Raw genomic sequence first — 68291 nt, 5'->3', positions numbered from 1 at the left:
TGTGACATCATCTGGAGGGAAAGTGTGTCACTGGCTGATTCGGAGGGTGTGAGGAATTTTACATTTCAGCAACAAGTCTTGTGTGGAGATTCATCACATTATTTAACATAGAATACACATGTAATGTAAAAATAAAATAAACATTAAATACTTGAGTCATAATGATTTGTTGTTGTCTCCTCTTTGTCAATCCATATCCTGTGAAATTATCATTTATCATAACTGATAAATGATAATTTAATATGATAATATGATAATATGATAATTTAATATCACTGTGATTGTTCAGGCTCACAGTCATTACAACCAATTTTTTAATGCCAGATTTTGTGTTTTCGCAAAATGCACAAAAGTTCACAAAGTGCTACAAACAACTTTTAGTTTAGTTTGAAGGTATTTCGGATACTGCAGCCAGTCTCCCTGTGAAGCTGAGTCTTCAGGTCAGAGGTCTGGATCTATTGTCCCTCAGGTCTCTGTGAGGGACTTTCCTCTGGTTTCCCACACTCTGTCCTTTCACCGCTGCAACAATAGAAGTGTGTCTTATTGTGCATCTCATTAGCAACAGTCACTGGCCTCGGGCAAGACTGTGACACTTTCAATGTTTTGGAGTAAACCATTAATACAATTACAGAAGAAAAACATGCATTGTGTGATTCGAGTCTGGCTGAATTTCTAAGCCTTTACATTATTTCCCTCCTACTGAGTCACACATTTACAAGACAATCTGCAAATGCTAAAGTTTAATGGCACTGTTCTTCATCACTTGGAGGTTCTCACTGTCAAGCAGCATTTTTATTATGAATGCCTCTGAGTCTCCAATGCTTGCAACTCAAATGTCTCGATTTCATCTTATTTATTTGAACGCTTTGTGCCCTCACCATCGACTCTGTTGGATCTCACATGAATTTGACTACAAGCGACACACGCTGATGTGGTGCTGCTAGACGGAGTGTGGGAAAGCTCTGGAGAACACACTTTAGATCCAGTCCCATCCCTCCCACCAGCAGCCAAATAATTCCCCAAAGGGATTTGGCACACTTCAGGAAACAGCTGCCCCCCAGGAAGACCCCCACCCTCAAGTGTGGATCTGATATATTGATTCTGTTAGAGGTCACTGCTAAGACATGATCATATCTGGAATTTCATACTGAGAATTGAAATCTCAAAATTTCATATGATTCACTATTTTGACTTTTAAGCTCTTCTTTTGGTTTAAAATTTCAAATTGTGCAAAGTGTGAGAATCAGCCAATGGGGAGCTTTCCCTCCAGATGGCTGGTGATGTCACACACACCACACATCCAGCATCTGTCACTGGAGTGCCTTTGTGCTCCATTGACCATGGAGGGAGTCAGTGTGGGAAACAGGTCTCCACGTTCCTCACACTGACTGCAGGGCACGTGTCAAAGACTCTGCTGCATCTGGACAGCTGCTGATTATTATGTTGACCCAGTGTGTTGTGTTGGCTGGAAACTTCTAGAGTTTTGAAAGTCTTGCTTCAGACAGCAAATTTTTTGAAAAGAATATGTGAATTTATGAATGAATGAATGAACGAACGAACGAATTAATAATGATAATAATAATAATAATAATAATAATAATAATAATAATAGAACAATCCTGATTTTTTTTCTGTTCTCTCTTATTAATACCACTAAATTAACTGGTTCGAATGACTGATTTAATCAACAAATTGGACTTCTCACATCAATAAGCTTCATGGATTAAAAAAAAGTTTTTATCTAACATATTAAACTTTGTCAGAAGTTTTTTTTCTATGTTTCCATTCAGCCTCGCCACGTGTGTGACGTGACGAGCGTGTGCTCAGCCAGAGTCATTGATCCCAGCATCAGGCAGCAGATCTGCTCTTTCAACATAACAGGGTCACCACTTTCCCAGATCTACACACAGCTCTGAAGGTCTCCCTCCATCACCCCCCCAGTCCTCCACCTGTTCCCCCGAGACCCAACCATTGTCCCGCAGGCGATAAGTGCGTTTAGGGTGTCACATCCCTCATTGTCCATGGTCCTGCTCCCTGATTGGCTGAGAGTGTGAGAAAGTCCAGTCTCACCAAGACCCACACATTCATATGGAGATGTGGGACTATAAATAGGAGGGATGCAGCCAGCAGAGATCACATTCTCTCTCCAGACAGAGACTCTACAGCACACACATCCAGCCATGGCTCCTACAATCACTGCAGCCATGACCAACTCTCAGGAGCACCTCACTCTGAGCCACAAGGTAAATTCAACAACCATTATGATGTTTTTTAATGTGCCTGATGACAGCTTGTGTGTGTTCCTGTTGAACTCCTGAATCAGTGACTGATGACTTTGTTCTTCTTCCTGCAGCTCAGAAAGCCTCTGGTGGAGAAGCTGCGCAGAGAGCGAATCAACAGCAGCATCGAGCAGCTCAAGTCTCTCCTGGGTCCAGAGTTCCTCCAGCAGCAGCCAGACTCCAAGCTGGAGAAAGCAGACATCCTGGAGATGACAGTTTGCGTCCTGAGACGACTGCAGCAGCAGCAGCAGCAGCAGCAGCAGCAGCAGCAGCAGCACAACACAAGAGTGATGAAGAGCTTGGAGAAGCTGCAGTCTTCCTCTGATCACCACCTGACACAGGCTGAATTCTCTCCACTGAGCTCCACAGTCCAGAGCAGCGGCATCAAAGACAAGAGTGTCAGCAGCGACCCCTGGAGGCCGTGGTAGACGCCTACACAGCAGCTCAGATGACCATATTGGTCAGACGTTCCTGGACTGCAGTGTTTCAAATGTGATGGACTTGATCTTCTGCTTGTGCAGAAGGTTGAACATTGTGTGTTTTCTTCATTTCCTGAGGAAACGACAGCAACAACATGTTGAAGTGACCAAGACAACATGTTGTCATGCTGGTTGCATGAGGCAGATGTGACTGCATCAGCAGTGGTGATTCTAGCTCACTGTACTTCCTGTTTTGGGAGTTTTTGACCTCTAACGTTTGTTGTCTTCACTGATGGCTGTGATCAACAAACTCTAACTGTCCTTTTTATGGACATTTTGTCAGAAGGTACCTGACCTTACTTTAATCTGTTTGATTATTTCATACTGATCTGGTGTCAGATCCTAATGTTTTTCCTTTTATTTTGAAAGGTTTAATTCTTGTCATAGTTTTCCTGTGACACTTTTATTCATTAATGTACATCATCATCATGCAGTGGTGATATTTGTTACTGATTGATAATCAATCATCATTTTATTTGTCCTTTAATGGACATTTAGTCTTCAATGACATGATTATTGACTAATGGTCTGTTTTAAGATCACTGTGTTTACTCTTTTATTATAAAAGGTTTGTTTGATGTCACACTGTCACACTTTTGTAGTGACCAAGTTATTTTAACTCTGTCAGTGACAGAAATGAATGGTTGTTGAGATCGTTGTGATCTGTGTTTTTTTTTTTTCTTTACTTCACAAAGTGCAAATGTTTTGCTACTTTAGTGAAAACCCTCAGTGGACAGTGAGAATTGTGTCCTCACATGTTGTCCACGTTGTGTCTTTTATAAAGACGTCTCTTCCTTTACTCAGTCTGAGTACAGTGTCTTGTAGAAATGTACAAGTTGTTGTTGTGATGCATCATCGCCTCTAGTTGGAGCTCTCTCACTTCACTTGGCTCAATGAGTCCTGCTAAATAAACAGAAATGAATAATCAAAGTATTGTGTAACTGTCCTTTTATTAATTTACAGAAGAGAAAGTTTTTAACATCATACCAACTAACATCAATTTTGTTTTACTCATTAATGCTTGGGATCGTTCCAGTAATGAGCTACGCAATCACATTTGGATTTTGTCAAAATTTAACAAAAAATTTTCATCGATCAATATCAACCTTAATTTAAGAAAAAAAAATAACAACAGACAAAAAAAAACACATCAGATTCAGTTGATATTGAGATGCACAATGAGACACAGTTCTATTGCATAAGTATGACCAACCAGAGTAAACTCCCTCACAGAGACCTGAGGGACAATAGATCCAGACCTCTGACCTGAAGACCCAGAGCTTTATGAGCACTCTTGTCTCAATGGGCATCAAACCACCTATAATTTATTTTAATACTTTTTTCAATGACATTAACACTGTGAGGGATAATATCTGCATATGCACAATAACACATGAGAAGCATAATAGAAACTGACAATTTTTTTTCCAGTCATTCTTTTCATTAGAAGTGTCTCAGTGCCTCAGTAATCGAGCCCTGTTTCTCGTCATCGTCAGCTGATCACCTCACAGTATTTCAACTCCTCATGGGGACTCCAGGAATATTCTTGTGATGTTTCTCCTGTTCTAGAAACTTGCAATGCCAATGTGTGACAGTTCGTCCAGTGCCTCGCCAGTCATTTGAGTTGCTTCACCAGCATTCTTCTGGTTTTCCCAACCACCAGAAGTGAAACAAGATGAGGATTTGGCTCCACAACTGGCTGATTATGTCACACTTTGACTGGCAAGCCTTTGTGCATCTTGATTTACTGAATCCAAATTTTAACTTTTAACATAACATTTTGGTATTTAGCATTTAGTATAAGTATTTACAAAAATATACTTGCTATTTCTCAAATATAGTGATTTATTTTGTAACGTTAACAAGTGTAAACACAATGATCACAGTGAAATTAGGCACTTAAGAAGGACACACTATAAGGCACACACTATTTGAATTTTAAGCTTTGTTTAATCAGCAGAGCTGCAACTAGAGGTGATGATGCATCACAACAACAACTTGTACATTTCTACAAGACACTGTACTCAGACTGAGTAAAGGAAGAGACGTCTTTATAAAAGACACAACGTGGACAACATGTGAGGACACAATTCTCACTGTCCACTGAGGGTTTTCACTAAAGTAGCAAAACATTTGCATTTTGTGAAGTAAAACAATAAAACTGACCTGAAAACAGATCACATTGTTCTCAACAACCAGTGAAATCAAACTGTAAGAGTTAAAATAACTTGGTCACTACAAAAGTGTGACAGTGTGACATCAAAGAAACCTTTTACAATAAAAGAATACACACAGTGATCTTAAAACAGATCATTTGTCAATAATCACATCAAGTGAAGAGACGTCCATGAAGACTAAATGTCCATTAAAGGACAAATAAAATGATGATTGATTATCAATCAGTAAAAATTATCACCACTGCATGATGATGATGTACATTGAAGAATAAAAGTGTCACAGGAAAGTTATGACAGGAATCAAACCTTTCAAAATAAAAGGATAAACATTTCGATCCGACACCAGATCAGTTTGAAATAACAACAAAACAGATCGCAATGATCTCAACTACCAGTGAATTCTGTCATTGACAGAGTTAAAATAACTTGGTCACTATAAAGGTGACAGTGTGACATCAAACAAACCTTTTACAATAAAAGAGTAAACACAGTGATCTTAAAACAGACCATTAGTCAATAATCATGTCAACTGAAGACTAAATGTCCATTAAAGGACAAATAAAATGAAGATTGATTATCAATCAGTAACAATTATCACCACTGCTTTACAGTGACGATGAGCGTTGAGGAATTAAAGTGTCACAGGAAAACTATGACAAGAATCAAACCTTTCAAAATAAAAGGATAAACATTTCGATCTGACACCAGATCAGTATGAAATAATCACACAGATTAAAGTAAGGTCAGGTCCATTCTGACAAAATGTCCATAAAAAGGACAGTTAGAGTTTCTTGATCACAGCCATCAATGAAGACAACAAACGTTAGAGGTCAAAAACTCCCAAAACAGGAAGTACAGTGAGCTAGAATCATCACTGCTGATGCAGTCACATCTGCAGCAGCATGACAACATGTTGTCTTTGTCACTTCAACATGTTATTGCTTTCGTTTCCTCAGGAAACGAAGAAAACACACAATGTTCAACCTTCTGCACAAGCAGAAGATCAAGTCCATCACATTTGAAACACTGCAGTCCAGGAACGTCTGACCAATATGGTCATCTGAGCTGCTGTGTAGGCGTCTACCACGGCCTCCAGGGGTCGCTGCTGACACTCTTGTCTTTGATGCCGCTACTCTGGACTGTGAAGCTCAGTGGAGAGAAGTCAGCCTGTGTCAGGTGGTGATCAGAGGAAGACTGCAGCTTCTCCAAGCTCTTCATCACTCTTGTGCTGTGCTGCTGCTGCTGCTGCTGCTGCTGCTGCTGCAGTCGTCTCAGGACGCAAACTGTCATCTCCAGGATTTCTGCTTTCTCCAGCTTGGAGTCTGGCTGCTGCTGGAGGAACTCTGGACCCAGGAGAGACTTGAGCTGCTCGATGCTGCTGTTGATTCGCTCTCTGCGCAGCTTCTCCACCAGAGGTTTTCTGAGCTGCAGGAAGAAGAACAAAGTCATCAGTCACTGATTCAGGAGTTCAGCAGGAACACACACAAGCTGTCATCAGGCACATTAAAAAACATCATAATAGTTGTTGAATTTACCTTGTGGCTCAGAGTGAGGTGCTCCTGAGAGTTGGTCATGGCTACAGTGATTGTAGGAGCCATGGCTGGATGTGTGTGCTGTAGAGTCTCTGTCTGGAGAGAGAATGTGATCTCTGCTGGCTGCATCCCTCCTATTTATAGTCCCACATCTCCATATGAATGTGTGGGTCTTGGTGAGACTGGACTTTCTCACACTCTCAGCCAATCAGGGAGCTGCCGCAGACAATGAGGGATGTAGCACCCTTAACACACTTATTGCCTGGGGGACAATGGTTGGGTCTCGGGGGAACAGGTGGAGGACTGGGGGGGTGATGGAGGGAGACTCTCAGAGCTGTGTGTGGATCTGGGAAAGTGGTGACCCTGTAGAGAGAGCAGATCTGCTGCCTGATGCTGGGATCAATGACTCTGACTGAGCACACGCTTGTCACACCGTCACACACATCCACAGGATGACTGGGCATATAGAACTTTAGACTGAGTTTAATATGATTAATCAAATTCTTTTTAAGACCATGAAAAAATATAAATGTGATGAATCCACTTTGTTTATTAAATTTGTTTTATCAAATGTCATTAAAACTATTCATTGACTATTTTGAGAGAGCAGTAATGAAATAAATTATTAATTCAGGATTTTTTTTTTTATTTCTCGATTCTCATATTCTTTTCCAAAATGTTGCCATCTGAAGCAAGACTTTCCGAACATTAGAAGTTTCCAGCCAGCACAACACATTGAGTCAACACAATAATCAGCAGCTGTCCAGATGCAGCAGAGTCTTTGACACGTGCCCTGCAGTCAGTGTGAGGAACGTGGAGACCTGTTTCCCACACTGACTCCCTCCATGGTCAATGGAGCACAAAGGCACTCCAGTGACAGATGCTGGATGTGTGGTGTGTGTGACATCACCAGCCATCTGGAGGGAAAGCTCCCCATTGGCTGATTCTCACACTTTGCACAATTTGAAATTTTAAACCAAAAGAAGAGCTTAAAAGTCAAAATAGTGAATCATATGAAATTTTGAGATTTCAATTCTCAGTATGAAATTCCAGATATGATCATGTCTTAGCAGTGACCTCTAACAGAATCAATATATCAGATCCACACTTGAGGGTGGGGGTCTTCCTGGGGGGCAGCTGTTTCCTGAAGTGTGCCAAATCCCTTTGGGGAATTATTTGGCTGCTGGTGGGAGGGATGTGACTGGATCTAAAGTGTGTTCTCCAGAGCTTTCCCACACTCCGTCTAGCAGCACCACATCAGCGTGTGTCGCTTGTAGTCAAATTCATGTGAGATCCAACAGAGTCGATGGTGAGGGCACAAAGCGTTCAAATAAATAAGATGAAATCGAGACATTTGAGTTGCAAGCATTGGAGACTCAGAGGCATTCATAATAAAAATGCTGCTTGACAGTGAGAACCCCCAAGTGATGAAGAACAGTGCCATTAAACTTTAGCATTTGCAGATTGTCTTGTAAATGTGTGACTCAGCAGGAGGGAAATAATGTAAAGGCTTAGAAATTCAGCAAGACTCGAATCACACAATGCATGTTTTTCTTCTGTAATTGTATTAATGGTTTACTCCAAAACATTGAAAGTGTCCCACTCTTGCCCGAGGCCAGTGATTGTTGCTAATGAGATGCACAATAAGACACACTTCTATTGTTGCAGCGGTGAAAGGACAGAGTGTGGGAAACCAGAGGAAAGTCCCTCACAGAGACCTGAGGGACAATAGATCCAGACCTCTGACCTGAAGACTCAGCTTCACAGGGAGACTGGCTGAAACTCAAATTCCTTCAAATGTAACTGTGATTGTTTTGAACACTTTAAAAGGGAACTTTTAAGAAAACCAAAGTATCTTGCTGAAATGGATAAATTTGGACATTCAAAATCATCTAGACCTTTCAGACAACATGGTAGAACATGCAACCATCTGATTATTATCGTTTGAGTTAACAGACCAATGAACTCTCAACTTTATTCTCCCCAGTCATCAAAAAACACTCCACCAAATGCTGCTCAGCGTTAAACTGGCAAATTACCTCGAACGAATTTGAACAGATTGAATAAATGTTGCTGTTTTATCCTCTACAATTTTAATGTTTTTCATATTAATTATTAATATACACAATAACTCCATGCCATTAAATCTATTATCCATGTTTTTTGTATACATCATTAGACACATTTTTATTGCAATATAAGAATGTTAACAATCACGACATTTTACACTGTAATAAATGACAATAAAAATGATGCATTCAAATATTGGTTGTAATGACTGAGTCATTAATAATTATAGTGACCTATTATATTAACCAATAACTTCTCTGAATATGGATTTACACAAACGCTGTGACAAACAAATCATTATGACTCAAGTGTTTTTTGTTTTTTTGTTTGTTTTTGTTTACATTGAATGCGGATTCTATGTTAAACTATGTGTTAAAACTTTGCACAATAGTTGTCGGTGAAAATTTGAATTTTTCACACCCTCCGTATCAGCCAATGGGGAGCTTTCCCTCCAGATCACTGGTGATGTCACACACCACACGTCCAGCATCTGTCACTGGAGTGCCTTTGTGCCCCATAGACCATTGAGGGAGTCAGTGTGGGAAACAGAGCTCTTCACGTTCCTCACACAAACTGCAGGGCACGTGTCAAAGACTCTGCTGCATCTGGACAGGTGTATGAACGTTGTGTTGACCCAATGTATTGCATCAAATGAAAAATTAAGTTCTAAAAGTTTCTCCAGCTTAGTCAGCAAAATTTTGGAAAGATAATATCGGATTGAGAAATCAATGAGAAAATAATGAATTTTCTTTTTGTTTGTTTTGTTTGGATTACTCTATCAGGATAATATGAAATCAAACGATTTAATGACAACTGATTGAACATGTTTCATGAACATATTGGATTTTTTACGTTCCTCAAACACTTTCATGTATAACAAAGACTTGTTTTGAAGTTTTAAACTCAGTCTGAAACTTTTATACTGGTTTCCATTCATCCTCTCCCCATGTGTGACGCTGTGACGAGCGTGTGCTCAGTCAGAGTCATTGATCCCAGCATCAGGCAGCAGATCTGCTCTCTCTACAGGGTCACCACTTTCCCAGATCCACACACAGCTCTGAGGGTCTCCCTCCATCACCCCCCCAGTCCTCCACCTGTTCCCCCGAGACCCAACCATTGTCCCCCAGGCAATAAGAGCGTTTAGGGTGTCGCATTCCTCATTGTCTGAGGCAGAGCTCCCTGATTGGCTGAGAGTGTGAGAAAGTCCAGTCTCACCAAGACCCACACATTCATATGGAGATGTGGGACTATAAATAGGAGGGATGCAGCCAGCAGAGATCACATTCTCTCTCCAGACAGAGACTCTACAGCACACACATCCAGCCATGGCTCCTACAATCACTGCAGCCATGACCAACTCTCAGGAGCACCTCACTCTGAGCCACAAGGTAAATTCAACAACCATTATGATGTTTTTTAATGTGCCTGATGACAGCTTGTGTGTGTTCCTGTTGAACTCCTGAATCAGTGACTGATGACTTTGTTCTTCTTCCTGCAGCTCAGAAAGCCTCTGGTGGAGAAGCTGCGCAGAGAGCGAATCAACAGCAGCATCGAGCAGCTCAAGTCTCTCCTGGGTCCAGAGTTCCTCCAGCAGCAGCCAGACTCCAAGCTGGAGAAAGCAGAAATCCTGGAGATGACAGTTTGCGTCCTGAGACGACTGCAGCAGCAGCAGCAGCAGCAGCAGCAGCAGCAGCAGCAGCAGCAGCACAGCACAAGAGTGATGAAGAGCTTGGAGAAGCTGCAGTCTTCCTCTGATCACCACCTGACACAGGCTGACTTCTCTCCACTGAGCTCCACAGTCCAGAGCAGCGGCATCAAAGACAAGAGTGTCAGCAGCGACCCCTGGAGGCCGTGGTAGACGCCTACACAGCAGCTCAGATGACCATATTGGTCAGACGTTCCTGGACTGCAGTGTTTCAAATGTGATGGACTTGATCTTCTGCTTGTGCAGAAGGTTGAACATTGTGTGTTTTCTTCATTTCCTGAGGAAACGAAAGCAACAACATGTTGAAGTGACAAAGACAACATGTTGTCATGCTGGTTGCATGAGGCAGATGTGACTGCATCAGCAGTGATGATTCTAGCTCACTGTACTTCCTGTTTTGGGAGTTTTTGACCTCTAACGTTTGTTGTCTTCACTGATGGCTGTGATCAACAAACTCTAACTGTCCTTTTTATGGACATTTTGTCAGAATGGACCTGACCTTACTTTAATCTGTGTGATTATTTCATACTGATCTGGTGTCAGATCAAAATGTTCTTCCTTTTATTTTGAAAGGTTTGATTCCTCTCATAGTTTTCCTGTGACACTTTAATTCTTCAACGCACATTGTTACTATAATGTAGTGTTGTTAATTGTTACTGATTGATAATCAATCATCATTTTATTTGTCCTTTAATGGACATTTAGTCTTCAATGACATGATTATTGACTAATGGTCTGTTTTAAGATCACTGTGTTTACTCTTTTATTGTAAAAGGTTTGTTTGATGCCACACTGTCACCTTTATAGTGACCAAGTTATTTTAACTCTGTCAGTGACAGAAATGAATGGTTGTTGAGATCGTTGTGATCTGTGTTTTTTTTTTTTTTCTTTACTTCACAAAGTGCAAATGTTTTGCTACTTTAGTGAAAACCCTCAGTGGACAGTGAGATTTGTGTCCTCACATGTTGTCCAAGTTGTGTCTTTTATAAAGACGTCTCTTCCTTTACTCAGTCTGAGTACAGTGTCTTGTTGAAACGTACAAGTTGTTGTGATGCATCATCTCACTTCATGTGGCTCAATTGAGTCCTGCTGAATAAACATAAACTATAAATCCAAATCTTTTCTTCTTCCGTCATTTGAATTGTTCATGGTCATAAACGATTTTACATTTGTTCGTGGTCTAATTTTAATTTGAAAGGTTTCTATAAGTGTTTGATTGAGACACCGTAGGAACTCTGGAAACACATTATGAGCCAGAACATGCCTTGAAACATGTCTTTAATTCCCTTCCATTCAGTGATACCAACATCGGGTAATTAAGTAGCATGAATGAACACAAGACTTGTTTGACAATCCTAACAACCATTTTGGGCCGTTTTGTCACACAATGTATTAGAGAAATGGAATCATCAGTCTTAAATTCTAATACAAATAGACGTATAGTTTAGCATATTTAGCACGCCAACAGCACTAGAATGCTTAAAAATGTTATGATGAAAGTAATAAGTTGGGGTGGTGCAATTAAGAAACTCATAAGTTAAAGGTGGCAGCATAGTATGTTACAGTACATCACCCAGATTGTACCTTTATGGTTTAAGATTCAAAGTGTCTCCCTGTCAACATCACCGGGGGCAGCCAGTGGCGTTCTTTCCCTCCAGATGGTCGATTGATGTTGCTCTTTGGCTGAAACACGCCCACCGCCAATGGCAGAGGCAACATTTAGTGCTTCTGTTGTTCACCGACCAGTGATTGACAGTGTGGGAAACTCGGAGCAGCTCCACACCCACACAGACAGCAGGGCACAAGTCATGACAGGAAACCAGAGGACTGACACCTTGCCGTGTCTTGCTAGCTGAAAACTAAGCTAACTCCACTGCTACGGACATGATTGGATAGAAAATAATTGTCTGATATAACACGTTTAGAAAAAGTTTATTAAACTAGATTTTGGCAGTTGGTGTTTTACTGTGATGGTGATCTGATCGGACTTGATGGGCAAAGCTCTCTGCATACATCAAGTTTTGCCAGCTGGTTGGCAAACATCAGCTTCTCCTGTGATGGGAACATTGTGAAAGGTCATGTGACTGGCATAATGTGTGACTTAAAATGTGCAAGCATGCCGTCCACATCTCAAGCTGTCAGTGTGAATAAGGCCATCAGGGCTTCAGTTTCATGGTCATTTAACCTGCATTGATTTCTGGTTGGTATTTCCATCAGTGGTTTAAGTTGAGCTGAGCTTTGAGCAACACCAACGAATGGATTCATGAATGGAGGGAAATATAGTTGCTGCATACACTGTCTAGAGGAAGAGAAAAATTACCAACACAGTGTGATGTCACAATCCACTCTTATTTTGATCATATTCGTTGATCTGTATACAATAAAACATCTATTTCTTGACCTTTTATCACATATTAGTGCATTGATATTTGTGCATCTTTTAAATACCAGGGTGAGAGCGGCACTTAAAAGACATTTCATTATTTCTGGTATTTATTTTTTATTACATGCTTTGTCCTGAAGCTTCCTTTACTTATGATGTCTTCAGTCGATGCAAAATGATGAAAATCTAATTAATAAATCCGAAATATGAAGACATTCACAGTTTCTTTTCAGAGCTTTTCAGAGCAATTTTGAAATTTTATTACAGCACCATTCAGATGAAGTGGCTCAATAACGTTTCCCTGCCATGTGTGTCTTGTCAGCCTTTACTTATTATTTCGATGATCCTTTAACTGACTCCTTATCCCTATCAGTGAGAAAGATCTCGGCATTCCCCTCCTCTGCCCTCCAGGTGGGTCCACCTCCCATCTGCCCACGTGTCGGTCTGCAGTGTGTGTGTTTGTGTGTGTTTGTGTGTGTGTATGTGTGTGTGTGTATGGCAGCAGCTCAGGTTTCACAGCAGCCCCTCCTCTGGGCTCCCTCGGCTCCCCGCACACGGCTGGACGTGCCCTGGTCACACGCCCTCCCTTGCCTCCGCCGGGCTGGGAGCCGCAGCGACACACGGCTTCCCACACTTGAGTATGCGCCGCACACAATGGAAGTGTGTCTGCTCTCACAAAGCCTGCGGACCGTTCTCAGGCCAGATCCTCTTCACAGAGCCGCCATCTGCTCTGCCTCTAACCCTCAGCTGGGAAACACACAGTCAGGATAGAGGAAAACCTGCTTAAGATTATTTTTTTAACATTATAAAAAGTAAATTTTAAAAAAAAAGTTGCGTAAGTTTTATTAACTAAGGCTTTTTCAATTTTTAAGTTAAAAAAAAAAATCGAAAGATGAGGCACTCAAAGTAAAAAAAAAAAAAGAAAAAAAAAAGGAAATTTTACAGCACATGAATCAACCAAGGGGGTTTAGAAAGGGTCGGTACAAATTTTGTTGTTTAATTTTTCGGCATTTGTCGAGATCAAGAGTAGGAATAAGTTTGCCGTGTACACCTCAGGAAAAGCATTTTCCCACTGACCTTGCTAATCTGTGGCAGACAGATGAAGCATCCCACCTGTTCTCCATGACAGGCATTAAATTAAGCCCATTGTCCCGAGCTGGGAGTCTCCTGATTGGCCGAGAGGGAACGAGGGAGCACGGCGAGCTTTATAAATGCTGGGGTGCCGGGACTCCCGTGTCAACTCAGACATCCTCTGAAGGCCTGACAAGCAGCTGCAGCAGCAGACGAAGAAGAAGAAGAAACTTCCACACCACAAGAAGCTAAATCCAGCCATGGCACCATACTCAGACCTCGATCTGCAGGACAGCGTGAAGGAGGAGCTCTTCAGGTGAGAAGATGGAGCCCAAACTGCCGATTAGACGATAAAAAAAACTAATTTGAGTTCCTCAGAATGTACACAGGGAAACACATATCTGACCTCTGATGCGGTTTTGCTCTTCTACAGGTGTAAACTTCACATGCTGGAGAAGAAGTGCTGCACCGGGGTGGAGAAGCTGAAGGCCCTGATCGCAGAACACCTGCAGAACGGCCTCCCCGTTGCCGAGATCCTGGAGAAGACAAAGTCCCTGCTCACCCTGCGCAGAGCCCTGCTGACGCACAGCGGTTACTCCAAGTATTCCCGGGACATCCTGCGCCTGTTTCCGGAGGCGGAGGACGACGTGGCTCCGCTGTGCTGCTGACCCTGGCGGCGAATATAGACTCTCAAGGACACTCAAAGCCACATGTCAATGACGGAGCTTTGACTTGGTCTGCTTGTAAAGGAGGAATTTCAAGAAGATCAACGGAACGCTCACGCGGTGTGATTTTTTTTAATGCCACAGGATGGAGAGAGAGCTGGATCCAGCGGAGAAGACGAGGAGGAACGATGTAGTGCTGCTATTTTACGAGATGTTTCAGTCTCACGCTCACAGGTCTTTTCAGAGTGCGAATGTGGTCTCTGAGCCACAGCGGGGGGAAAAGGCTGCTGAGGTTTAAATATTTTGGAAATGTTCAGACATTTCACGCGGTGAAATTGGCCTTTTTCTGAGGCCAAGCTGAGCACCTTTTCTATTTTAGTGTGTTTTGCCGTTTTGTCTTAATGCCTTGTTTCAGGGCTGTCTTATTTTATAAAGCCCCACCTTTCTTCTGAAAAGGGATTTGTTCTTGCCTTGTGTATGCCATGTATGCATGTTTCTTTGAATTATTCGCCATTTCTTAATTTGTATTCATCCAAAGTGGATTGTGCTTCTGTCTGAATGTTTTACGATTCAGAGATGTCAAGAGAAAGAAAATGAATAAATATGCCTGAGATTCAACAGAGCTTTTGTGTCATCGCACTTAATTTGATTGACATGCTTGGAAATCCATTGCCGTTGCTGAAATTGTTGGAATTCTTTTAAATTTTAGGCTTATTTATGAGCAGAACGCAGACATCCACCAACACAAAGTCTAGTTGGTGACGTGTTACAAATGAAATTTGGAAAAACTAGAAATTAATAGAATTGAAAAGTATAATAGTCCATGAACATGATGGTTTAAATAGATGCACACGCTCTTAGTATGACATTTACTGGATCAAACATGATGACCTTTGCTTTGAACCAAGTCTGCGTGATGCTGATCCTATAGCTTTCAATTGACATAACTTAAAATTCAAAGACCTGCCTTTGGAAGTGTGGTGGTGGCCACAGGTCATCACAAAAGATGAGAGAAGGCGAGTGAAAAAAGGAAGTTGTTTCTTATAACATAACTGATTAAATTAAAGAAAACAACCATGGGATGTGGAAGTCAGCAGTATGAGTAATGTAAATGTGGGTAAATTGTGTGTGTGTGTGTGTGTGTGTCACATTAACACCATGAAAAATGTTAACGATAATTGTTTTTGACATGCATAATCTCTATTTCACTCTTGTGAAAAGTACTTCTTCTTCAAGAAGATGACATCACAGACACCGATAAGGTGTGTTTTTGGATGTGATGTGTGACATGGCTCATCATCGATCAAATGTCTGATGTTCATTTTAAAACAAATAATCAAACTACAAGCAAGAGTCCCTTCACTACGATTTAAAGCAGTGGTTCTCAATCTTTCTCTGTCACGCCCCACCTTGGAGGAAGAAAATTTTTCAGAAGCCCCAAATTTTGACGTGGCTGTGTCTTGAGGAATCCTGATGAACCTGCAAGTGGCCCCATGTCTCTAGGACAAAGTTGACTTTTGACCCCATAGACTTGCATGGCATTAGAGAAAGAAAGAAATATTCAGCCGCCAGTTATTTACATTTCTGCAGTGTTAACTATTGTTCTGGAGCCCTACTGAGTGACAAACAAGCTGGAGCTTAATTTCCCCCAATTAGCAAGACAACGGGACAAGTGTATTGTTGTTTTTTGTGATTGTTTTAATGCGCATCACTTGGCTTGAAGAGATACATTCACAACAGGACTTTTACCTTCACTGAAGGTATGAGTGCTCTCACTCACAGAGTTACAAAGCAGCACTTTTGTCTTGGAGTTTCCCTAAAAATCAAAATGAATGAAGACATCATAGGAAAAACACGTGAGAGGGACTCTCATACAGAATATGTGAATATCACAAAGCTAAAAAATGTTTAACATTCGTTTTTTAACAATATCTCTCGAATGGAGAACATGTCATTGTCAATACAGGAACATTCCCACAGGGAATAAAATGATCCGAATCATCATCAGGAATAAGTCACATGGAGGTACACAGTACTCAGAAACCAACAAACACAGCCTTTACCAAAGGCAAATCGCGTTACTGTGGCGAAATCTAAGACGGAACAACCCAGCATCACTTGTGTGCCAGTCCAGCAGTCTCTACCACGGCCTCCAGGGGGCGCTGCTGATGGACGCGCTCTTGTCTTTGATCGCGGAGCTCAGTGGAGAGAAGCCAGTCTGTGTCATGTTCACATCAGAGGAAGACTGCCGCTTGCAGAGGTTCTTCATCACACTTCTGTGGTGCTGTATCTTCACTTGCTCACTGGACAGGAAGTGCTCCACCTCCTGGACGCACCTGGAGTAGCCCCGGCTGGCAGCCGCTGAATCGACAGCCTGACGCTGCTGCTGCAATCGTCTCAGGATGCAAACTGCCATCTCCAGGATGTCTGCTTTCTCCAACTTGGAGTCTGGCTGCTGCTGGAGGAACTCTGGACCCAGGAGAGACTTGAGCTGCTCGATGCTGCTGTTGATTCGCTCTCTGCGCAGCTTCTCCACCAGAGGCTTTCTGAGCTGCAGGAAGAAGAACAAAGTCATCAGTCACTGATTCAGGAGTTCAACAGGAACACACACAAGCTGTCATCAGGCACATTAAAAAACATCATAATGGTTGTTGAATTTACCTTGTGGCTCAGAGTGAGGTGCTCCTGAGAGTTGGTCATGGCTGCAGTGATTGTAGGAGCCATGGCTGGATGTGTGTGCTGTAGAGTCTCTGTCTGGAGAGAGAATGTGATCTCTGCTGGCTGCATCCCTCCTATTTATAGTCCCACATCTCCATATGAATGTGTGGGTCTTGGTGTGGCTGGACTTTCTCACACTCTCAGCCAATCGGGGCGCAGCGCTGCAGACAATGAGGGATGCGACACCCTAAACGCTCTTATTGCCTGGGGGACAATGGTTGGGTCTCGGGGGAACAGGTGGAGGACTGGGGGGGTGATGGAGGGAGACTCTCAGAGCTGTGTGTGGATCTGGGAAAGTGGTGACCCTGTAGAGAGAGCAGATCTGCTGCCTGATGCTGGGATCAATGACTCTGACTGAGCACACGCTCGTCACACACGTGGGAGGCAGATCATTTGTTTTTTTTGCAAAACATTGAAGTGGTCAAAAATGCAACGTTTTAATATAATACAATGTCCGACGTAGGCCGAGTTTGGTTCTTGGGCGTCTGGTCGTGCAGCAATACGATCCAATGAGTTTCAGCTCATCTTTATTAGATTAATCCCCATAATATCACTGCACGCAACAGACATCATCATCTTTATACCAGATTAACGGTATAATCCATCACAGGTTTAACGCGGCTGATATTTAACCTCTTTATTAAGCAAATGGCGAGTTCTGATCAAGTTTTTTCGCAACCGCGATCCCTTAAATTCCTGGAGCGACTGCAGGAGAACTAGAACCTGATCCGGCTCAGAAAATGACCCCCTCTCACGCTGACCGTCAAAAATACACTGCGTGGAATGCGTCAGAACCATTAGAATGCAAAGGAGGGAGACTGAATGAAATAAGGCTGTGAATGTTCCATTAATCCTTGGCATGTCTGCATTCCTTAAAGAGGCTGGACAAAAAAGCCCAGTGATGACAGGAATGTCCATTCAGGGGCAGGAGACACAAAGCCTCTGATCTGACTCCATAATTAATGTGATGTGCAACCAGACACACTTCTTTTGTTCCTGCGGCCGGTGAATGGACGGAGTGTGGGAACGCAGGGAGCGCTCACTCACAGAGCCCCAGTGGGACAATGAAGGCAGAGGAGACAAAGCTGCCTGGGGCTCGAGTAAGACAGGGAGGGGTCTTCACGGCTGAATTTAAAATGGCGTTTCTCACTTACTACACATGACAGGCTGTATATTTCAAAGAAGATACTTTTATGACACTTTTTTTTTGCATTTACATTTAAACTTGTAGTAAGTGTTTGATTTTATTTACAGAATATTTCCAAAATCCTGTCTACATTCACAGTTTTGGAAATAATAAATATTGCAAATATTTACGTTAAAACAAACTAAGTAAATTATATAGGTAACTAAGCAATAATATATTAAAAAAGAGCAAATAAAATGACTTAATCACTATTTCTTTCCAAAAGAAAGCATTTAAAAACGTATGTATTTATGTATGACTGCTTATTTTGTGTTTTCAAGATGTGACAATTAAAGCTAATGATGGTTGTTTATGGTGATTGGAAAAGTAAAAGAAAATAATGCAACATTAAATATCTAAAATACATTTATCTCCTCATTATTTGCACAATCACATTTCAATATTTTTTTTACATGTTTTATGTTTTTAATTTTTAAGGGTTCCCTGTGGACTAAAAGGAAAAAAGAAAATGTTATCACTATATGAAATAATTGAAAAAAAAAACGCTGACGTAACAAATTCTAAAACAAACAAACAAACAAACAAACAAACAAACAGAAGACAGTGCTCACATCTGTCTACGTCCTAAAGCCATCGTTCTCAGGGTCTAATATACTGGCTGTAATGGAAAAATGTAAACAGTAAACAGCCAGTTTAAGCTCCCTACAGTTAATTAGTCTATTATATTTAGCTGCTTGGTTGCTCAGTTACGTCCCCAGTCACAATATTTGTGCTGACTCTCCTCCTTTTCATACCCTAATTGAAGAAAGTGTCCAAACAACAAACACCTCCCCCTCCTCACCCCTCCCCTCTCCTCCCCAGGAGGAGGGACGGAGAGAGGGAGGGGAGGGAGGGCTGGGAGCTGCTTGAGTACGGTTGAATTAGCATTTAACAAGGCACATGTCTATTGTTGAGCAGGAGCCCGGTCAAAGGATGGAGTGTGGGAAAGCCGTGCGAGGCAGAGTCACAGTTCAGTGCGATTAGCAACCTTGACAACCGCCCACCCCCCGGCACCTGACTGACGGCCCTCCGGGGGGAGTTGGCACACTTCACAGGAAGGGTTTCCCTCTCTTTATGTTTTTCTTTTCTCTGCAACTCTTAAAACGTCTGTGAAACTGCAGCCAACGTAAGTTGCTCTCTCATTTTATCGTGTCCCCATTTCAGTCTGAACCTTTTCATTTTTATTTCATTGACTGATGCCAAAATGTCAGCTTAATGACATTATAACAACATTTGTGTTTGTTTTTTTTGTTGGTTTGTTTGTTTTTGCACCATGTTCTGACACACATGTACTTTTGTCTTCATTCTCATCACATTAGAAAATGCCTAAATAAATTTACTGAAAGCCCTGCAGATTCTTAAGAACTTAATTTGGCTTATTTAAAGTCTAAATCAGTTGCATGCAGAGCCAAACTTCTGCTCTACAATGAATCAGTGAAGGAACAAATCCTGCATGCAAATACAGTAATACAACTGGTTTCAGTCTGTATATAGAATCAACTCAACTGAATTCAATATAAGATCATATACATTCATGTGCCAACCCATTTGGACACAATGTGATTGACATAAATAACATTGGGCACACAATCTCCCTCTGTATTTTTCACTATTAGAATCGAGCCTTAATCTCTGGGGGATGAGGAGGATTTTTGCTGTTTAGGAAAATCACACACGTGTGTGACGGCGTGATGAGCGTGTGCTCAGTCAGAGTCATTGATCCCAGCATCAGGCAGCAGATCTGCTCTCTCTCCAGGGTCACCACTTTCCCAGATCCACACACAGCTCTGAGAGTCTCCCTCCATCACCCCCCCAGTCCTCCACCTGTTCCCCCGAGACCCAACCATTGTCCCCCAGGCAATAAGTGCATTAAGCATGTGGCATCCCTCATTGTCTGAGGGGCAGCTCCCTGATTGGCTGAGAGTGTGAGAAAGTCCAGCCACACCAAGACCCACACATTCATATGGAGATGTGGGACTATAAATAGGAGGGATGCAGCCAGCAGAGATCACATTCTCTCTCCAGACAGAGACTCTACAGCACACACATCCAGCCATGGCTCCTACAATCACTGCAGCCATGACCAACTCTCAGGAGCACCTCAATCTGAGCCACAAGGTAAATTCAAGAATCATTGTGACTTTTTCTTTTAATGTGCCTGATGACAGCTTGTGTGTGTTCCTGCTGAACTCCTGAATCAGTGACTGATGACTTTGTTCTTCTTCCTGCAGCTCAGAAAGCCTCTGGTGGAGAAGCTGCGCAGAGAGCGAATCAACAGCAGCATCGAGCAGCTCAAGTCTCTCCTGGGTCCAGAGTTCCTCCAGCAGCAGCCAGACTCCAAGCTGGAGAAAGCAGACATCCTGGAGATGGCAGTTTGCGTCCTGAGACGACTGCAGCAGCAGCGTCAGGCTGTTGATTCAGCGGCTGCCAGTCGGGGCTACTCCAGGTGCGTCCAGGAGGTGGAGCACTTCCTGTCCCGGGAGCAAGTGAAGATACAGCAGCACAGAAGTGTGATGAAGAGCTTCAGCAAGCTGCAGTCTTCCTCTGATCGCAACCTGACACAGGCTGACTTCTCTCCACTGAGCCCCACAGTCCAGAGCAGCGGCATCACAGACAAGAGTGTGGCAGTCAGCAGCGCCCCCTGGAGGCCGTGGTAGACACAAGAGTAAATCTCCAACGAAAACGACCATATTGGTTGAAGGTTTTCACCAGACATTCGCTCTGAAATGTATTGGGAGTGTTTGGCAGCTGGTAATTTGTTGAAAGATCACATAGCATTGATTTCTCTTCTTAATTTGCTTTGCTGTTTTCAATGGAAATGAAACATGTTTTGATGAAGTAGAGAGTACAGGATGTTTTCTGTGAATAATATCCAATCTACTATTTCTTTTCAACAATTCAGATATGAATTATCTTCTTTTTGCTTGTATAAATGTGATGTCTCCAAGGGGACACTTAGAGCTATATTATGATAGCATGTTTTGCTTTTTGATAGCTTTGACTAACTTGTTACTGTGTTAACAGTTATTGACCCACATTGGGTCCCTTCTTCCTTGTCATCACTGACATCCTTTGTGTCAAAAGGTTGTTTGTTTGTCTTACAGTAAGACAGTTTGTTGCGTTTGTATATGTTTCACTTACAGTTTAATGTCTTTTGTAAAGACGCTGATTTTGTTCACTCTACTCAAACTGAGTACTTTGTCTTGGACTCCAAGTTTTCAATGTGATGCATCATCACTGTGATGACAATAATGTCACACTATTTGTTTTAATTAAACAACAACAAAAATCAACTTACTACTGAGTCGTCTCTTGTCACTGTTGACATTCTTCCTATGTATCCTAATTCGAATACGGTGTAAGTAGGTTGCGACATAAAAACTCTGCAACTCCCCACTACGTCTACTGGATGGGGTTTGGAGGTTTCCTATTCTAAAATCCCATACTTTCTTATAAATTCACATTGCTTTATATATGGTGCTCTAACTATGAGGACCTTTTTTTTTCTTTTTCTTTTTGCACAACCACAGGTGCTTCTGAGCTCAATGACGTGCCTCGGGAAATATGGCAACCTTAATAAACCTCCGAATATCACATACCCTTTTTGCTAATCTACACACGAGACGCACCCCACGTCAATAGCATAATATTCATACATTTCGCTTAGTTTTGGGGAGTAAAAAAATGACTGATAAACGCCAGTTTGGGCAAAACGTGCTGGAAAACCAATCGGGGCCTCGTTTTCATCGACTTGTTTACGGGAAGACGCTCGCTCTGTAACGCGGCTCCTGATTGGCCGCCAGCAGGGGCACGTGCGCACGTCGCACGCGCACGCACACGCAGCACAGCGTCAAAATCTTGGTTGACCATGGCGGAATGTGTCGGTCTCGACAGGAGCGCGAGCGGTCACGCCATGGATAAAAGCATCACGCTGCCGCCCGACGAGATATTCCGGAACCTGGAGAACGCCAAGCGGTTCGCCATAGACATAGGTACCCGGCGACACGGAACTTTATACTGTAGCTCCGCCGCCGCGGCGGCTAATTTTTGTTGACACACACTCACACAGAGACATAGGAGCTATGCCGCAGCGCTTTACTATGACAACACATGACTTGATGCCAAAGTAAACAAGAGCGGCGCAAACGGTTAAAGAGTTCAACATGTGTGGCTAAACACGCTGCAGACGGCTGCGAGCCCGGGTCGGATTCTCTTGTTCCTTCCCCCGGAGTGTCGCTCTGCGCCTCGGGCCGAAGGTGTGTCACACAACCAAACCAACCTGGCGAACTTTGACAAGTAACGCCAGCGTCTGTTAGCTGCTAGCAACAGTGCGTCAGGGTGTTTTCGTCCTCTTAACGACTGTTTTACCATTAGTTAAGACCCGGTGCCTCAACCTAGCTTTCGCATAGTTCCGTGCTGTGTGTATGTTTTCCGCACCCGATGTGTTGGGGGTTATTGATGTGTGTGTTTGCGTCAACAGGCGGATCTCTCACAAAGCTCGCCTACTATTCGACTGTGCAGCACAAAGTGGCCAAAGTACGATCTTTCGACCACGCCACCAAGGTAATCCACTTGGTAAAGGAAGGTTACAGCCTGGGAAAGTCCAATAATGTACACATTTGCTGTTTTTCATTTGCAACCCCCGATTCCAGTGAAGGGCGACACGAACGCCAGTCAATTTTGCTATAAACAATAATGCATTAATGGAGCGTTTGTAAGGGGGGGAGGGGGTAAACACAAGGATGCCTTCGAGGAAGCAGCCAACATCAATCTGGCAGTGTTAACGCTAGCCTGAAAGAGGTCACAGTGCACTTTGTGACATCACAAAGAGCTTATTGTTTTGTGTTGTGCCAACTTCCACTGAACAATTCACCTGTGCAATATTGAAATGTGACACTGTCCAGTGCTCTCTTTCTGCAACACAATTACAATCTGTGCAATAATGTTAATGTGCGATATACAATGGGGTGATGGAGTGTGTTTGCGTATGGGTGATTGTTTTATTGTTGCTTTTATTACTCTGTTTTGTCATTTATTTTTAGTGTCTATTAGTTCTGCACCGATGGTTGGCACTTAATTTCGTTGTCAACCTTTGACAATAAAGTTTCTATTCAATTCTATGACACTCGAGCAAACAAAGGAAAGGGTGGTAAAGGTTTCATTGCAACCCTGTCTGCTCTCAGCTGCAACCCTTTTGCAGACAAACAGTCTTGATGTCGGTGGATTGAAGGGTGTGAGTGTGTGTGTGTGTGTGTGTGTGTGTGTGTGTGTGGGCGTGTGTGTGTGTGTGTTTCCGTCTGCTCGATGTCTCAGGAAGCAGCTGGCGACAAACTGTACGAGATATCGGTGCAGGAGGAGGTCACCGCTCGGCTGCACTTCATCAAGTTTGAGAATGCTTACATTGAGACGTGCTTGGACTTCATCAAAGACCACCTGGTCAACACAGAGACCAAAGTCATCAAGGCCACAGGCGGCGGGGCGCACAAGTTCAAGGAGCTTATCGAACGCAAACTCGGACTCAAGTGAGTGCCTGTCTGTGATTCGCTGACGTGGAGACACTCCAGGTGTCACCGGGAAGGGAGGAACTAGTCTGTTTTTTTTTTTTCCCTGGATGACTAATTACTGATTGTGCTGACATTTTCTAACTGGGTCACTACCGCCTCTCTCAAAACCACAAACCGGCTTTGATTGTTTTCACTTGCCTATGAAGAATAACTGTGTTTTTTGTTTTTTTTTAACCTCCTTACAATTTTTATTTTAATTCTGTGCTTCTGGCTAATTTAGCACCATGTTAAAGTCGACGTGTCACATGTTGGTCCAGCTTGTCATGTGTACAAGCTGTTCCAACCGTAAAACCAACACTTCTTGTTGTATGTTGTTGACACAGTGCAGACCATGGAGCCAAACATTTTACACCAGGTTCCCGTGGCTCAGTTGCTCAGCCAACCAATTCATCCTACTGCCGTCATTATGTCTTGCCATCACACAAGCGCATTCATTCGGATTGCAAATCATCCGGATTGTTTTTTATTTTTGTGTTGGACGATTTGCCAGTGGAGCTCTCTGCACCAGTTAGCAGGTAGAAACAAACTGATTCATTGTTCCTTTCTGCAGTGTGGACAAAGAGGACGAGATGACCTGCCTGATCAAAGGCTGTAACTTCGTGCTGAGGAACATCCCACACGAGGCTTTTGTTTACGCCAAGCACGCCGACTCTGAGTTCCGCTTCCAGACGACCCAGCCGGACATTTTCCCCTACTTGCTCGTCAATATCGGCTCCGGCGTGTCGATAGTCAAGGTAACTGCCACGCCCCGCTCAGTGTCTTTCAATCACATTTCTACAGTGGCTGACAAGGGCCAAACATAATACAACTGCCTAATGCGCCGTACTTGGCGAAAACAGCCGCAGGTATGGAAGCGATGCAGAAACGCAAACACAAGTCTAAACAAGGTACAAAAATAGGAAACGAAACAAATGCGCTGCAAGACATTAAAAAAACAACAACACATTCTTAATTATTAAATGTGCCGCAAACAGAGAAGCGATGCAAAACACAACAGATGCAAATTAAGAAAACGCATGCAAGTGAAAAACAAAAAGCTGCATAAACCAGTCACTACAACGGAAGTGCTCCAAACCTGCAGGGGGCGCTCTTAGACAGCTCAATGGAGAGACAATATGGAGAGAAATATAAGATGTCACTGGCCCACAATCTGTAGAAAAGCATTTCACAGCATTTAAAAAAAAAAAAAAGTAGAGAAGTGCTGAGCTGCAGTTTTATTATTAGATGGATTTTAATGGTTCCAAATATCAGTTTTCAGACCAAGGATAAATAAAGGGATACATCGTTTATGCCAATGTTCTGTCAAAAAGGTCTATTTTTAACACCAACTAATGTCAGTGCCAGCCCAGAAATAAATCTCCTCTATTAATCTCTTGGATCTTGAAGTGACGGATTATGTTAGACGCTTCCTTAAAAATCCATCAATACATGTTGTGAGGTTGTTTGATTCATGGAATGATCTCAGTAAAACTGGTTTGGTTTGGTCTGCTCTGCTCTCTCTTTTCTCCAGGTTGAAGCTGAGGACAAATTTGAGCGAATAGGTGGAAGCTCGATAGGTGGCGGAACCTTCTGGGGTCTTGGAGCTTTGCTCACCAAAACTCAGGTAAATTCAGTGTTGAGGGGCGTAGAAGATTTCTGCCGGTCCGGCCTCAGTCAAATCCGACTGTTTTCTTTTGGCGCAGAGATTCGATGAGTTGCTCCAGTTGGCCTCTAAGGGGCAGCACACGAGTGTGGACATGCTGGTCAAAGACATCTACGGAGGATCGTATGGATCTCTGGGCCTGACTGGAGATCTGATTGCGAGCAGTTTTGGAAAGTCTGCCACTGCTGATAAAGGTGACGCCAACACAGCCACATACGTTACGTTTTTGTGCAAAGTGTCTTGCTGCTGTGTCTGTGAAAGTGGCAGCAGCACAGTGTCATAGGTTCTAGATTGCATCAGCAGTGATGAAATGTAGTTTATTCTTAGTTTATTAACATATCTGACACGCTCGAGCTCTGCTGAAGACCCTAACCCTAAACCTTTTTCTTTTGGTGAATATTATTTCAACTTCCAGAATAAAAAGGTGCAACTTTGTCCTGATTAATAGGGAAGTTTAAATGTAGTTTAAATGCTTTCTTATCGATAATCAAAAGCTTATCATTAACTCAAATTGTTGGGCGTTGCCTTTAAGTAAATAGTAAAACTCTGTTGCGTCACATGATGTCTTTTTCAGGGTCATCATAGTGTTTGTTATGCTTTATAATCAACCGATGACCTCTTACCAAGTTCTGAAACAACATTTTTATCTCTCGGTGTTTAGAAGTTTTGAAGGAATTTGTTGACATCGCAAATAAGTGTTGGTACTGCTGATTATAGCGCTTATTGAGTATTTCAGGTTTCATGCCGTTTACTTAAAAAAGGCAAAGCACCTTAAAAAAGAGAGAGAAGTTGTCCACTTTTGACTGGTAGTGTAGCTCTAAGTTGCTGTGGCTCCGTGGTGGTTGTGGCTGCTCCTCCTTCATCCTGACTCTGCTCTGGACACCAGAGTTCTCCAAAGAAGACATGGCCAAGAGTTTACTCCACATGATCAGCAACGACATCGGGCAGCTGGCCTGCCTCTACGCCAAGCTCCACAACCTGTCCAGAGTTTACTTCGGGGGCTTCTTCATCAGAGGGCACCCGGTCACCATGCACACCATCACCTACAGCATCAACTTCTTCACCAAGGCGAGGCCACGAAACACACCCACCACGCATTTGACTTTGACCGACTCGGGTGTTAAGGCTCCACGCTTTGTTTGGAATGTGCAGGGTGAAGTTCAGGCCTTGTTCCTGAGGCATGAAGGCTACCTGGGAGCCATCGGAGCATTTCTGAAAGGAGCAGAGGACAGTAAGGATTTCTTTTTTTCTTTTCTCTTTTTTTGTGAGACAGCACAAAAGTGTCCTATCCTAACCAGACTGTAATAAGCTCATCTCTTCATTAAAAAAAGAAAAAAAAGAAAATGTAGCGAGCAGGAGCAGTCTGAAATAAAAATAGATGGCTTTGGAGTCATTTCTTAAAGGAGCAGAGGATATTTTTTTATCTAGTTTCTGGCAGCTGCCAGCTTCCCACCAGCCAAATGACTTATCAACAAACAATGATAGCAGCAAAGTCGCAGTCTGACGTCTGTGAATGAACCAATTGTTATTATATTCGCCATCTGGCTTGTTGACTTGCCGATTTTTTGTTTGATTTTGTTTTTGCCATATCCTGAACTTTATTGAAACTTGGACGAGAGGTAAACATAAAGGGGGGAACCCACGAGAAACGTGAACACTCCCCTTCATGAATACTATGCTGATATAATTGACAGTCGAACGTACTGGTTTGACCAACAAAAAAAAAGTCATTCGCCTGCAAAACATTAAATGCAAAACAACTTCTATACCAGAAAAAAAAAAAAAAATTCAATCTCACATGTGCATATTTGCCTTCTGGTCCCTCCTTCAGATCCCAACCAGTACAGCTGGGGTGAGAACTACGCAGGAAGCTCCGGCCTGATGAGCGTCTCTCCCGACATGAACCCGATGCAGCGTGCACGCAGCGGGACGGTGAGTCTGCAGAGCTGTCACACGGACGCCTCAGTCTCGTCCTCCACGTCCACATTTCACTGCCCTGTTTCCTTTTGACGCACCGTCCCCGCAGCACTGCCGTCATCTTATCAATCTTCAGGCATCTATTAATATGCAATTATCATTTTTTTTCTTTTCAATCTCCTCCCCTCCACATCACACTGTCTACCTAACTCTCTCCTTCAGTTTCCTGTAAGTACCTCCGTCTGGTCCCTCGTGAGGCGCCTTGTCTCCGCTTGTGTTACTTAGATCAGATGTTTGCTTTCCTCCCCTGCCAGTGGGACCAGGGAAACCCCTTTTCTACCCTAATGAGTGGTGTGGCCAGATTGTGTGCTGTGAAGATAGAACTGCTGATAGACGGTTCCTGCTGCCTCGTTCAGTGGCCTGTGTGGAGCACCAAGGGCTGTTACCCTCCGCTAGTGTTAGCCGCTGTGGAGTGTCCTCAACACACTGGAGTGCTTTTCTTCTCTGCTTTACTCACTTGTTTTCAGTGCAAATGCAAGCTCAGCCTGTGTTCTATGGCAACTAACAAGTAAAATATCAACATGTACAAGGTATTTTTATTCTTTACCATTTGACTGGAACTGAATGAGTCTGCTGGCGCCCGCTGACGAGCAGGATTTAATATTCTCTTAACTTTAGATTGTCGTTTTAACCAGTAAAGAAACACTAACAAAAGCACCCGATGCGCTGTTGGTATTGTTTTAATGCATCTGTTAGATAAGGTTTTATTATTTAAGGCTTAATAGAGAAAAAAAAACTTTTTTTTGTCTTGTATCTCCATGTGTCTGTGCTGTGTCTAGTTTGACATGTTGGAGATGGACCGCCTGGAGAGGCAGCTGGTCAACCTGCCTCTGCTGCAGGACCCCTCGTCCTACATCCCAGACACGGTGGAACTCACTGAGGACGCCATGGCCCGCGAGTACTGGCTCTACTGCTTCGAGGAGGCCTTGGATGGGGTAGGATTCGAGAACAGTAGTTTGTTAGCATTCTGTGTTTCATCTAAATAACAAACAAGGTCTTTATTCCATCGGCAGAAAAAAAATACGACGATGATTGTGGCCGCTGTTAAAGTGCTGCTGTTTGTCGTTGTGAGCAGGTGGTAAAGCGGGCGGTGGCCAGCCAGCCCGACGCGCTGGAAGCCGCCGAGCGAGCCGAGAAGTTCCGTCAGAAATACAGGCACAAGCTTCAGACGCTCCGCCATCAGCCTTTGTATGGACTCTTCATTTTTTTTTTTTTTAATTTAACGTTTGTTTTGCATGCAGTGCCTTCCTTTTCGGCCGCCATCAGTAGATGAAAGTAAATTGAATTTAACTCCTCACCAGCGTCCGCGCTAGCTACCCGGTCGTCGCAGTTGCCTACGTGCTCCGTCGAAGGAAAGATGAAAGTTTTTGTTGCTTCCTTAGCGTTAAATAAACCATGTTGTGACGTTAGTCACTGTGTACTCGCGGACAATTTCCTCATGCTAGTTTCGCTTTTAATACGTCATGTTTTGCTGTAACAAAAGCTTCATTAATATTAGTAAGTACTTTGAATGTGTGCGTGTGTGTGTGTGTGTGTGTGTGTGTGTGTTCCTCTGCGGCTAATGTAGAGTGCTTCTCTTCTTACCCAGTGCTTACGGATCCCTCACTGTCAGAAGTCTGTTAGACACGAGGGAACACTGTTTAAACGAGTTCAACTTTCCTGACCCCTACTCGAAGGTCTGACTGAAATCTGTCCTCCTCTTCTTGTCTTGTCCTGTCCAGTTTGGTCTACTGTACATGTGCTTTGTGGTGTCTCCCCTCCCAACCCACTCCTTTCACTTGCACAGGGCCGTGATGAGGGAAACTTCTGTCTTCCTCATCTTTGGCTCTTAAAGGTCCAGTGTGTAATATTTGGCCTGAGTGGTTCTTATTTATATATGAGAATATACATATAGTAAGGGTCTTGCTCCTAGTTAGCTGCCATCTTGCACCACCATATTCCTAAGGAAGCCTGGTGTGGACAATCCAGCTGCCTGACGGCACGTTTCGTATTTATGGTAAACACTTGTGTCCTCACATAAACCACCGAAGAAGAAGAAGGTGGACGAGATATTCAAGTTTGTGTGCGCAGGCCACCGTAGTGTAGTTCACTGGCAAGCTCAAGAGAGGGAGGATGAGCGGGCGAGCGCTGCAGTCTAAAATGTAACCACTTGACGTCGCCGTTTCTTCTCAAAATCTCAGAATATTACACACTTGACCTTTAAATGCAGTGTTTGTCGACACAAATAAAAATCTAATCACGATTTGGTTTGATTTGACGTGTGGTGCCTCCGCTGTGTTGCAGATCAAGCAGAGGGAGAACGACATGGCGCTCAAGTACTACCAGAAGGTGGTCAAGTCCTTGGACAACCTGAGATGGGAGGAGAGACAGTTCGCCCTGGTCCGGGGCGTCCTGGCCGGGAACGTCTTCGACTGGGGAGCCAAAGCCGTGTCCGAGTGAGTCCACCTCACACTTCCTACTCACTGTTGTTACACCACTACCACTGTCTGTCGTCATCTGTCTCTTTTGACCTCGTGAGTTTTAAAACGCGCAACTGCACAAACACACGTTGGAATTCTTCAATCAAGAGCCTTGGCGCATGTTTCCTCTCAAGATTATTTTTAGTCACTAAAAAAAACTGTTTTTTGGGGGGTGGGAGGGAGGGTGAGTGGGAAATTTGAAGAAAGAAAAAAGGGAAGCACAGGATTGTATCTTGCACGTGTCTTTCATGTATGTAATTTTTTTTCTGTTGCCCATGCTCAATAAATATATTTGATAAAAAAAACAAAAAAAAAACAGTTTTTCTTTTAAGAAGAAGAACAAAGACTTAATAAATGAACCAGGATCAGAGCGCACGTTCATCTTTCGTTTCTCACAGCGTCCTGGAGTCTGACCCAGAGTTTGGCTTTGAGGAGGCGAAACGACAGTTGGAAGGTGCTTTGAGTTTTACTCTTGAATTAGTTTCTCATTGTTTGCAGTTAAACGTGAATCAGAGATTGTATTTGTTCCCCCTCTCAGAGCGGCCGTGGCTTGTGGACTCCTACGACCAGTGGCTTAACAGAATGAAGGTCAGTGAAAACCAGGCGCAAATTCAACACCAGCATTTCACATTTGATAGAGACCTGTGTGTTAATTTTTTTCTTCAACCGCCTTGATGAGGCGCAGGTGTCAGCTGATGCTAAAGCTATCTTAAGGCGCCAAAATGGCAAAATCTTAGTGTTTCCACCAGACACGCAGGCCTGCGTGTTGATTCAGCACAGCAGCCAGCACTTGTTTCTGTGTGTGTGATGGCGCTGATCGGTGCTCGAGTACAAATCCATCCTGCTTTTCTCTTGCAGGGTCCTCCTCACAAGTGTGCCTTGTTTTTCGTAGATAATAGTGGAGTAGACATCATTCTAGGGGTGATGCCTTTTGTCAGAGAGCTCCTGTCTAGGGGAACAGAGGTAAGCAACACAGTTTCAGCAATGGTGTGTGTGTGTGTGTGTGTGTGTGTGTGTGTGTGTGTGTGTGTGTGTGTGTGTGTGTGTGTGTGTGTGTGTGTGTGTGTGTGTGTGTGTGTGTGTGTGTGTGTGTGTTTTGGTTTGGTTTGGTTTTTTTTTGGAAAGTGAAAACAACTCTCCTGTGTCCTTTTGCCTCAAGGTGGTGTTGGCCAGTAACTCTGGGCCGGCATTAAATGACGTGACAAACGGGGAGCTGCAGATACTGACGGAGAGAATATCTGCCATGGATCATGTGATTCAGTGAGAGCAAAATACAAGAAGACATTGATTCCTCCAAAAGATTGTTTTTGACCAATCACACCGTTTAAAAACAACTTTGTGACTAGCCAGAACCTTCATTGACTTTGTGTGTGTGTGTGTGTGTGTGTGTGTGTGTGTGTGTGTGTGTGTGTGTGTGTGTGTGTGTGTGTGTGTGTGTGTGTGTGTGTGTGTGTGTGTGTGTGTGTGTGTGTGTGTGTGTGTGTGTGTGTGTGTGTGTAGGTCAGGTCTAAGAGACGACCGGTTAACACTGGTCCAAAGCGGCTCCAGTTCACCTTGTCTGGATCTGAGGTCAGTTATTTAACGATTAATGGCTGAATGACTCATAACAGTATGAGTCATTCATAAGAGACTCCACATAAGTTTGTTTTTTTTACACTTATGTGGAGTCTTTTACTTTGAAGGGAATTGAAAAATATTAAGACAGAAATTTCTATAAGTATCTTTAATAGGTAATTCTGTATAACAGAAGTTGGGTAAATTCTCAACAAAAGTTTTTTTTTCTTTTTTTTCTCACTCTTCCTAAACGATCCCTAATAGTAAAAAAAAATAATAAAATAAAAATAAAAGTCCAAATCCAAGTTTTGTACTTTCTTCCAAGACTCGACTCTAAAAGCTTTCATTTAATAACATCCTGGCTATGAATAGAAATTCCAAAGACACGCGTTTCATAAAACCCAGTTCATCTTTTGTTGCCGTGTGTGTTTAAACCTAGAAGACGCGGACGTCTGTGCGTTCTTTTACAGTTTGTTCTGACTCTTTTCTTGAAGCCGCCTGGACAAGGTGCTGGCGATGGTGGTGCGGGAGCGCCAGGCCGACCTGGTGATCATCGAGGGGATGGGCCGAGCCATCCACACCAACTACTACGCCATGCTGAGCTGCGAGAGCCTCAAGATGGCCGTCATCAAGAACTCGTGGCTGGCCGACCGGCTGGGCGGGAAGCTCTTCAGCGTCGTCTTCAAGTACGAGACTCCGGCCGGGAGGTCCGCCGGCGAGCCACTGTGAGTGGCGGAAGCGGCCCGGATCTCTGAATGTAAAGACGGGACGGCTCCGACTAAAACGCTGACTGTATTTTTTTTTTTCCAAATTTTTTTTCCACCAAAACGACGGTTTTAGTGCTTCTTGGCGGGCGTCTCTCCGTCTCCATTGTCGCCGCAGGTCGACCAGACGAGCGCCCCAAGCTCGTCTTTTAATGTGAAGTCGAAAAGATTTGTTTCATAGGAAACGAGCTGTTTATTTTGAAGTATTTCGCATCAGTTAGGTGGCCAGAACCTGAGCGGCCGCTGGAGGGGTGGCGCCAGACTGGCAGCAGTGACACTATTTTTTCAATGAGGTGTGTTTAATGTGCCTTGAGGCTGATGAGATAAAAGCATCTTTTACTCGGTGGCTTTAACATACAAACATTTTTTTTTTTTTTTAATTTCTCAACATTCTGTCACAGGGATTAGTCCACAATTCTTCACTTCATTTTACACCGGTGAGATTTTTTTTTTTTTTTTTTTTTTAAACTTCACACGTAGCTGTGAATTACGTCCACAAAAGCAATGCAGGTAGAGTCCCCTGCACCTTTCGCCCACAAGGTGGCAGCACTCGACTGGCAAGGACGGTTTCCTCTGCCCCGAAGGTGCTCCGTGTCTCAACGTAGCAAATAAATAAATAAATAAATAAATTTCAGGTCAAACATCTCCGGCTGTCTCGGATCAAAGCGACGCCCCGGAGCTTTTTTGTTTTGCGCAACCACAGGGATTCATCGGTAATTACCTGGCACGTCCAAAATTCCAGCTCTAATCCAGCCACTCGATTGAAAAACGCAGCTGTTTGAAAGCAATAATACTGCAGGGTGTCGTTGGAACGGAACATCAGACACTGTGTGATTTGTTCAGCCGGGCAGACGGTGCCAGTGTCCGAGATGCGGTGCGAGTTGACAGGAGTTCAGCTTCTGACGTTGTTCGGGGACTTCCATCACAATACACACTATTTGGCAGATGTACATACCTGTGATATACAAATGTGCGTTTATACATAATATATAAATATACAAATCATTTGCATCGCTTGAGTTGAGCGCATCATGTTATCCTGACAATCAATTTTAATTAAATGGTATAAAACTCTTTTATTTTATTCCATTTGTGTTTGTGTGTTTCTTGTAAATGTGCATTGGGACGAACACGACACTTTCAACCACAGCATAATTTGTAGGGCTGAGGCTTAAATTTAGAGGCAATGAATGAATTGAGGTTAGATGAAGGGTTTTGGGCTTGACTGCACAAAAAAATTAAAAGTTTTCTACTTTTCTTATGCGGGGGAGGTGTCTGTAACACCACAGCAATACACAGACAAGTGTGAGTGCGTGTTGGGAGTTTGCCATCATAGAAAAGGATTTGAAGAAGAAGAAAAACACCTTAAAAGATTCTCAGTTATTTTATTTTATTTTATTTTTTATTTTTTTTAAAGCCGAACTGTCCCGATGTGATACAAGACTCGACACCCTGGTTTGTGGCTGCTGCCTGCTGTGCAGCTGTGGGTTGATAATGCATGAGGATCCGCAGCAGGGGGTCCCGCTGCTTTTCCTCCTCCTCAATACTGCCAAGGCGCACACACACACACACACACACACACGCGCACACACTCTCCAGCGCTGCAACACACACACACACACACGGATTAGGAAAAGTCTGTGCATGTAGAATCAGCCTGTTTATTTTTGTTTTTTGGGGGGGAGGTAGTGAGAATATAGTTACTTTTGAACGCTGTTCAGTCTATACAGTCTCATCTCGTCTCCATACAGAGGCTCGTCAGCACAAACCTTAGTCTATTATATATATTTTTTTCAGGTCAAGTAGATCTTTAAAAAAAAAAAAAACTACAGCCCTTTTTGAAGGCACACGCAAGCGTCTAAAATCTTGCGCCATGCTTGAGTGTCTGATGGCTTCTCAGAACTGCTGACTTCTTTGGTTGAGAACGACGTCTTTACTTTACACGCAGCATGTCGGAGCTCTCCAGTGAGCTGCGCTGCTTGTTTATCGTGGTCTCTGCTGCAGCCTTTGGTTTTGGCCTGGCTACTTTGGGGAAAATGTCACTTGGCATGCAAGGGTAACGCCTTTGGCGATGGGTGGTTGGGGTAATGCAATTATGTTTCGACCTATAGATTGTTATTTATTAAGACAAACTGATTTTTTTTTTTTTTTAAATTGATTGTTTACTTTGTTATGTTGCAACTATCTGTTTGTGCCATGATTTGTCCCAAACACATGGTAAAAGTCACCAGAATTTCTTCTCAATCATCTTCCAAATGTTTTTTTTTTGTTTGTTTGTTTGCTTTGCACTGGTCTTCACTTGAATTATGTTTTCTAACCAGCTGGCCCCCTCTGACCTCTGACCCCCCCCGACACCAACAAAGCATTTTCCCAATTTTCCCCAAAAGCAAATCCCAGCAGATTGGCAGCAGTTTGTGAAAGACTCAGACCCGCTGCCCATTAAACACTTTGAGAGTCTACAGGCCCAAATGTGCTCAGCATTATTATTGGCTATTGAAAATGTAGCTAATAAAGTGTCCGGTGAGTGTTTGTACCACATGTGAATGAAAGCCTGATGGAAACTTCTCGGCTATTCCAGGCAGCTCGTCCCTGCAGCCGGTTGGCGTCTCGCCACAGTTTTCCACGTCGTAGGCCGAGGTCTCACACACTCTGAGAAACCAGAAGCGCCGACGGCAACTGTTTGTGTAACACTACTTATCGTAGTTGGAGTAAACACTGACTTCAAAAGATGTCCTTATTTTCCTTCCTTTCTCCGCGCCGCAGCTGAACCTTTTGCGGATTCCGAATCGCAAAACCGTCAATTTGAGCCGTCAAGCGACCTTAAACGAACAATAAGGCACATTGTGCGTCAGCACCGCGAGAGTATGTGTAAACACAGCAGGTTCCTCAGTTTCCTCTGTGGTATTTCATGAAGGATGCTTCTTTCCGTGACTGTTTACAGGCACTTTTCTCGACTTAGGATAAAGAGCAGACACCCACAGCGATGGGATCATTTCCGACACCGACAGGATTCAGAGTCGTGAGGTGCATAAAAAGACTTCAAAGGAGCCGCATTCCTCTGGTTGTAGCCATATTTTAGGGTCTGAACTCGTTAAGACTGACATCACCTGTAGCTGCTATTTGTATTTATTTGCCTTCATCTGGTTCAGGTGTGAGGTCCACAGTTCAGGAGACTGGTGTGGCCTGTTTGGTAAACAATGAAACTAGATGGCACTTGGCCTGGAGATCAAAACGTTCAACAACAAAAAAAAAAAAAATTCACACTTCGCGGCATTGTTTTTTTCTGTTTTCATTATCAAATTATAGTGAATCCAAAACGCATCTTTCTTGGGGTGTTTGACAATGGCGGTTGCTGATGCTCTGTGTTCTGACAAATGGTCAAGATAAAACTACCTTTTATTAGCAGGGTTCTTACAGTATGTGTCTGTCTTGTGTGTGAATATCTATGTTGGTCAACAGTGATTAATCCAATGTGCATTTTTCAGGAAAAATGCATTTTATGCCCTTTTATAATTAAACAGTAAAATTAAATGAAGTCTTTGGATCTGAATTTTCAAGACAAGAATTGTTCACATTGGGAGTTGGTTGGCTGTGCGTGTGCTCTTCCATTATTAAAATCAAAAATTTCCATTATTCGCAATATTGCGACATTACCTGCAGTTGCTGCTAATGCCTGATGTCTGGTATCACCGAGCAGAAGCCACACCTGTCAAGATGCTTCCCGCAAAGGTTTTTGATCCCAGCGTGAGCCCCAGTGCCACAAGCTTCCATCACCACCTCAGCAAAAATAGGAAGAAAAAAGAAAACCTTTCTGTTTCGTGGGGGTGGGAGGTCTGGGGCTGACGGGAGCTACAGGGGTCCATTTCAAATGCCAGCCCCTACTTCAGAGATTTGAATATCTTTCTCACTTTTGCTTGACACCAAGTGCAACTATGAAGCAATATGTAGAAATCTCATTTTTGGGGGGGGCGGGGGCATCAAAGTGTTTGCTTTAGAGAAAGTGATTTCTCATTAATAGGTCAGCAAAGCAGCCTTTTAAAGTGCTTTTTTTGCCCAGTAAACAAAATCTGAATAAGTATAAACATGTCTGCGGCACCTTAAAGGAGATATATATGTGAAAAATCGTTTATCCACAACAGAAATATATTGATACTGTTTTTTGATCTTCCAACATAAAAAGGGGTATTTTAAGTCAGCAATATGCTCAAAAGAAAACCAGTGCTGCTACAACTGCTCATGTTTTCACGCTGTCAACGACACCCCGAGAGTCTAAAACTCAACCTTTGAACACATAAAATGTTGGAGTGTGTGGGACATTTTCTGAGGGGGTTTGAAATTTCAGCCCGTTATCACCCTCTGCAGACCTCCTTCCTCCACTTAGAGTCACGCCACCCAGGGGCTTGTCGCTATTGTCCACTCTCAAACAAAATGAGCACAAAGCTTGTTTCTTTGCTCTCAGTGTTCTCTAGCACGCCGCTTTTTCGTTGTACACAGGCGCGACACGAGAAGCGGCCTGAAATCCAAATGTCAGCCGGTTCCCCGGTGATTTGTGCAAAACAGTCATTTTCAAAAACGCACAGCTTTAGCCGTGTTGACAGACAACAGACTCAGCTGCAGATGCTGCATTAGCGAAGCCGGAGCACAATTCAACCTTGTGAGATCAAATAAAAGAGCATGATGAACACAGCTTAAGGTTGTTTTTTTGGTGAGGGTGGAATGTATTTTACAAGCCAAACTATTTAAGAAAAAAAAGAAAAAGAAAAGGCAGGTGTTGTGTTGAGATCTAGCCCCCCATTTCATTCCAGACATGTGGGATCCAGGGCTTCCACTGATGGTGCAGAAATATTTGCTCATTAAAATTTTTTGGATTCTGTCCCTTTAATTCAATTGACTTTACATTGGGGTTGTTGTATACAGTTGTACCTGCACAGAATTTCAGAACTGAACGAGACCTTGATTGAGGTTTCCAAGGACCGAAGTTGTCTTCCAAATTGCATGTGAGAAGATTTTTGCGAGGAACACTATCACATGTTGCTCCAGCTACAACATAAATTACTGTTTTCAACTTAATGGACAATATACCACTGCTAACTTTTGATGCTAAGTTTAGTGTTGCCTCCCGCAGTGCCCGGGGCTTTGACCATCACAGGCCAGTGGCTCGCCAGTATGGTAAATCATAACTTAAAATAGAGTTACAAAAAAGTATATGGAAACGAACGTGAGTTTGCATCCCAAATAAATTTACGTTTAAGACAACTTAGAAATACAGGACAAGCCCCGTCCTGTATCGATTTAAAACGGGATGCACCATTTCAATGTCAAATACGGGACAATTTGGTGTTTTAAGGGAGGGCTGGCAACTCTAAGTTGCAAGCAGATGGTAAAACAGATTTTTTTTTTTTTTTAATGGTTTCATTACATATTAATCAAACACAGTATTAAAACATTCAGCCATGATGTTGCTAGCTGTAGCGGCTACTAACTTTATCTGCTAACATGCTAAACCCATTAGGCTAGTTATGGCCTTTGTTAAGTGAACACAAGTGCTCTTATATTTAGACTGTTTTCAGTGCATGTTGAGTGTATTGGGTTTTGGGTTTGTTTGTTTGTTTGTTTGTTTGTTTGTTTGCTTGCTTGCTTGTTATAAAGCTTTTTAGTGTGAACACACTTCAGAATATGTCCCAGAAAATTTTTTTATCTTTGGTTTAATAGTCTTCGAACTGCAGCTGTTAGCTTGCTACTCGGCTAACAGGCAAAGGCTCGAACTCACTAATTACCGAAATTAAATTTCTCTGTGGCAGGTGCTCTTTCTAAATTACCATCAACTATTGGCCAAATCCAGAACCGTCGATAAAGCACAGACGCTACATCTACCCAGGCGCGGACGCGCAATCGGGAGCGCGCAGCCACCCGGTCGAGGACTCTCCTCCTCTTAAGAAGCAGAAGACGGTCGGGATGCTGTAACATCCCGAGGAGGGCGAACCACCCCAGAGCTACTGCTGCTGCTGACGCCACCAACCCGCAGACATATGACTGAGCTGCCGACCAGAGCATCATCACAAAGACCACAGAAGAAGAAGAATTAAAGCCGGTAAGAAATCCTTTCTGCCTCACTGTCGCTGCTCACAAAAGCCCCTTTTAAATTCGATCCGAAGCCTCTAAAGGTTGTTTGCATTTTGTTTACTGGCTCCCCATCCCGTTTATCGCCACCGTATAGAATATAGAGTGAGTTACGGCGTTGTGTTTCAGAGAAATAATAGTTAAAATAAAATAAAATAAAATAAAATAAAACAAAAAATGTTTTGATGTAGTTTTACAAAATCTGTGGCCGACATAACCAGAATTCCCCTTTTAAAATTGCACGTTCAGCTGTTATTCATTTGTTTCTTCTCAGCCGGACGCGCAAAGTGGAGCGGATCTCGTGATGGCTCTCGGGTCCACCTGCGCGTAAAAACGTGTGTCACAACGCGACGCACATCTCGAAACTTGATAAGTTCCTTTAACCCTTGGTGCTTCCTTCCGTGTTCAGCAAATCACTTTGTGTTTTGTCATAACATCGAGAGAGAGAGAGAGAGAGAGAGAGAGAGAGAGAGAGAGAGAGAGAGAGAAGAAGGCGATTGTTTGCAAGCAGCAGATTAGACCGCGGCTCTGATTCCGGAACCCGATAATCAATTTCACTTTTCTGACGGCGTCCGTGTTCCTTGCCGCCGCCGTCACGCCACGCACTTTAATGCGATTTTTTAAAAATAAATAATATTACAGCGGAGCGCCACAAAGGAATTTATCGGCTGAAGAGTGAGGAGAATCAGAAATGATTGCAGCAATTATCTCCTCTTGACAGCTCATTGTTGCGGCGAGGTGTGTGTGTGTGTGTGTGTGTGTGTGTGTGTGTGTGTGTGTGTGTGTGTGTGTCCACGCCGATAAAGCAGAGGGGAGATTAAAGTTTTGCGGGTCTCAGCGTGAGATCTGCCGATTAGAAGCAAAAGGAGCAACACTTGTTGGCGCATTAACGAGCTGATGTTAATTAATGGAAAGTCAATCAGCGGGGAAGCGACTATGATCATCATCAGCAGCAGCAGCAGCAGCAGGGGCCCCACACAGTGCTGAGCACTGACCTCGGGCCAAAACAAAGCTTCTCCACTGGAGACCATTTCAAGATCAAACCGAGATTCATTCTTCATCTTTTCACAAGGAGACAAGGGCAACGCTTGAGTTTCCGCCACATCGTCCTGGTCATTCGTTCACTTCTAAAAGGCTGCTTGGGTCAAGATTGAGATTTTGTCCATTCACTACTCACCCTGATGTCCGTAGGGAGGCTCTGGTGACTCTTTCTAGAACAGCGCGACCATCCTGGAGTTTCACAGAGAGAGCACATTTTACTTTTTCTGACTTGCTTTGCACTACTAGTTAAATACTTCGTAATACAAAGCTAAAAATGATCGTTCAAATCTGAATGCTTCGTAGTAGCTAACAGGAAGTCAAGCTTGTTATGGCCAACAACAACAGCGGTGATAGATTGCGTATCTATGCGGCTTGTGTGACATCTCCAAAGACGTGATGGCCTAATTAGACTTAAAGCAGTGAAGTCGAGAGGATGTTTTTCAGCAGAAAAATATCCACTGTATCCTCCTACGGAGCAGCACATTCCTGCGAGCCCTAACAAGTGTGGTTCACATCCAATTAGAACCTGCCATACGTAGAAAGAGCCACATGGACACTGCAGGCTGCAGTGGACGTTTAGGCTAAAAGTGTGGCGGTAACGTTGCCCTTTTCAAACAAGTTGAGGTGCGATCATACTTTGATGATGTCACTCAGGCATGTAATGTTTTCCTTCAGATGTTTTTTCATGTTTGTGAACACCGAGCCATAATGATTTGCTTTCATTGCATGAACATTCGACGGAAATTTTGTGTGAAACTCTGTAACGGTCACGTGGATTAGAAAATGGGCAAAGGAGTGCACTGTCTATGACATCCACTGTTTGAGCTCCAGCCACAGATTCTCCCTCGACCGACCGTCGCTGCCAAGCCCGTTGCTCCCTCAGCACCGACTGGCACCCTGCAAAAAAAATAGAAAAAAAAAAAGCAGCCGGGCGGGAGGGAACTTTTCAGAAGGGTTCAGATAATGAGCTCACATGCTTGACTTGAGCGCCTCTAAACAGAGCTGCCCCCCGGGCCTCCACCTCTTCACGCCGGTCACACCGTTCCCATGAGGCGCGGGGACCCAGACAGGGACCCAGGTGTCCGGTGGCCGCAGACAGCGAGGGACAAGTTGTGTTATTTATTTATGTTGTTTTTGTGGTCAGCTCCACACAGCTTTGTGGCGGCGTTAGCCGGGGGAAGCGGAACTGGAAGGGCTTCCAGCTGGCGTCCACCATCCAACACTTTGTGACTAATTAAGACGCGACGGGCCCTCCCTCCACCCGCCCCTGCTTACGCTAACACCTCATTACTCCCACTCCCCCCTCCACACACACACACACACACACACACACACACACACACACACACACCACACACACACACTCTCCTCCCCCTACCACCTCTTTTTGTGTCGCTGCTCTCTGTGGGACGCCCCTCGCAGCGTTTCTGGTGCCGTTTCTGTGGTTTTCTTCTTCTTCTTTTATTTCCCGGAGGGTAGAGATGGGGAAACATACCATTGTGCGGCTGTGTGGAGGAGATTCTTACCACCCCCTTCCCCCAAACCCCCCCCCCCGTTGTCTTTTCAGAGTGCGTGTTAGCGAGTGTAACCACACGTGGTGACGACACCCCACCGCTCAGCTGTTCTCCTGCCTGCTGAACGATCTCCCTGTGAATCTCTGCGGCGGCCTCGCTCGATGACAGACCGACCTTTCTTTATTCCTCTTGTTTGTTTTCCTCCAGCCAAACCACCCCTGAGTTGCCTCGAGGGTGCGTTGGGGAAAGGGGAGGGGGTCTTCCCACCCAACACACACCTGAACCGTGCGTGCGAGTTGTTTTTGTGGCAAATTTTCTGGCGACGAAGCACTTTGGTATCGCTGATGTCGGCGGGATCGGCCCCTGAAGGGAAGGAGTTGTTAGCAGCGGCGGCTCTCTGCCAGCTGTTTGTTTTTTTTGCAGAGGTATAATTTAGACGGAGCTGATATCTATGGTAATTTTTTTGCGAAATCGACTTAGATGTGGCAGTCGCCGTTGTTGGGTCATAGCTATTTTTTGTTCCCCAAGTGGAATGAATCTGATTTTCAAGACGAGGAGGCACAAAAGATTTTAGTGTCTTTTATATTTGCTGCCAGACTTGTTTATAACACTCCGCTGCATATTAATCAAGGGTCACACTGTGTTAGCTGGTACTGTTTGTTACTTTTATGGCTTAATATTTTTCCTTTTCCATTTTTTTTTAATCTTCAGCTAAACCAGCAGGTTCTGGCTGGATCTTAAAGGGATAGCTCCCCCAAAACTGACATTTCACTTGTTTGTTAACCACCCTGGTGTTGATGGAGGCTCTGGCAACATTTTCTAATCCACATAATGCTTGTTTGAATGTAACAGAAGGAAAGAATTCCATCTAACAGATGGTACATGAGACTGTAACTGGGCCGCTGCATCTGTAAGACTCCATGGTTTAAGTTGTGGTTTAGAACGTCTCACCAGGGCCACCAACGGTGAGTACAAAATCGATCTTAAGTTGGCTGTGCCTTTTAACACCTGACGCATACTGGATCAGCATCTATCTTTCACACTTTGTGGTGTGAAAGACTTTTCCTTTTCGTTCTGAAAAGAAAACCGAAAGAGTCCAATATTTGGGACTCAGCTTCCACAGCCTGTTCCTGCATCCTTTGTGTGTAGGATCCTTCTGGCCCCGGCCACGAAGCGACAGGAGCAGATGGTTCCTGGGCGTCTGGTGTCGCAGCAGGCGAAGACGAGAGAGATACAGCAGCGGCGGCAGCTTTAATATCAGGGTCGGCTCCTTTCGGCCCCCCCCACGTCCCCTCCTCCGCCGCCGCCGCTTCCCTCTCAGTCCACTTGCTGCCTTAAACGGACATTTTCACAAGTGGGTCGTTACGGAGGCGGCCGATTGATGGCAGACATGAGAGAGGTCTCCCATCTCATTAGATCTTAATATTCCAGTCCCACCCCCGTATGTGCAATATCCAGCTAGATTACCCTTGGCCGCGCACACGCCACCCTCCGCTGCGATCGTCGTCTCCCCCGGCGGCGGCCAGCAGCACGCTCGCCGCCCGCGCTCATAAAAGCTGCCGTCACGACTATTTAATACAATATGTAAACCTCCGCCTAGCGATCTCAGACACCGCCGCCGCCACTCTCTCTCTCTCTCTCCCTGCCCGCCCTCCTGGAGCTCCCTAAATATTCTGAATAGACTTTAATATTTCATTGAATTTTTATATCCACTGCGGCACACATTTTCTGCCGAGCGCGTTATCACTTGCGTCGCGAGCTGAGATTTGTATTTTGACTCTTTGTCTGAGGTCAAACAGGACGTAAAGTTGCACCGTGTATTTATTTTTTATTTATTGTTCATTTGTTTGTTGCCCTATTCATGAACAGAAACAACAATTGATCCTAACCACTTTTGCTTTTGACTTGTTGACTGTCCACTTGTTAGAGCAACATTTTGCTGAAGGAGTTTATTTCAGCATTCCTTAGCATGGCCTTTTTGGGTATTGCTGCCATATGAAAAAAAGTGCTTAGTACTACGTAATTTTGTGAAAGTTTCACATATGTATAATTTTCATGTTTTTACATGAAACTGTCACATCAAGTTTTTACGTAATCATTTTAAATCCAATAAACTATACTTTAAGCTTGGTTTAAGACATGGCTGCATCCTGAATGAACTTTTTGAGCGCTATCGATGATATTAATTTTGTTACACAGGATTGATGAATCTCCACAGTGGGTAATCCACATTTTAAGCCATGGCAAAGTAGCAGGAGCGCAATGGGACACATGCCAGACACATGAAGAGGGATAGTACAGTGCCTTTGCTCTCCTCGTTTCAGTTTTGATTCATTATCATGGTATGACTTGAATATTATCTGGTAAAAATGTGCAACGTTTTTGTGACAGCTAGCCTTTCACCATCACAAAATACAATTATAGTTGATCATAATTAGTCATTAGTGTAAAAAGTGAAACCTTTACATTATTACGTGATACTGTGCAACCATACACTTCCTTGTCAAGTCTTCCGTCGTGAAGGAGACATTCTTTTTAAGCCAATCAAGTCTGAAGTGTTGATGTGACGCAGACAACTTTGGTTTATTTGTCAAAACCTTTATTTACTATTTAAATGTTTTGGAATAAATCAACGCTAGAGTGTCTGATTAAGAATGTTTTGCACTAATGCACAATCCAATCTAATCAAAAGGTTGGAAGTTTTTAAATCCCAACCGGTGCGTCCCAAACGTGTCAGTGCTCAGCCAAACTGCCACTCCAGCAGGTAACAAACTAAATGTCTGTTTTTGCGTACTGCGCCAGAGACACCGTAAACCACTGCCGCGCTCCCTCTCCGAGTGACGCTCATAAGTTTCCAGGCCGCTTCCTTGGCCTCTCGTCTCCTCAGCAGCAGATGCTCGGCCTGCTGCGCCCCGCCTGCGGCGCACAAGCCGTGTATAATACCGGCTCTGGCAGGGAGCTTTGTTGTTGACGGAGGTTGTTTATCGCACACAAGAGACCGACCGCGCTTAAAAAGAAAGAAAAAAAAAACCCAGAATGCCACCCAGAGAGCTCCATTATCGTCCCCATCTTGTTTCCCGCTCAAAAGGACCACCTGTTAGCAGCCCGTGACAGTGTGAGGCGGGAAAACAGAACACTGTGGCGCTCAGACGCCCTGGCCCGTCTTTCTCTGCCTCCTGACAGGTCTATTCAGGCCCCTGGATTTGACGCACGGTACCGCGTGTCTTTCTTTCATGTCTGGGAAATTAGTCACCATCACCACCACCACCTCAGACTCTTCTGAAACACTTTGAGCGCCAACGCCGAATGAGATAAGCAGGCTCAAGGGGAAAAAAATGGATTAAAGAGACGTGCCGCAGAAACGTGAGGGGAGATTTCAGTTCCGCCAAGGACGAATTCGGGATTTTCGGGGCTTGTTTTTTGGAATTTGCGGGAAGGAAAATCAGCCCGAAAACATCTCTATATGAAAGCTGTGACTCTGGTTAGCTTAACAGAGAGACAACAAACAAGGCAGCAGCAAGAGCAGGTATTATCCCTTTTAAAGAGGCTTAACTATTGACTTTCTATAAATTCAAGGCTCCTTGTGTGAGTTACCAGTGCGGGTGCAGTCTGGGGGATTAACGCCAAACATTTGTTTGAACGTTACACTGCTCAGACAAAAGATACTTAATGGAATCCAACTGTTTTCTTATTATCATTAGCGACAGGAAGATTTCTCAGGAGGGCTATACAGTACGATCTCTTTAAAAGAATGAGGCACCAAAATTGAGCGTGCTCCCTAGTGGCTGACTGCTTCTGCACCTTCCTTCTTGGAGAGGGGACAAACAAAACCCTCAATTTAGAGAAAGCTTCACATCTCTTCCAATGAAATAGTTCCTGCCATTTTAGGGGATTGTTGCTCTGAGATGTTCAGGTGATTAATCATTCAATGCATTTTGGCTGTTGGTTTAGAGATAGTGGCTCTAAGGTAAAAGATAAGATGCTGGGCTGGATGTGGCAAGGAGATGAGACTGTTGACCAGGTAGTGACCAGGACGGACAGGATTTGGAGTACATTGGCGGGACATCAGAGGCATGTTCGATGTTTTGGAGATAAAAGCCAGAGAGGCCAGGCTGAGATGGTTTGGATGTGCAGAGGAGGGACAGTGGACATATAGGCAGAAGGATGAAGAGGTTGTAACTGGGAGGCAGGAGGCCTGAAGGAAGAGCAACAACAAGATTTATAGATGTAGTGAAGGAGGGCATGAAGTTGGTTGGTGAGAGGGGAGAGGACACAGAGGATTAGAGGGTTAGATGGAGGCAGCTGATTGGCTGTGGCCGCCCCCGCAGGGAACAGATGAAAGGGAAAACACACACACATACACACACACACACACACACACACACACACACTAGCAACAACTGATGCGTCAAAGGAGAAAACGGAGTGTAAAACCTGCCGGAACGGAGTGTGCAACACGCTGTTTAGTCACTCTGATGGCTTGTTTGGAGATAAAGGTCTCACCCCCGCCAGCCACCGTCACACTCTTGTCCGCAAATTGGACAGCTGGTCGGAGTCCTCCAGGTCAGCTGACCAACCAACCCCCACCAACCCACCACCCGTCTCCCCGGCACGTCCGCCATCCTCACAGACGCACAACCTGCCGCCTCGTTGCTGTTTTCCAGCAACGGCTACAGTGGAACCTCACTGTAAAGCCAGGGGTGTCTGTTTCCAACCGCTGTGTGTCAACATGATGAAGGAGCGGGGATGTTATCAACCCCAGTAACCCCCCCAGCAACACACACACACCATATGCGGCAGCAGCAGCAGCTCAATACATCCTTCCTTACTCCCAGATTGATTTTCTGTAAGCTCCGCTCTGCTGTTCCTCTTGAAACACAAAGGAGTCGCCAGCCACTGAACCATCTTGACATTTTTACGTCTCTTCTCTGGAGGGTTTCAACCGTGTTAATGACGACTCAGGAAAGGAAACAATGTTTGGGAGCAACACTGGCATCACGTGTAAACTGTGAGGACCCCTGAACCCCCTTATTTTCTGACGTTAAAGTCAACACCCGTCAAAGAAAAAAGAGTCAAAGAATGCAAAAGCCTGATTTAGATAAACAGTTTAATACTCAGGAAATATTACCCCTGTTATGAAAAATTCATTTTGTTCGAGATGTCAAACCTTTTAATGATGACACCCTGGCCCAGACCTCATTCATGACTAAAAATATCAAACTGGATATTTCTGCTAATTTCCGTTGAAAATGTCAAAGGTGAAATTACGGGCACATTATTTGGATTTATCATATCAATCTTTAAAATCTCAACAACAACAAAAAAAACTGGCAAAGACTATTTCTACCTTCCACCATCATATGACCGATCAAAAAGGTACTTGTGGCTGTGAGTATTCTTTCTAAAAATGTCTGCCGAAAGGTTTGATGAGTTGGTGAGAAAGTGGAAGCTAAGACGTATCAGACACCAACAAAACAACTCCTCAAACTGTTTCTGGGTTAACCTTCAAGCAGCTTTTGCCGGATGCTCGTTGTTGCTGTCTTGAAAAAAATCCTGCAACACTGATCGAAGAATTTGCCTCTAACTTGATTTTCCAGATGAAACGCATAATCTTCAAACCCTGTCTTCTGCTCCCAGCAGGTGGCGCTGTGCTTCCCAGACAATGGCTCACCCCCAGTGTCTGCTGCTGGCGTTCCTGTTAGCCTCCCTGGCCCTGTCGCACAGCACCGAGCCCGGAGCACCTCAAGGCAAGAGGAGACAGGGCCACACCAACACTCTACAGCGCCCCCCGCAGGGTCTACAAGGCCACGGCCCCAGCAGGGGCCACGGAAGGCACGGGGGCTCGGGACCCCGTGGCACCAAGGCTGGCGCCGGGCTGCTGTCCCACCGGCCGCTGCACCCGCTGGCCATGCCTGAGGACGACGGGGCGGGGCTGGAGGGTCTGAGCCCGGTGAGGCTGGAGTCGGGCCCCGGCAGGGAGCGAGACCGGGACAGAGGTCGGATGAGTGTGAAGAGTCCGTCCCTGGGGCGGGACAACGACCTCCTCGGGATGCGGAAAGGGCGCGGGCACAAACACGGGAACGGACACGGGCATCACTTTGAGCAGCAGAAACAGGGGGGCCGCCATGACCGGGGGCGGCACGGCAAAGGTGAGAGTGCAGATGCACAGGGCACTACGCTCACTGTGAGCTTGCCATGGATGTATAAAATGGATACCAATTGGCAATATGTCGGCACGACGATTCTGTGGCCACTCGAAGGACTGCGGCCAAAACCCCATCTGGCATAAAAAGCATTTTTCTTATTAGACCACAATACCAAAAGAACCGAGGAGTGCGCATGGTCTACGGGATGCATATTGTGGAAGTGCAAAACTTTTTCGGCGTATGTGCAGCATGGACTACGGCCCATTCATTCATTCATTGAAATGAATGGGCCGCCATATTGGACTCCAGGGGCATGAAGCTGACTCGAGTAGTTCAACTGTGTCCGTCTGGGTGAAGAGCCCACAGGAAGCATTTGGAAAGGCCGTCTCAGCCAAACATCTCACGTTTGAAATGTTAAACAAATTGTGCAGGTTGAGCCAAAGGCTCCGAGCTCATTTTAGCATAACAGGAAGGAGTGACAATCGACAAAACATGGCAAACCCCCTGATGGATGCTGGGGTGGGGTTGGGCTGCCATGCAGTAATGATGCAGGGCGGTGGGGTTGCCAGGCGGAGGGAGAGTGAAAGGGCTCGAGAGGTTTAAAATAGCTTTTTATTATTATTATTATTAACGCTGTCATGTGACCCGAGCCCCTTGCTGCCATACTGGGCCTCGTGCCCATAAATCGGCTTGAACATTATACGAGAATATTTCCCCTTTTTCTTCTTCTTCTTCTTTTGTCCCCTCTCCACTCAGTTTGGCTTCCCGAGGCCGAGCTGAGCGACGCTGACCCCCACTCCTCCGGCCCCTCCCTCTACCGCAGCCCGACCCCCTCCCCCATGGCCGCCGCCGCCGCCGCCGCCGCCTTTGGCTCGGGCTCCTCCGTGGTTGCCACAGTGACGGGCGAGCATCCCCCAACGCTGCCCCCGGCCTCCACCAAACCCCAGGTAACCCCGGCCGATCCTCCAAGCGCTCATTAAAAGGTTGCATCTGTTGTGTCACAGTGTGATCGCAGCAAGCGGGGGGGGTTGGGGGGGGGGGGGTGCACGGGGTGCAGGGGGTTGAGGGGGGTTGGTGAAAAAGAAACGGACGGAGAGGCTGCCGCAAACCTCACAGCTCATCTCGGAAATGACACTCTCAACAATATGAACCTGAGAAGTGCTGCCGCGGAGAGAAAAAGAAAAAAAATCTAAATGTTCCCCCGGCAGGGCGGAAACCCTGCAGGCGTGTATGATAAATATGATCTGCACAATAAAGCACGCCTCTGGGAGAAAGATCACACAGCTCGCAGTGCAGCAGGCAACACATTCTCTTTTATTAAAAACCGCGGCAGGGCAAAATATTACGGGCGGGGGAAGGTGGGGGGTGGCGGGTTTGTGGCCGCACAAACTGAAGTATCTGCGGGAGGGCCTGGATCACTGTTTGCCACCTGTCACAATAACCCAGCAGGAAACCAGGACACATTCACGGACAACATTTTCAGGTTGAGAGGGGGAGAAAAAAGACACAGAGAGACAAGATGTCAAACCAGGGACAAAAACGATTTTATTTTGTCACAAAGGAAGAAAAGCAGCTCCAGGCTCGTCTTCTCCTTCTGTGATTGTCTTATGTGCGCCGGACGGTTCTATCAGTTGATCTCCAACAGATAATTGACCGGCAGATGGGCAAGTGTGCAAATCAGTTGTCACTGATTAATAGTAAAAACATGCTTGTGTAAATAAATGAGCTTTTTTTTTTTTTTTTTATCCTTTAAAGGCTCAAATAAAACATGAAATGGTGGCATTTTTCGGTTCACTGTGAGTTCAACGCTGAACAAAAACACAAAATGTAGTATTTCTATCTCATGGCGTTTTCCCTGTGACGTCGCTATGTGCAAAGTGTTGCAGTCAAAATGGAAACACGACTTGTTCTAGTTGAGAAGACTGGTGCTATTACCTTTGTGTTTCAGAAATAAGTCATAAAAAAAAAGCAAAACCCTTCAACCCAGTGTTCCTTTCATAAAAGTTTCAAGTTTATTGCAGGAATGCCCGCTGGATGTTATTCTTGCTTTGTATTCAGTTGACAGCACTGGGTTTGAGGAGTTTTTTGTGTCAAATATTATTGCTCTGCAGAACCTAAAAAAAAAACCTTTCGCAACCAACCTTGATCCAGCTGCACAGTCACACAGCTCCTTAATTAACGTTCGATCCGCCGTTGATGGTTTAATGATCAGGCCTGGACATAAAGGAGGGAGGGAGCAGGGAGGAGTGGGGGAGAGGGTGAGGCTCCTGCAATTAATCCAAGTGATATTTTCACACTGGCTCAACTGTTTAGGGTGGCAAGAACTGGCTCCACGTGTTTTTTTTTTTTTTATTCCATACGTGCCGCTTAGAATTTCTTTAATGCCGATCCTCGTATGCAGATCACAGCCGCATTTGAATATTGAGCGCAGACTACTCATGTATCCAGATTTCAGGCGGTGGAGCACCCGACGGTTGAGGAATGAGACGAGTCGCCTTTTTAAGCTGCAATGCAAATACTGCGGCGGGGACGCTTAGGATTTTGAGCCGTGGTGTGTTGGTTTGTCCAAGAAGAAGTCGCACAAAATCACTACGTTCTAGAAGGTTTAATATTGAAAAAACAAGCCAGCAAGAGAGAAGATCCTGGCACCTGATGGAGTTTATATGGGATCAACTCCTGTCTGATTGGCTATTATTTGTTTGCAGGGAGGGGTTGTGGATTAGACTTGACCCCTTTGGTTGGCTTCTTCTGTACCCTTCTCATGAAAGCAGCGGACACCATTAGAGTGTGATAAATGAGGAAGGAGGAGGAGGAGGAATTGGCACCGAGACAGGAAAAGGACAAACTCAAAGAGAAACTCCCCTGCCAACCGATGTGTTGGAGGAAGAAGAAAAGTGCCCTTTACCCAATCTCAAACACTCAGCATTCAGAACAGTTACCTGCAGACACCTGTTAATGCTGGACTTTAAAGTGGTTGATTTATGTATTTTCTTTTTTAAATGATTTTTATTTTACCCCAACACCAACTCACCGCCTCACGCATGTCTTCTCTCCCTCAGAGGGCAGGCCGGGGAAAAGGACAAGGGGAGGTGATGCCCACTTTGGACATGACGCTCTTCGACTGGACAGACTACGAGGACATGAAGCCCGTGGACACCTGGCCGTCCTCCAGGAAGAAAGGTGAGGGACGAGCTGAGAGCGACTGCTAAAGCACTGTCCACACCAGCAAGGGTGTTTTTTTAAACTGACCTTTTTTGGCCTCTGGTTATGAAAAAAAGTCACTCGTCACTTTAACACATGAGTACAAAATAAACAGAATTCGTCAAAATGTGGATTGGGAGTCGTGTCAGTCAAAGCACAGTGACATACAAACCATGTTGACAAGAGATTATTGCGGTTTTCTTCGGTTTTCCTGTCCGCACGATAGCTGACCAGACGTTTCCAAAAGGTTCACCCAAAAAAAACTCTGGTTTCAGGAGCCTACAACTGCAGTTACGTGTGGATGAAAAGCCAAACTCTGCGGGAAAAATTACCATTATGTATTTTTCTATTCTTGTGATTGGCCAAAACTGTCTTCCTATTAGGACTGATATTGCCCCCTACTGCTTTGGCATGTTCATTACATTGCTTTAGGCGTATTTTGCGGTTTCATGTGGATGGAGATAGTTTTGATCACACTGTTGGTGTGGATGGGGATTTTTTTTTTTGTAACCAGAGGTTAAAAAAGTTTCGTTTCAAAAATACCAATTTTCGTGGAGGCTACCCCTGAGCGTTTGACCTTCACCACCTTTGAGCAGCAGCAGTGCTGAGTAAAATACGACACACAACACCAGGCATGACACCGTGGTAATTGTACTGCGTTCTCAAGGCTCATGGTTCCAATAACGGGGGATATATTTTCGCAAGACGAGCTCATAAAATGCGGGATGAGTGAAACTGGATCAATACTTCCGTGTTTAATGGAGATATCAACCATGACACGCAGTGACAGGCAGCCGATATCGAGAGCTCAGTCCAAAACTGAGCTAAAATATCAGCCAAACAACAGGGCTTTGCTCGGAGGTGCAGGCAAACTCAATTCAGTGGATTTTGTTCCCTTTTCTCGAGGTCGAAGCTTCCCACTGGTATTGGTGGAGACCACCTGAGTGAAGTCAAGTCGTCCCGTTAACGAGTGAATGAAGAGCAGGTGGGCGGGTGAGGAAACAGGAGCGAGCCGCTTGGCTCTTAACGAGGCTGAGGAGGAACAGGTGTGCAGAAAGAAGAGCACTTGAAGGGAGAGAGAGGAGAGGAGAGGCCACGCCCACTCTGAAGAAACCACAGACCTGTGACCAAAACCCCTCCGTCCTCTCCTGCTTCATCCTGTCTCTGTGTTTAGCCGCGTGTTGTTGAGAGTGTATTGAGCTCTTTTGTAGAACACACACTCCAGTTTTGGCTCAAACAGTGACAGCACCAATGATGCCTGTTTGAACAAAGAAATGTGCAAGTGTCAGTTCCAAAAACCTAAATATCACAATAAAAAACTGCTAATGGAAACACCAACACTTGGAAAAAACCTCTCAAATATCACTAAAAGGTTTTTACGCTCTCATGAGGTGGTTTTTCAGACTGCTGGGACTTCACTCAAAGAACAGCGGAACAGTTACATTGTAACATGGCTCCTGGTCGTAAACAGGCAGCAATGAATGACATCATTTGTGTTCTACGTGCGACGCATTTGAGCTTCGCCACGCTGCTTGTTTGACCTCGTGCAAATATAAAGACGCCGACATCCGTGTACACCTGTGCGACTGTGAGGGTAAAAAAAAAAGAATAGATGGCTGTGATTGTTGGGAGGTGAGCGCTGATCCGACTGCCTGAGAATCAAGCCGCTGCTGTTTGCCGTCGCAGACAAGAGACGGAGCAAGAACCTGAGCAGCGGAAACATGACGATGGACGCGGACGCCGTCGAACCATGTGACCACCACCTGGACTGTCTCCCAGGTCAGTCACTGAGTTCACTTGCTGCATTTCAAACCAGCCACTGGGAATATCAAAGAGTGTGCGCTCACAGAAAACGAGGGTTTCTATTTGCGGAACAGTTTCCCATCTGCTTGTCCCTCTGGGTGACTGTGTGGTTCTGTTGTCGCAGGTTCCTGCTGCGACTTGAGACAACACGAGTGCAAGCCTCACAACCGAGGCCTCAACAACAAGTGCTACGACGACTGCATGTGTGAGGAAGGTGAGTGAAGGGGTCGGTCCTGCACAAGGTCACGTGATCACGTTGGGAATTTTAGTTTCATAGATAGAGATCAGATTTTTCTGTTTTTTTTGTTCCCCAAACTGTTCCATAGCTACATTAAATCATCAATTTAGAGTCAAAATGGAAATGGGCAAAAAGGCTCAATTTTAGGTCAATTTTAAACTATGAGCAGTGGGAATATTTCTAATTTGATTTGAGCAGCATTTTTAATATATATTTTTTGTAGTTTTTAGACTCTTGTCGATTGTTGAAGCTCCTTTCTGGAGAAGACTGTGGAAAACAAACAGCTGAATTTCAAGGCCCAGTGTGATAAATTGCAAACAGCCTTTTCCGCTAAACTTTTGCTTTCAGACGTCCCTTCCGATCTGTGTAAAATCACGAACCCTGAGCAGACCAGCGTTCTGTTTCACTGTAAAACAAACTGAACGGCGACGACCGGTTGCATCTCTGGTCTTCCCCCAGGGCTGCGGTGTTACGCCAAATTCCACCGGAAGCGACGTGTGACCAGGAGGAGGGGCCGCTGCGTGGTGCCGGACTCAGTCAGCAGCGACCAGGGAGGCTTCATCACCATCTGACGAAGAGGAGGAGGAGAAGGAGGAGAAGGAGAAGGGACATGGAGCCAGACCTCCTGTCAGAGTAGATGGATCACATGACCCTCGGGACGCTAAAGTGCTAGAAGGTGACGGCTCAGCTTTTTTTCCTTTTTTTTTTTTTTTTTAAATTTTCCCCCCAAGCTGATTTGACAATGTCCAGCATGTCCGGCTGAAAGGAAAAGGTGACACTGTGGAGCCCTGTTGCATTGTGGGATATCCACAGCTTCCAATCCAGAACATCGACATCTTTAAGCACTTGTTTAGCTCAGTTCAAATTTTTCAATGTCATGCAAGATTTGTTTTGGTTTTGTTTTTTGTTTTCTTGTTTTTAAGAAAAAGATTTTCTGCCTGAAAAGTAAAAACATTTGATTGTTTTTTTGTTCTGTTTTTTTTCCTTTTCCAATTTGGTCGATAGCAGGTCTTGCCTGTCTTTATTGTCTCTCATGCAATTTCGTGCTGCACCCTACTGTTGTGCTAAAGCCAGCCTGCTGTCCTGTCCTGTAAATATGGATGTGTTTAAACCCAGCAACCCAGTTCTGATGTGTTTTGACCTTCTCTTGTCTTAATAGCTCTTTTATTTATACTGTACTCAAACCCGAACGTCTGCGTATTGTTTTCTGTCTGATTTGTTTCCACAAATAAAGACTTACTAGAAAATTGTCTGAACTGCTTCTGATCTTTTACATGTAAAAGTAGTGAAATATTTAACTGAACATCTATCATTAATCAACATGTCTGTAACTGCAGTGTATATAAACAAGCAAAGGTCTGATTTATTGTGATTATTTTTTTTATCTAGAAAAAAAAAACATGCAACATTGTATAACCAGAGCTACTTTAATTTTCCCTCTCGCTTGCTTGATTTGCCTTTTCTGCATGTTTTCGTCAGGTGACAACATTCATATTTAAGAGTGAATTTATTTTCCAAAAATAATCGAAACAGATCAGCGAGAAAGTTCAATACCGAAATATTTGCGCGCAATCGAGTGGGAACGCGCGGCATCCCCACTGTGCCGTACGTCAAATAACTGCAGGTGTCGAACGGTGAAGCAGAGGGAAAAGTTTCTGCGATCCTTTGAAACGCGACGGCGTGAGAGCGTCGAGAACGCGGAGGCGTCGACTCAAGAGAAAGTAGTTTCGGGCCTCACGCTGGGCTCAAGATGCTAACGAGTGTCGGGACGTTCTGCGGAGGAGAGGAGTGGATTGTCTTCCGTCTGCCGTCCTTGTTCTGCTTCAAAGGCCCGGAAACCCCTTTTAACTTTGCATGATCGACATCAGAACTTCTCCCTGACGCGACATTCATTCTGAAAATAATGATTTTCGAGGCTCTTTTCGATGAAACAAAAGCTGCCGCTGCCTCAAGCTCATTATCCCCTGTCTAGCCTGAACTGTGTCAGAACCTTTTAATACCAAGCGTTCGACACCTCGGAGCGAACGAGGGGGTTGCCAGTAGGGGGGTGATAAGACCGAGCGTGCCTCCATTGCTCCCCTAGCTAAAAAAAAAAAAATGAAAAAAATGAAAAAAAATAGAAAAAAAATACCACATCTATGTTTGATTAGATTGAGGAAGGGAGGCTCATTTTTCTTCCCTAAGCAGAGGCTCAGTCCGACCGGGACTGTGCCATCCTGATTTACGAGCGCGGAATAAAAGCAGCAGTGATGTATTTTTAATACTTACCTCTGACAGAGCGCTCCTGCCGAGTGTCCTGCTGAAACCTGGCCAACAGCCAGCAGCCCAGTGATAGATTACACGCCGCCGCATCCCGGCAGAGTTGCGGCTGCGCATCTCCAGCAGGGAAGGCCTTCCTCAAGACCTTCTCGGAGTAATTAATTTAAAAGTTTCCACCTAGGCCCCGACTTCCTCGGGATCAGAGCTGAAGGACGCGGCTCACGTGGTGCTTGGGTAAACAAAGCTGAAGCTTCAGAGAGCATTATAAAAAAAACAAAGTTATTAAAGAAGGATGCAGGAAGTACAAGTCCTTTTTCGTTCGCCTTCCCCACTGCTGGGATGGTCCATTGACAAGGTCTTCTCGCACAGGCTGTGCCCTTGTTGGTTGACAATTAATTGCAGCTCACATTCAATTCCATCCAACCGCACGCGTGTCGAACCGCAATCTTGTTTTCCTGCACGTTTGGCCGTTACTGTAGTTTTGCAGTCTGCTGCGTGAAGCTTCAAACTCCAACTGCTTCCATCACGGTGAATGCCGTGAATGCCATTAGGGCAGTGTTTCTCAACTGGTGGGTTGGGAATCAAAAGTGGGTCGCGGAGCTGTTTTGATTGGCTTCGTGGGCAGACCCATTATTTTTGAAAGAGCTTTAAAAATATATATTTTTAGAGGGAAAATATTGGGCATTTATTTTGCAGGACACACAATTCAAAAACTTCAATAATTTATTTATTAGACATGATAGAAAGTGGGCTGGCGTTTTTATTTTTGCGGGAATAAATTTGGGTGGGGACTTCAAGATGAGGAAAAAGACTTAGGTCCCGAGACTCCACCAGTGGAGAACCACTGCATTAAGGTGCGTCACCTCAGAGGTCAGAGGTAGTGCTGTGCGTTTAGGGGAAAAGCGACCATCTGTCAAGCTGTAAAACGGTCCGTCGCCTTTAAGTGGGGTGGACACACAAAGCGCTGGCTGGCTAAAGAGCAGAGAACAAAAAGCGTCCAGCATTTGCATACCAGGTTATAGCTTCTGCTGCCCTCGCCATTAGAGTCAAAGCCTGATTTATGCCTCCTGCGTCGCACTTAACGCTGCGAACACAAGGCTGTCCCACTGTCGCTGGACGCGCAACAAGTCAAATCGTCCAATCTGATTTCCTGACAGCATCTGAAGTTTTTCTTTCTCCCCTAGACATGAACAGAAACAGAGGTCTCACCTAACAGGCCTATGGGCTACATGGTGCAACTGATTTACTGTGACTTAGCACATTAAGGCCAAGAACACAGAGGGGGAATACTGAAGGGATACACGCTGAATCCAAAAATCATTGTTGAGTCAAAGTAGGTCATTGTGCTGAGCTCTTTATTGTTGGCGTTACGGGGGTATTGAGGGTGGAGTCGAGTGTCACTGCTCCGCAGTGAGATGGTCACGGCTGTCAGGACTGTCGTGACTGCAGACATTGTTTCAGAATTATGGGTTAAAGTACAAGGTAGTTTAAAGCATCACACTTCCTAGCCTGTGGCGCTCACAGAGAGGACGGGAAAACATCTAATTGCATTTTCTGAAAAGCATGACCGCCGAAACTCTGACAACACGTAATGTGATTAGCTAAGAGCTAAATTTGAATCACTTCTTCTTAATCTGGACGCGTTGCAGACATCTTACTCTGTCCAAGCCTAAACCCACATCTGTTATTTTGGCTAAAGCTTAACCTTTCACTAGTCACATTTCACTAGAGAAGTGAAATAATCTCTCTTTTTTTGGCGACCTAGTAAGAAACGTGGCAAAGACCGCTGTAGCTGAGAGATTAGAACAAACTAGGGGCTGTGCTCACTGTCTGAATCCTTTTCAAAAAGGCTGTGCGCCCAATTACAGTATTAATTTATTGGCACAACAAGAAAAAATTAAAGTTCCTCCTGCTGTGTAATAATGAGGGCAGAATATCAAAACCATAGCTATGGTGGCTTTTTCCCGCTACGCTAGTGGCCTGGCTTAAGGGAAGAAGTTTGCTAAGTGTTGAGTCAGAAATATCTTAGCAATAGCCAAAGTTCTTTATTATTCAGAAGAGAACATGTTTGCTGCCCTCCCTAATGCTAAACCTATATTTTTAGCGCCATCTGTTGGGTTAATCCTCATGCTATATCTACCACTTTGCGAGTGGGATTAGCTGCAGCAATGGACAAACTTAACTTCTTGCCTGATCCAACACATTCTGAAATATTGTAGAGTCGTCAGGCGCTAGCGGCTCACATAGCAAGATCAGTTTCCTTAGTAGTAGCTAACTTTCATTGGACTGATTTCTCATTGGCGTTCAGGAGCAACATCCAATACAGTTAGGGGAAATGTCGACTGTTATGCAAACTCGTCACTTTTATTACTAGCACTGTCTTCTTAGCATGAGTTATTAATGGTTTGTACCAATTCTGTTACAGGCACTCCATAAAGTTTTTTTATCATTATTATTATTAAAATGTTATGATTTAGGCTATTATTTAAAAATTAAATGAATTCATTAACTGCCAAATAGATTACAGTTCAACAGTGTAGAGTGAGATTTTTTTTTTTTACACCTTCTTAAAAATGTTACTAACAGTATCTTTAACTGTAGTTCAAGATGAAAAGTTTAACTACAGTTCACTTACCCAAGTATGATACTTCAGTTAAAAGCTTTAATTATGTCCAATATAATCCTAAAAATAACCGTGACACTCAAGAATTTATTTATTCATTTTTATTAATTCATACAATTAAAGAGTGAAATGAACCAACGGGGGGAGAGCGTGCTCAGAAATTGAAAATTCAAATTAAAAGAACGGCCCTCTGACCTGCGTTGATGCTCATGTGGTTTCTTAAGAGAGTGGAGGCAGAGCAGGAAGTAGCAGAGGGCAGTGCGGGGTGGGGAGGAAGGGAGTCACATGGGAGGCAGTCAGGCTGCTGTCACATGGTTCATGTTTTCAGGCCGAGCAAAGGAGAGGGAGGAGTTTAGGAGTTGGTGTAAGAAGTGAGAGACCTGCTCTGGACTTTCATGTAGTCCCTTCAACAAGTGGAAGAGAAGCTTCAAAACAAGAAAAACGCTTGTGATGGAGATTCCAGCCATAAACCTAAAGGTGAGTTTGTGCCCTCAATTCTAATGTCGAACACGAGGAAAGATCTTTGTGTTGATGTCAAATTTGTTGCTCAACGCTGACTGGAACGTCCTCCGTGGGCCAACTGCCCTGAGAGACTGATCAAAGGGAAGTAGTGGAGCAGTGGCTTTGGTCATGGAAAATATTACCTCAGACAGTGGTGAAAACACAGGCAGCTCCGCTGTAAACCAGATCAAATTGTGTGCCGCTGTGTTAAAGACTAAATCAGAAGTTAAGTCATAAAACAAAAAAACAAAATCACCCCTGCTGTCAGTGTTACTGCAAACAGCGGCTTTGAGCCGTAAGTGAGGTAGTTAATGTCAGTATAACTTGAATTGTGGCTTTGTCTTTCAATTTTCTTAGATGAGATCTGATGATGACTCGTATGCTTGAATTGCTGCAGAGAATGCGTGACTATTTAATTGATATGTGGAGGTATAGAATCAATTATTCTGCTCCTGTTTCACACTGATGTGGTATTTTTGGTTTATCACATTCTTAGGTTACTGCAGTTTCGATTTCACAGTCCAAAAAACACACTTTTAAAAAATGTGCCAAAATGACTTTCACACTGTCTCCTCAGCACTAAAGCATTAGGCAGCTGGTCTTGAAAACTCACGAACTGGATTTTCATGAAAGTGGATGATGATGATGACGCAGAAAACTCGCCCAATCACGCTAAATAACACAACCGAACCACGGCGCTAATTCATTTAGCTTGATTTAGCTTTTTATCCATTCCCGCTGCTAACTGTCCTGCGTCAGTGTTACACAGATAGAATGCTCCAGCCCTGTATTTCTTCTCAGCACTTGTGTTTTTCCCCCCTCGGTCACAGGCCATCGTCCTGGTGCACTGGCTCTTGACAATATGGTGAGTGCGAGCGCAGCTCTTTTCTCCACGAGCCTGTGGAATTTCTCTCCTCTTCCGCCTCAGACACAGTCACACACTTTACACAGTCTGGATTGAGGTTTCTCACACAGTTGAACCCTGCCTAAGACCCTTGTGTTCCTGTGTGTGTATGTGTGTGTGTGTCTTGCTCTAGGGGGTCCATGGTGGGGCTGCCCATTTCCTTTGCCTGGGCGAACTTCAGCGTTTTAGCCATTGGGGTGTGGGCCATCGCACAGAGGGACTCCATCGACGCCGTGATCATGGTGAGTCTTTGCGTCGGTTCCCTCGTGCCGAGGCCGCAACTTTTGCACCATGTGACTCAGGAGCCTAACTACAGGCACATCCATGCGTACCCACGCTAACCTATTTGACTGTGGAATGCGGGACATTCTGATGCCCTTCCTTTAATTCAGCAGCCGAGCACGATGGCTTTCATGACGCCATGTGTGTGGCCTGCTTTGTATTGGTTTGAATGAGATTGATGCAGGTTAGACCTGTGGTCACTAAACAGAATAGAGCAGAACTAGTATCAGTCAGCAGCACTAAAAGACAGTGGAAAATGTGGCTTGTGATTGCAGATTTCTTGGGGATAATTCAAAAGAAAATCCCACATTGTAAATGAAATTGAGTGGTAAATTGTCCTACCTTCGCCTCTCAGCTTTATCAGTCATAACTTGGCATGGAGGATTCTGTGGGCCAAGCAGCCATGGGGGCAACGAGGATACCAATATATCAATATGTGCATTTTTTTAGTCAAAGCGGCTAAAATTGGTAGCTGGACCTCCGCTTTAAAGTGTCTTGTTTTCTGCATTCAGGGTGTTGGAGTCTATCCCAGCTATCTTAGGGCAAAGGTGGAGTTAGATTAGATGGTAAACTAGATGGACAGATGTTGCATTGTGAAGGGACCTCCCTTTTCTAAAGAATGTCGCAGGTTGGAAAGGGATACAGATACAGAGGCTCTCTATCTCTCTTGATTTACCCAACGGTAAACCTTTCTAAAGTGATACTGTTGAATTGAAATCAGACTCTGACTTTGGCAACACAGTTGAGCTGGAGGGTTACAGAGTGGCATCAGACGAGCACTACTGTCTGTCCAACGTCTCTTTCGATGGCACTTCGACAATAATGGATCCTGTCAGTGCTACCATCATGGATCTATGCTGAAACCTTTAACTGTGTTCTTGGACTGCTGCTCAAGTACTTTAGGGAAGACTTGGCAGGGTAAAAAATTCCATATGAATCACACACTAATTTGCACAAAGTTTACATGGTGAGAACTGATCAAGTTATGAATTGCATTTCTTGCATTTTTCAATCCGACAGCAGAAATCATGCTTTTTTTTTCCCCGCATGAGATTGACTCCGTTTCCCACACGGAGAATGCGGTGTGAAACGTTTTCCCCGTGGCATGATTACAAGGGTTTGTTTCTGCTCCTCAGAGCGTGAAACACAGTACCCCGCTATGATATGCAACAACCTCAAAAGACACACGTGTGTCCTGTGCCCTCTGTCGTCCGTTTGCCGCAGTTTCTCCTGGGGATGGTTGTGACGGTGCTGACTGACATCGTCCACTTCGGGATCTTTTACCCGGGCAACGACTTGGCCATCGGCAAGGGGACTGATGTGTTCCGCTTCAGTCTCGGTATGGCCATCCTCAACCTGCTCCTCAAGCCCGTGTCCTGCTTCTTTGTCTACCAAATGTACCGCGAGCGTGGAGGAGATTACAACGTCAACTTCGGTGAGTCAAGCACAACTTACGGGGTTCTTTAATTTTTCAGAGGAAATCCCTGATTACGTCAATGTGAATGGACATTTTTTGGATAATTGAGAACTGAAAGGTACAGAGGAAAACTCAAAGTTTTGCACAAACCTTTTAATAAAGTAAAAATAAACTTGATTTTGATCTTTGGTCTTAGGCACAAAACATTTAAAACATTAAGTTAGTAGTATCGGCCAGGTAACTTAGTGATGCTACCATTATTGCACCATTTCCGCTGTGTTCATTGCGTGTGGAACATATCTATCATTGCACATTTAAATCTCTGGTCCAACACCGTCATGTATGCCTCAGTATTAACGCCCCATCGCACTCAAAATATTAAGCAATACCTAACATGGTATCAGAAGTTTACAATTTGGGACAAGCAGGCTTTGTCATACATCCTCGTTAACCTTCTTTTCACTGAACTGTGAAGCAGTCGACCAATTTGGCGAGTCTCTCTGCGAAACCGTCGGCCCCCGATAACTCCTCACTCAAAGTCAATAGTTACGGTCACAAGACAGTTTAGACACAGCCAAATAGCCGCCGTCCAGCGAGACAGGAAAATCGTTTCCCAGCGCGTCACCCTATTTTGTAATTAATGAAGGAACATGTTGTGCACATGCTGCTAGGACAAATTTCAAAAAATCCGACATGGTAGAGAAATAGCACAGGATTAATGCGGCGTGTTTCTCCACACGGAAATAGTTTCTGTGTCTTTATTAAACCCTGAGTGCACAACTCACGTTGGTCTGTTGACCACTCATGGACAGTCAACCATAAAAGACTTGGTCAAAAGACTGGTTAGCAGATTCTGAAGTGATCTATTGATTATTGGAGAGCTTTTATACACAAAAAAAAATCAGTCTGCTGGGTTGTTGAAGACTGACTAATAGGTTAAATGTTAAGTTAAATCAATGAGAGCAGCAAAAACATGAATGTGCCTCTGAATACACAGCAAGGAATACAAAAAAAATAATGTTTTTTGAAAGAATATTATTTATTTATTTAGTTATTAATTCTAATTATTATATACATCCCAGTGGGTCTTCCAATTCCTTGTCATTCATTCATAGTACAGCCCCTGAAGTAATGACGCTAAACGTACAACGCAATTCTTATTGTGTGTTTTGCCAAGTTTAATTTCACCCGCACCGAGTGAACACACTGTCTCAGAAATCCTCCCGCATCCATCCGACAACTGAAAACATCCATCTCCTGCTCCTAATGGAATATTGATGAATCTGCACGGTGGTTGTACTTCAGCGCCGCATGCCCTCAGCAGGTGCGCCTGTTTGACTGTGATTGGCTGCAGAGCCCGCTGATAAATGCAGCTCATGTTACTTTCAGACAACGTGCATTTTAATTGCTTTCTGATTGCATAGCTGGCACCACGGCGGCGCCTTGCTGCACTAAGCTCCCTGGGAACCAGGCAATCAGGTGCACGTGAGGGAGCCGTTGATTCGGGCGTTCCGGGAGAAATAATGCTGGCAATCAGCGTACGCTGGCTTAAATTACTTGGAGGATCTTTTTGTTTGTTTAACGTAACAAAGTGTGGGTGGTCAGGCTGAGTAAGCAAACAACGCAACTCCAAATGTTTTGATGAATTCACAGTATACTAAGTGTTTGCAACCCTGACAAGATTCACTTGGTTTTGTATGTTTTATGGAAGAAATTCCCCATCGTGTCCCAATTCATTGCTCACTTCTTTCCAATTAACTTGCTTGTCATCGGCATACTGCTTTATTTTACTGACTCGTGCCACACGTTATCACCCTCCAAGAACGCCAAAGCTCAGAAAGAATTTAGGGTGAACGCTGGATTGATTACGAGTTCCCACAGTTTGCCAGATTAGAACCAGTGGAGGAGGGAGTGTTTAAACAAATAAACAAACAAATAAATAAACAAACAAAACCTCTGTTTCCTGTACCAGAGTTTAAAAAACAAAACAAAACAACATTTCTTATGAATCAAAGTGAAACAAGTCTTAAGAAACACCTGCGTACTTTCCCAAAAATCTTCTCAGCAAGTTGTGCAATTCTCAATTTGGCAAAACCTGAATTTCCTCATTTCCTTTCGCTCTTTGTCACTTTAACCCCTCACAGCTGTGCGTGTTGTGTGTGTGTGTGTTAAGGTTTGTTTGCTGTTTCCTCTCTCCTTTCTCCCTGCCACCCTCCCGCCTCCTGACCTTTGACCTCCCAGACTTTGAGACCTCTGTGGACAGTCGTTGCACTACGGACAGTGCCGACAGTGCGTTCGTTTGTCGCCGCTATTGATCCCCGGCCCTCCTCCCTTTCACCACCATTTCTCTCCTCCAATCATCGTCTTCCAACCCTTCTCACACAGGAAGTAAGACTAGACACCTTCCCAGGAGGATAAAGCACAGATTTACATACCTTCTTAATTGGTATATTTGCTGATTCTTTATATTCTGTCACCTTGTCCACCTTGATTTATTTATACCAATGTAAATCTAAATATTTTATATTCAGGTCAGCGCTTCAGCCAGACCTCGTTACTGTCCCAGAGCTCTCTGAATATGTGTCTGCCAGTAAAGTCTCTTTGTGTTCATCGTCTGTCATAGTCATTGTCTTAAGTTGATTGTTCAAACGTTTGTCCTGTTTCTTCTTTCGACTCCAGGTGTTGTGTGTGTGCATGTGTGTTTGTGCGTGGCGTGTTTCGTTTGTGTTGGTTCGCAGTGGAGCGACATAATGGTGTTAAATCAGCCTAATTAGAAAGAAGAAAGAATGTGACCTGATATGAGAACTTGAGAACAACACAAGCCGTCAACTTGATGCAGTGGTTGGGAAAAAAAAACAAAACATGTATTTTAATGACCCCCTTATCAACAAAAAAAACAGGTGAATAATAAACACCACATCACAAAAGGTGAGGCGGCACAGCCCTTTGAACTCCCGCAAACATGTTGTTGGTATTCTGGCCACGTTGGTCTGTTTTTTTTAAAGCACCATCAGCAGTCCTGAGGAGACTTTTTCACTGGTTGCCAATTTGCAGCCTTAATAGAATTCCTGATAAAGGTGTGATGCACCTCCGAGAGCAGCAGAGGAGAACTGGGACGGTTCTCCGTTCCTGTACCTGCGCTTCTCCTCATCCATCAGGTGCTATCGTGGTCCTGTCACCTGGTTGGCACACTTTTCAACAGTGTGGTCTATATTTAACCACCATGTGCCAGATGCTGGCGTCACTATAACAGATTCACCCGTAAATCTGTGGGAGAGGAAGAGGAAGAAATTAAAAAAAGTTCTGCCAAACATCTTTAATATGCACATTACAACATCCTTGATTAGTCGCAGTGTTTCAGAAATGGTCATGAATAATACATGGGGCCAGGCAGGGGTTTTGTGAGAGTGTGTGTGTGTGTGTGTGTGTGTGTGAGAGTGAGTGTGTTGAGGACTTTTGGATTTGTTTCCTGCAGGTTTCCCGTCTGTATCGCGGAACAGGGAGGCGTACCAGTCCATCGACCAGCAGGACGGCTCCTCCAGCTCGGCCAACCCCTTCAACCAGGCCCAGGATAGCAAAGCGGGGGTCCGCACATACTGAGAGCAAGAGTTTCTGGGTAGCAGGGAGGGGGGCCGGGACTGTGGATACAGCGCGGCCGTGCCGGGTGCCAGTTGGTGAAAGAGGTTCCACGCTGAGCGGGTTAGTTGCAGTCACTTGCTGAGGGTCTGGTGTCAGTGTTACCTCTCTGAAGGTGCGTTTGCCTGTTATGGAGAAAATGTTGCCCAAGTGTGACTGAAGTCGGGTTCTGATTTTGGTTTTATCCACTGTATGTTAAAGTCATGTTTTAAGACATAAAAAACACAGATTTTATGAAATTGTTAAAGTTTGCTGCAGCTGAGTCTGTCCCTGTCTGTTTCCCAAGTGTGATTCCTTTACTGCCAATATGTAAAAAAAAAAAATTGAAGTCACTGTTTAGCAGGTGTGAAGTGTTACAAGTTGAAGGATGAATCCTAGCGGGTTTGGCACAGTGGAACGCATACGGTGGCTCAGTCCTCAAACGTTTAAAAAACTCAACAAGATGAGGAAGACAAATGTTACATGCCTCCAAACTTTGGCAAAGAAAATGTTCATCGACAAATGGGAGGTCGCATGCCTTCGATGTAGCGATGAGTAGTAACTGGGTGTGGATATTTTCCTCCCAAGAAGTGATCAGCGAAAAATGAGTGAATGAATGAATGAATGAATGAATGAAAGAATTGAATGTCTAGGTCAAGGTCATGTGTGAATGCTGACACCAAAACATTTTAATAATGAGAGTGAAAAAAATAAAGGAATGAATGAAAGACGTTATTGTAAGTCTGTTACAAAAATTGCCTGTTACTATATAGTGACTCAGAGTGACTATAATATCACCTGTCATCTGATTTTATTCCGTTTCTTGTGATTATTATTATTTTTTTAATTTGTGAAGATTTTTTTTTTTTTTTGCTTGTTTTGTTGGTTTTTAAGTGTGTTGAATTACAATGCAGCAAACTTTCTCTGTCATTAAATTGAAGGTACCTCAAATTCTTGCACGTTATTGCAAAAACTAGTCATAACAAAAAGAAATGACTAAGGCGTTAACTAAACAAGCCAGAAGAGGCAGGAGTCACTTGCACTGTTTTTGCGCTGTGCTGTGACTTACGATGACTGTACCAGCGACAAATGTGGAAGGGCGAGACTTCAGAAGGGGAAGTGGCTTTACTGGGGATAAAAAACCCAAACACTCGAAATTTTTAACCATCCCATCTTTGTGTCATCTGATGTCCACAGCTTGTCTCACTTTGAATGTGCTTCTGACCATATGCGGTTTAAGTGTTAAAAAAAAAAGAAAGAAAAGAAAAAGGCTGAGGCTGTGCAAACAATCCTCTGCAGATCGATTGCACCATTTTTGCATGCGTGTGTTTGCGTGTGTATTAGTTCTCTTTTAAAAGAATCTCAACGATTGAGTTCCTGTTTACACAATAAGGAACATGACTCAAAAGATGTGGAATTGAATCCATCCAATAACATGATGTCCGTGATTTTGTCATCAAAATGGTCTAAAATGAATGAAATGAACTCACACACAGATAAAGAGAGAGCCCAAATATGTTAGTTAATGTTGCTGTCTTGCTAGCTGATGTATCGCTACACAGGTTGGAACATTTTCAAGAAATATTTAAACCAAAAAATATTGTGCATTTGCATTTGGCTAATCTGTGATGTGTCTTAAATGGTTTTACAAGTTTATTCAGTTTTTGTTTTTTTTTTAAGTTAGGGAGGACAAGGTCCAGATGTGTATTAAAAGTAAGTTCTCATCTCTGGTAGTTAGAAAACAGCAGTGTGCAGTTTAAGACAACACCACCCATGTTGAAATGAGGCCACCAACCGCTAATGTAGCTCGCTAACGTGAGGGCTGCGACATTAGCTGACAGCCGTTCTCCGCATACAAAAAACAAAATTCACGTCTTCCCACTACTCGAACATCTTTGGTAGCGTCGCGTTCCCGACCATTTTTTATGCAACTATAAACTAAAATGGGGCAACTCCATTTCACTCCCCTGAGAATATATTGGCCACATCACCACATCAAGTAGCAGGAAAGTAAACAAATTCACGAAACACTAAACCACTTGGTTTATAGTGTTGAGCAATAACTTGGCAGACTTGTGCCACCACGGCCAATAAGTCGTAACCACTTTACCGCACATTTTATAATGTTTGATGGCAAACACTCGTGTTGTTTATGTGGGTGTTTGCAGGTGGTTCCGAGCACCTGCAGCAACGATAACATTGTTTTGGCGGCTCTGTTCATATGACATTCCCCCGCTGGCTGGATGTTTTTATTGTTTTTTTTCCTCTTTCTGCAGATGGATGATTGCCTTTCTCAGTGCCAGCTTGATGCTTTTTCTTTGTTTTCAGATTTGCTCCAGAAATTGGCAGAGATTTTTTTTTTTTCTTTACTGATGTAAAATAAAATTTGAAGAGCACAGGTGAAATTGTGATTTATGACATCACAAGCAGTTGTGAATCGAAAAACAAGGATCTAAAGTGACTGAAATCAGTTTTACTCTGAACAATCCTTGTGTTGTGTTTTTTTTTTTAATTAAGCTTAGCTCCAGGCTGTAATTACCTCTGATTTGTACTCACATCTGTTAAATGTTATTCTGACACTCAAATAAACCGTAAATTTGAACTTTTTTTTCATTATTTTTTTTGCATTTGTATGCACCAAAGCATTTTGAGAAGCGACCGACCATCCAAGCTGTCTGCTTCCTCTCTCGTGCACAAAGCATTTCTCTCTTTTCTCTCTTATCTGTGCTGCACCTCTGTTTACCCTCACCCTGCTCCTCGCAGAGATTTCTTCGCGGCCCCGCTCTAATTATCCAACCAGGCAACACATTTATCTTCCCATTTTCGCTGCTGCGCTCCCCTGCATATTCTGCGTCTTCGTTCCATGCCAAAACTTATCAGACTTCAGCTCCGCTCACATTAGCACAATCCACAACATCACAGTAATGCTACCAAACCTCCCGGGAAAAAAAAATCATTTACATGAAACTCATATTTTTCATATTTTGTTTCTGCTGTTTTCTTTTCTTTTTCTTTTTTTTTTTTTTAAAAAAAACAGCCTAATTAAGAGGATTTTTTTTCCATGCACCTGGCTGGAACGTAAAAAGAAATTAATCTGATTTTCACATTTTTCGTTGGTGGCTGCCTGTGAAAACCTGCGTCTGTTTATTAACGCCAAAGAATCCAAGGTTGTTTCCAGTTTTTTTTTTTGTCCCTGATGGCTTTTTATTATTGCGAGGCTGCCTCTCCAGTTTGCCTGAATGGTCTCTTTTCTTCAGGCGCACAGGCTGCAGGGTCCTTCAGGGAAAGAGCCTTTTCATTTGTTGGTAATGACTCTTAGCCCTCTTAAAAGGAAATAAATGGAAGGTCTGTGGCAGCTGCGGGAACGGGCAGCCGCGCTTACGCGGAGCAGAACAGGGCCTCAAAATTTCTGCACTCCGCGTTGTAGAATTCGAACGGTAAACAGGAAGCGGCAGAACGTTGCTTCATCTCTTTTGCTCTCCCATCTTGGCTGGAGAAGAGTGGATGTGCGAGTTCCCCAGGGACGGCTGTCAGGGAATGCGAGGGGAGAAAAACAATCGTAATAAAAGATGGCTTTGATTATTCTTTACAGAGGACATCCATATTAATGGGCAAACAACACAATCTGAACAACCCCGAGGCTGAATTATTAACTCTTGTGTTCTTGCAGGAGGCTTACAAGGCCTCAGTTTCAAAATAACACTGGGCTCAGATTCAGAGCTGGATATGAGGGAATTTATCGACTGTCAGTTTTTGTGCGTGGGTCTCTGTTGCTTTGTCTTTTTTGGTTCGCAAATCAGAGCTCTGACCTCAATTTGGAAAAAACCTTTGGCCTCTTCCTGGCATTAAGCAGCTCGAGCTGCACCTATTTCCAATAGTGGGCAAGTAATTCTCAAAACATGTCAGCGTGTGAATCAGTGCACAACTGGCGTCCCGGACGAACTTACCTCGACATTGCAAATCATTTTCCGATGGAGAGGGTTTCACTTTGACCTTGTGGGTTGCGGCGCAGATCACGCCTTCTAAAACGATGTCTAAGCTGCCGCGATGAGTGCCTGTGGCTTATTCACTATCCATTCAAACAAAGACAATTGAAGAGAACGCAGCAGTGCACAGGAAAAGAGAAAGCAAGAATCAAATTAAAACGCAATGAAAGATGTCTTGGCAGCAGACTGGCTGGATAATGTGACATGTTTCACGCGCAAAAAAAAAACATACTGCCACTAACACAGCAGACATCAGTTAAGTGGGCGGTCCCTCAGTTTGGTCCAGGACTGGATGCCCTTCCTTCTGCTATGAGAACGTGACCTCGACAAGCTCAGGACGCCTCCAAATGTTGGTCTGAGGGATCAGATCTGTATTACAGTCTGCAGTGAGTCTTTGTCGCGTACTCCTCCTTTGT

The 68291-nt window shown here is 44.1% G+C and overlaps 7 protein-coding genes and 2 long non-coding RNA genes across 13 annotated transcripts in view; 5 read left to right on the top strand and 4 right to left on the bottom strand.

Moving 5' to 3' along the window:
• Nucleotides 1–6596, bottom strand: part of LOC142887441 (transcription factor HES-1-B-like) — a 14647-nt gene extending 8051 nt beyond the window's left edge. The window contains exons 1-2 of one of the 2 annotated variants that reach the window (XM_076025104.1): nucleotides 6471–6556; nucleotides 6157–6360 (exon numbers count right to left, since the gene is read on the bottom strand). In XM_076025104.1, coding sequence (XP_075881219.1) covers nucleotides 6157–6360; nucleotides 6471–6533 — 267 coding nt within the window. In that variant the 5' untranslated portion in view covers nucleotides 6534–6556. Of the gene's footprint in view, nucleotides 1–5867; nucleotides 6361–6470 lie in introns of those variants that run through there. The other variant, XM_076025102.1, reaches the window with a different exon arrangement.
• Nucleotides 4689–5825, bottom strand: LOC142887443 (uncharacterized). Its single transcript, XR_012926542.1, has 2 exons — nucleotides 4987–5825; nucleotides 4689–4919 (listed from the first exon to the last, which is right to left on the bottom strand). It is a non-coding gene; the product is annotated as an uncharacterized LOC142887443 (long non-coding RNA).
• A 4907-nt stretch (nucleotides 6597–11503) lies between the features above and the next one.
• Nucleotides 11504–13828, bottom strand: LOC142887440 (uncharacterized). Its single transcript, XR_012926540.1, has 2 exons — nucleotides 13703–13828; nucleotides 11504–13372 (listed from the first exon to the last, which is right to left on the bottom strand). It is a non-coding gene; the product is annotated as an uncharacterized LOC142887440 (long non-coding RNA).
• Nucleotides 13829–13850: 22 nt separating this feature from the next.
• LOC142887439 (uncharacterized) lies at nucleotides 13851–14984 on the top strand. The gene is made up of 2 exons (XM_076025100.1): nucleotides 13851–14012; nucleotides 14130–14984. Exons 1-2 carry the CDS (start codon nucleotides 13957–13959, stop codon nucleotides 14362–14364), a joined length of 291 nt encoding a protein of 96 aa, XP_075881215.1. The 5' UTR covers nucleotides 13851–13956; the 3' UTR covers nucleotides 14365–14984.
• Nucleotides 14985–16442: 1458 nt separating this feature from the next.
• Nucleotides 16443–17163, bottom strand: LOC142887061 (transcription factor HES-5-like). The gene is made up of 2 exons (XM_076024375.1): nucleotides 17023–17163; nucleotides 16443–16912 (listed from the first exon to the last, which is right to left on the bottom strand). The coding sequence occupies exons 1-2, from the start codon at nucleotides 17146–17148 to the stop codon at nucleotides 16502–16504; spliced, it is 537 nt and encodes a 178-aa protein (XP_075880490.1). The 5' UTR covers nucleotides 17149–17163; the 3' UTR covers nucleotides 16443–16501.
• Nucleotides 17164–20257: 3094 nt separating this feature from the next.
• On the top strand, nucleotides 20258–20922 carry LOC142887450 (transcription factor HES-5-like). The gene is made up of 2 exons (XM_076025112.1): nucleotides 20258–20383; nucleotides 20497–20922. Exons 1-2 carry the CDS (start codon nucleotides 20258–20260, stop codon nucleotides 20920–20922), a joined length of 552 nt encoding a protein of 183 aa, XP_075881227.1.
• Nucleotides 20923–22101: 1179 nt separating this feature from the next.
• On the top strand, nucleotides 22102–33308 carry pank4 (pantothenate kinase 4 (inactive)). Of its 3 annotated transcripts, XM_076025110.1 has the most exons (19): nucleotides 22102–22257; nucleotides 22746–22828; nucleotides 23579–23787; nucleotides 24380–24563; nucleotides 25340–25432; nucleotides 25512–25665; nucleotides 26358–26539; nucleotides 26624–26702; nucleotides 27303–27403; nucleotides 28228–28383; nucleotides 28524–28636; nucleotides 29037–29124; nucleotides 29732–29883; nucleotides 30306–30361; nucleotides 30446–30495; nucleotides 30766–30870; nucleotides 31067–31167; nucleotides 31408–31476; nucleotides 31956–33308. In XM_076025110.1, exons 1-19 carry the CDS (start codon nucleotides 22134–22136, stop codon nucleotides 32188–32190), a joined length of 2334 nt encoding a protein of 777 aa, XP_075881225.1. In that variant the 5' UTR covers nucleotides 22102–22133; the 3' UTR covers nucleotides 32191–33308. The 3 variants fall into 3 exon arrangements, 2 of the variants coding, with proteins under 2 accessions (XP_075881225.1, XP_075881224.1); XM_076025109.1 differs by having other exon boundaries at nucleotides 26358–26702; XR_012926543.1 differs by lacking the exons at nucleotides 31408–31476; nucleotides 31956–33308 and having other exon boundaries at nucleotides 30800–30870.
• A 4824-nt stretch (nucleotides 33309–38132) lies between these two features.
• Nucleotides 38133–53540, top strand: draxina (dorsal inhibitory axon guidance protein a). 2 transcript variants are annotated; one of them, XM_076025099.1, is made up of 7 exons: nucleotides 38133–38316; nucleotides 46541–47049; nucleotides 47803–47993; nucleotides 50106–50226; nucleotides 51934–52026; nucleotides 52175–52264; nucleotides 52748–53540. In XM_076025099.1, the coding sequence occupies exons 2-7, from the start codon at nucleotides 46563–46565 to the stop codon at nucleotides 52858–52860; spliced, it is 1095 nt and encodes a 364-aa protein (XP_075881214.1). In that variant the 5' UTR covers nucleotides 38133–38316; nucleotides 46541–46562; the 3' UTR covers nucleotides 52861–53540. The 2 variants fall into 2 exon arrangements, with proteins under 2 accessions (XP_075881214.1, XP_075881213.1); XM_076025098.1 differs by having other exon boundaries at nucleotides 38134–38316; nucleotides 46538–47049.
• A 3945-nt stretch (nucleotides 53541–57485) lies between these two features.
• On the top strand, nucleotides 57486–64840 carry agtrap (angiotensin II receptor-associated protein). Its single transcript, XM_076025096.1, has 5 exons — nucleotides 57486–57647; nucleotides 58502–58536; nucleotides 58709–58817; nucleotides 60082–60292; nucleotides 63750–64840. The coding sequence occupies exons 1-5, from the start codon at nucleotides 57621–57623 to the stop codon at nucleotides 63872–63874; spliced, it is 507 nt and encodes a 168-aa protein (XP_075881211.1). The 5' UTR covers nucleotides 57486–57620; the 3' UTR covers nucleotides 63875–64840.
• The last annotated feature ends 3451 nt before the right edge of the window (nucleotides 64841–68291 follow it).

The sequence above is a fragment of the Nelusetta ayraudi genome, unplaced genomic scaffold, assembly GCF_046127955.1.
Source record: "Nelusetta ayraudi isolate G7.1 ecotype Tasmania unplaced genomic scaffold, CSIRO-AGI_Nayr_v1 ptg000017l, whole genome shotgun sequence".
In the NCBI taxonomy this organism is placed as follows: Eukaryota; Metazoa; Chordata; class Actinopteri; order Tetraodontiformes; family Monacanthidae; genus Nelusetta; species Nelusetta ayraudi.
Note: the sequence above shows the minus strand (reverse complement) of the source record. Positions and strands in the feature narration are given on the sequence as shown.

What these genes read in the sequence shown, in the direction of transcription:
- LOC142887450 (XM_076025112.1), top strand. Translation starts at nt 20,258, where the DNA reads ATGCAGCCAGCAGAGATCACATTCTCTCTCCAGACAGAGACTCTACAG. An exon ending in ACCTCAATCTGAGCCACAAG is followed by an intron (nt 20,384 to 20,496) that starts GTAAATTCAAGA and finishes TTCTTCCTGCAG; the next exon opens with CTCAGAAAGCCTCTGGTGGA.
- agtrap (XM_076025096.1), top strand. Translation starts at nt 57,621, where the DNA reads ATGGAGATTCCAGCCATAAACCTAAAG. An exon ending in CACTGGCTCTTGACAATATG is followed by an intron (nt 58,537 to 58,708) that starts GTGAGTGCGAGC and finishes GTCTTGCTCTAG; the next exon opens with GGGGTCCATGGTGGGGCTGC. An exon ending in AGATTACAACGTCAACTTCG is followed by an intron (nt 60,293 to 63,749) that starts GTGAGTCAAGCA and finishes TGTTTCCTGCAG; the next exon opens with GTTTCCCGTCTGTATCGCGG.
- draxina (XM_076025099.1), top strand. Translation starts at nt 46,563, where the DNA reads ATGGCTCACCCCCAGTGTCTGCTGCTGGCGTTCCTGTTAGCCTCCCTG. An exon ending in CCGGGGGCGGCACGGCAAAG is followed by an intron (nt 47,050 to 47,802) that starts GTGAGAGTGCAG and finishes CTCTCCACTCAG; the next exon opens with TTTGGCTTCCCGAGGCCGAG. An exon ending in GCCGTCCTCCAGGAAGAAAG is followed by an intron (nt 50,227 to 51,933) that starts GTGAGGGACGAG and finishes TTGCCGTCGCAG; the next exon opens with ACAAGAGACGGAGCAAGAAC.
- LOC142887439 (XM_076025100.1), top strand. Translation starts at nt 13,957, where the DNA reads ATGGCACCATACTCAGACCTCGATCTGCAGGACAGCGTGAAGGAGGAG. An exon ending in GTGAAGGAGGAGCTCTTCAG is followed by an intron (nt 14,013 to 14,129) that starts GTGAGAAGATGG and finishes GCTCTTCTACAG; the next exon opens with GTGTAAACTTCACATGCTGG.
- pank4 (XM_076025109.1), top strand. Translation starts at nt 22,134, where the DNA reads ATGGCGGAATGTGTCGGTCTCGACAGGAGCGCGAGCGGTCACGCCATG. An exon ending in GCGGTTCGCCATAGACATAG is followed by an intron (nt 22,258 to 22,745) that starts GTACCCGGCGAC and finishes TTGCGTCAACAG; the next exon opens with GCGGATCTCTCACAAAGCTC. An exon ending in TCACCTTGTCTGGATCTGAG is followed by an intron (nt 31,477 to 31,955) that starts GTCAGTTATTTA and finishes CTTTTCTTGAAG; the next exon opens with CCGCCTGGACAAGGTGCTGG.
- LOC142887061 (XM_076024375.1), bottom strand. Translation starts at nt 17,148, where the DNA reads ATGCAGCCAGCAGAGATCACATTCTCTCTCCAGACAGAGACTCTACAG. An exon ending in ACCTCACTCTGAGCCACAAG is followed by an intron (nt 16,913 to 17,022) that starts GTAAATTCAACA and finishes TTCTTCCTGCAG; the next exon opens with CTCAGAAAGCCTCTGGTGGA.